Source organism: Quercus suber, unplaced genomic scaffold (assembly GCF_002906115.3).
Source record: "Quercus suber isolate HL8 unplaced genomic scaffold, Cork oak 2.0 scaffold_354, whole genome shotgun sequence".
NCBI lineage: Eukaryota > Viridiplantae > Streptophyta > Magnoliopsida > Fagales > Fagaceae > Quercus > Quercus suber.
The window spans coordinates 392,352-464,440 of NW_027069806.1; the positions used below are offsets into that span (position 1 = coordinate 392,352).

At 34.7% G+C, this 72,089-nt stretch overlaps 4 protein-coding genes and 2 pseudogenes across 6 annotated transcripts; 3 read left to right on the forward strand and 3 right to left on the reverse strand.

Annotated features, from left to right (window-relative positions):
• Positions 1-10,316: 10,316 nt before the first annotated feature.
• Positions 10,317-11,063, reverse strand: LOC112031846 (uncharacterized). Its single transcript, XM_024064557.2, has one exon. It carries the CDS (start codon positions 11,061-11,063, stop codon positions 10,317-10,319), a length of 747 nt encoding a protein of 248 aa, XP_023920325.2.
• Positions 11,064-13,341: 2,278 nt separating this feature from the next.
• LOC111987587 (NEP1-interacting protein-like 1) lies at positions 13,342-14,052 on the reverse strand. The gene has a single exon (XM_024019312.1). It carries the CDS (start codon positions 14,050-14,052, stop codon positions 13,342-13,344), a length of 711 nt encoding a protein of 236 aa, XP_023875080.1.
• Positions 14,053-15,509: 1,457 nt separating this feature from the next.
• Positions 15,510-26,511, forward strand: LOC111987565 (uncharacterized). Of its 3 annotated transcripts, XM_024019279.2 has the most exons (13): positions 15,512-17,135; positions 17,249-17,390; positions 17,727-17,839; positions 18,101-18,196; positions 18,597-18,666; positions 19,256-19,311; positions 20,982-21,032; positions 21,421-21,525; positions 21,777-21,821; positions 22,627-22,735; positions 23,659-23,864; positions 25,663-25,749; positions 26,064-26,511. In XM_024019279.2, the coding sequence occupies exons 1-13, from the start codon at positions 15,750-15,752 to the stop codon at positions 26,226-26,228; spliced, it is 2,631 nt and encodes an 876-aa protein (XP_023875047.2). In that variant the 5' UTR covers positions 15,512-15,749; the 3' UTR covers positions 26,229-26,511. The 3 variants fall into 3 exon arrangements, with proteins under 3 accessions (XP_065616218.1, XP_065616217.1, XP_023875047.2); XM_065760146.1 differs by lacking the exons at positions 25,663-25,749; positions 26,064-26,511 and adding an exon at positions 24,327-25,481 and having other exon boundaries at positions 15,510-17,135; XM_065760145.1 differs by lacking the exon at positions 25,663-25,749 and having other exon boundaries at positions 15,511-17,135.
• A 1,473-nt stretch (positions 26,512-27,984) lies between these two features.
• Positions 27,985-38,048, forward strand: LOC111987571 (isochorismate synthase 2, chloroplastic). The gene is given in 16 exon segments (XM_024019288.2): positions 27,985-28,175; positions 28,291-28,479; positions 29,863-30,101; positions 31,172-31,185; positions 31,188-31,288; positions 31,385-31,501; positions 31,587-31,733; positions 31,832-31,906; positions 32,037-32,105; positions 33,147-33,265; positions 33,412-33,469; positions 34,106-34,216; positions 34,982-35,066; positions 36,309-36,406; positions 36,741-36,833; positions 37,433-38,048. Coding segments are annotated over 16 exon segments (1,668 nt in total). The 5' UTR covers positions 27,985-28,052; the 3' UTR covers positions 37,463-38,048.
• A 1,052-nt stretch (positions 38,049-39,100) lies between these two features.
• LOC111987588 (probable pectate lyase 3) lies at positions 39,101-42,928 on the reverse strand (annotated as a pseudogene).
• Positions 42,929-45,384: 2,456 nt separating this feature from the next.
• On the forward strand, positions 45,385-49,127 carry LOC136061809 (pectate lyase-like; annotated as a pseudogene).
• Positions 49,128-72,089: the final 22,962 nt, after the last annotated feature.

Consider the following 72,089-nt stretch of genomic DNA (forward strand, 5'->3'; position numbering starts at 1 on the left):
CAACAATGAATGCATTTTGTTGTCCCACAACCCCATTTGGATTATGAAAAACAAAGCAAGGTAGACAATAAGCTGCATCTGTTGTAGGAGAATATTCAAGCCATTTTGAATTATTTTTAAATCAAAAAGCTTGAAAGCTACGATTGCGCTTTCCACTTTTTTTGAATGTCCTTAGAGAAGGTTGGTGTAGACTTTTTTTAATGTAAGCCCGTTGAATTTCATCACGTTGATTAACATGATATTCCCATATTTGTTTGCATGTTCCGAGATCATAATCCAAAGAATCAAGGTCAATTCTTTGAAATTGTGTTTAAGAGATTGGAACATCAACATTTTCCATAATTGGAACATCGACATTTTCTAGAATTGGAACAGCAACATTAGTTGTTGGTAATTCCACATTGACTTCAGAAGAATTTAAAGTTGAACATTTTCTTTTGAAAAAAATCAAGCATTGTAGTTGATTTTTTCATAATCTACAAATAAAATAAGAATCACCATTATTTTCTTAAATTTATGTGACAATTTTCTATAATATATGATTTGTTTTTTTCTTTTTGTCTTTGATCTGCCTTTATTTATGTCTTTGTGTTTGTCTGCCTTTATTTATGTCTTTGTGTTGTCTGATTGTCTCCCTCTTTCTAACACTGACCCACTAACCCAATGAATCCCACTGGCCACTGTAGACACTAATTGACCTTACAGAAAAAAAAAAAAAGAAAAAGAAAAAAAAGGGTAAAGTTGTCTTTACCTTTACCTTTTGTTTTGTCCGTTGCCCAACCCCCAACTCCACTTGTCTGGTTGTCCCTATTATGCCCAACTACCAATCAACAAAGAAAAAATTAATCCCTACAACTACAAACTATACTCTCTCTCTCTCTTTCTCTCTTATCTATATAGGGAGTCACAAACACAGTTACATAGAGTCAAAGAGTCATAGCCAAAAAGCCAAAAAAAAAAAAAAAAAAAAAACACCACAGGTAGCAGCCGCAGCACAAATTCAATTCACAATCAGTCAATCACCAACATTACATCATTCAGTTCATCAGTAAAAACACAAACAAGCACAGTTTCTGTGAATCTCAATTCTCAGATCAGATCACAAACATTTTATATTTATTAAGTTTTGAAGGCAACTCTAAGAGTAAATACCTGTGAGCAACGGGGGCAAGTGGTTCTTGAGCAACGGCGATGGTGGCAAGTGGGTTTGAAGTGGGCGTGGCAAGTGGGTCTCGCCGGCGTGACTGGTAGCAAGATCAACAACAACAGATCAAGATGGGTCTCAGTGTCTCGCTCTCGCAATCGTCACAAACTCACAGGCTCAAGCACACGCGTAGGCGTTGGAGGCGTCACGGGATCGGGGCGGGTCTCTCTTCTCCCTTTCTATTTCTGATCTCTCTGTGTCGCCTCTGCTCTCAATCTCAGCTCTCAAGTGATTTCTTTTCTTTTTTGTTCTTTTTTCTTCTCTTCTCCGTTTGTGTTGGTTTTGGACTACTGAGTTTGTTTTATTTTTATTTTTATTTTGTTTACATGGGTCATGGGTTGGCCGGAATCTGATGGGCTCTCAAGTTCACTTTCCTTTCTTTTCTTTTTGTTCTCTTTTCTTCTTTTTTTTTTGCTTCTCCGTTTGGGTTGGTTTAGGATGCTGAGTTTGTTTGTTTGTTTTTTTTTTTTTACATGGGTCATGGGCTGGCCGGAATTTGACGGGCAGCCAGGCAGGGGTTCATATTTTTGGGAGGGGGCTCGAGCTAAAACTAAGGGGGGGCCCAAGCTCTTTTCTTTTTTTTCTTTTTCTTTTTTTAAAGAAAATTTTAGTTGCTAAATTTTTTTTTTTTGGGCCTAGGGGGGGCCCTGGCCCCCTTTGCCCCCCTTATGGGTTCGTCCCTGCCAACACCAAACTATTACTATTGTGAATAACAACCTCGACACTTGCACAATTTTCATTGGAAAAGACAACCCCGTCAAAATTGATTTTTACAAAACCAAATGAAGGGGGCTTCCAGCGGGCTTGAGGGAGAATGTCTAGAGGTTTTGGGGGAGGTTGAACTGCTAGGAATTCTTGTAAACGATCCATCGCAAATTGGGCAAGTAGATGGAGAAAGCAGCTGGGTTGGTGGAGCCTAACCAAGTTGCGTTGATTCCAAATTGACCACACAGTCAAGGTGAAGAGTTGAGGATGATTTTGCTGTTGAATGGTCCATGACATGAGTGATTGAAAGTCCAGAAATGGAGTTGTATCACGAAAACTCCATAGTTTAGAATTCGACCACACAATATCAATTTTTAGATAGGGCCACATGGAGGCTTGAGAACGCTTGAGGTTCTCAATGGCTGCCACGATGTCTCTGTTATCCTGTTATCTGACCTCTTTAGATGATTCTGAGCCCTCAGTGTGCATAGAGACATGGTCTACACTCACTTCTGCTTGTTGGTTCTCTCCTAAACTAGCCTAAGTGCCTGCATTTTTCTTCCTTGGAGGCATTGAATGACCTAAGAGGAAGATGACTAGAAACAAGAACGTAGGAGAACAGATGGTCTACAACTGAAAGGAGGGATAACCAGAGATTCTCCTCAATGGAGTCGCTAAAAATGCACGTGCAAGTTAGATTTGTAAACTCGTATGAAAAAAGCATATGAGATATCTAATAATACATTTTGATGAAAAAGCTCAAAAATGATAAAAATGAAAGCTTTAACTTCATAATGTCGAGAGAAAAAAAAAAGTGGTGCAAGAAAGGTAAAGATAATAATGAGATGTACATGGAAAACACTTTTGAAAGGGATGAAAAACCACAGATGATTAAGGGTGAATGTCCTATACTCTGTCAAGCTTTCTATTATATGAAAATGGAGGTTTTCCTTGTATAGTGATGATGTTCTTACTAAAGGAGAGGTCATTTCTCTATCTCACTTCCTTACAAGCTTTCTACCTTTTTCTCTAATGTTTTATCCTGGTTCTTGCCCTAATAGTCTAGCAACACGTTACTCTTATAGTCCGAAGAATGTTGCTAGGTACAAGAGACAGATGTCAAACTGTGATTTCCCAATTTGAACCCTAATACAACTGATGTACTATGTAGTGGCTAGAGTAGAGAGAGTAAGCAAGCCGAGGTCAGTATAGCAGCGTGAAAAGTGACCTTGCCACTACGTGGGGGGTAATCCTTAGACAAGGAAAGGAACATCAAGGGCATTGAGAGCAATGCACGTGTCCCTAACAGTGGTCTAGCATAAGCACTGCCAATGAAAGGGAAGGATTTTATAACCTCTAACCAAAGAGGGTCACTATCTCCCTTTTATGAGTGTTGGGTGTCCATGTCAGGTACAAATCTCACTCTTTCCCAAGATGGTCATGCCATTAGCACGAACCAAAGATCCTTTCTCCCAGCCAACTTTCTTTTTCTCTTCCCTTGCTCACAGCTATTCCACATATATAGTTCGAATCCAGCCACGTCAACATTCTCCCATGCCTTGGCTGGTGTACTGTACAGTTATTATCTTGAATTTTAAAAAAATAAAATATAGATGATTTAAAAAAAAATAAAAACATATAAAAGTTCGTTTAAAAAAAAAAAAATTTAAACTACTTAGTTCTTAAATCCAAACCTAAAGGCTAAAGGTTGAATTTCAATTATGTATATTCAAGAGAATGAATGTTATTAAAACTCTCTAATTAAGTAATTTTGTAAAAAGAAAGCAGGACCTTTGAAATATGCAATCTCACAAATAAAGGCAATTAATCAAGAAAAGATTAATCTAAGAATTTCAAACTTACTCTCATGATTTCAAGATCTTGGCACAAATTTTTTCATAATTGATACAATTTTAAAAAACAAACTTCAATAACAACTAATCTTTACAAATTAAGAAGGGTCCGAGGTCAGTATAGCAGCGTGAAAAGTGACCTTGCCACTACGTGGGGGGTAATCCTTAGACAAGGAAAGGAACATCAAGGGCATTGAGAGCAATGCACGTGTCCCTAACAGTGGTCTAGCATAAGCACTGCCAATGAAAGGGAAGGATTTTATAACCTCTAACCAAAGAGGGTCACTATCTCCCTTTTATGAGTGTTGGGTGTCCATGTCAGGTACAAATCTCACTCTTTCCCAAGATGGTCATGCCATTAGCACGAACCAAAGATCCTTTCTCCCAGCCAACTTTCTTTTTCTCTTCCCTTGCTCACAGCTATTCCACATATATAGTTCGAATCCAGCCACGTCAACATTCTCCCATGCCTTGGCTGGTGTACTGTACAGTTATTATCTTGAATTTTAAAAAAATAAAATATAGATGATTTAAAAAAAAATAAAAACATATAAAAGTTCGTTTAAAAAAAAAAAAATTTAAACTACTTAGTTCTTAAATCCAAACCTAAAGGCTAAAGGTTGAATTTCAATTATGTATATTCAAGAGAATGAATGTTATTAAAACTCTCTAATTAAGTAATTTTGTAAAAAGAAAGCAGGACCTTTGAAATATGCAATCTCACAAATAAAGGCAATTAATCAAGAAAAGATTAATCTAAGAATTTCAAACTTACTCTCATGATTTCAAGATCTTGGCACAAATTTTTTCATAATTGATACAATTTTAAAAAACAAACTTCAATAACAACTAATCTTTACAAATTAAGAAGGGGAAACTACATATTTGGTCCCTATCCTTTATACTATATTTTAATTTAGTCTCTCATTTCAATTGTGTCAATTTGGTTCCTAATCTTTTAGTGCCATGTCAATTTAGTCCTCGATGTTATCTCTTGGATAGAAAAATTTGATGTGTCAAATGATCTAAATGAAAAAAATTAAAAAAATTGCCATGTCAACTAATGGTCATTAGGGTTTGTTCACTTTTTTAAACTCCGTTTCATCATCTTCTTCATTTTGTATTTTTCATTGATATGAAAAGTTATGTGGCACTATTAAGAATTGCGGACGTCTTAATCTTCACAAATCAGTTATAACTTATATCCATCAACCCTTGTGCTTTGGTTTCACTTCCTTTCACAAAGAACCACTCTCCCACATCAAATTCTCACCGACCCATTTGCACCAAAACTCACAATGATTGATCTTTTCCTTCAGATCTCACAAGCATTACAAATGGCCTCATTTTCCCCATTCACAAAGCAACCCTTTTCCCCACACAAAACCTTTGTCTTCCTCATCATTTAATGGTGTCAAAAGATGACAATTTTTTTGGAAGATAGCTAGTTTGTACAAAAGTTTTTAAAAGCGAAAGTTTTAGAGCAATTGAAAAGATCACTGGTAGTTTTATTGTTTCTAATTTAATATATGGATCCTAAATGTAAAGTGTGGCCACATTCCCAGCAATATGCTATCCTTTGACTTTATTTATGAAGAGTTTGTTTGTATAAAAACAAGAATATAAAAAGAGTAGTACTTTACGTTTGAAGCAGAGAGAGAGAGAGACGTGAAGATGGGTTGTGGTCTAGTGAACCCTATGGTTGGTTGTACTTGAGAGACGTGAAGATGGGTTGTGGTCCAGTGAACCCTATGGTGGGTTGTACTTGTAACAAATTAAGATCCATTTCTATTAGGGATTTTGACCCCAAATAGACCTTGCGTACACGTGAGTCTAACAAAATTTTTTTTTTAATGTAATCTGATGTGGTACGGGAGACAAGAAATAATATTTATTTAGACCATTAGTTATGCCAGTACTTTCCATGCATTAGAGCATTAGCATTGGAAAATACTAATGCTACTCTATTTTACTATTCCAAAACCTCACTTTATCATTATAAAGTCCAATTTTACAATTCTTCCTACATTCCAAACTTCTATTTCACTCTTTTACTCATTAAAATATTATTTTTTAACCTTTCTTTATTATTTATTTCCAACCGTTTTTTCCTGGGCTTTTCAACAGTCTCACACACACACACACAGCCACACACAGAGCAAACCCATTCAAACCCACACACAGAGCCACACACAGAGCAAACCCACACACACACACAGCATCCCATCACCACACACACACCAATCAAAAAAATCATCATCGGAGCAAATCCATTTAAAAAAAATCATCTCCAAAGCCACCGGAGCAAACCCATTAAAAAAAATCATCACCAGAGCAAACCCATTCAAATCCATTCAAAAAAAAATCATCATCGGAGCAAACCCATTCAAAAAAAATATCCCCAAAGCCACCGGAGCAAACCCATTCAAATCCATTCAAACAAAATCATCACCGGAGCAAACCCATTCAAAAAAAATCATCACCGGAGCCACCGGAGCAAACCCATTCAAAAAAAATATCCCCAAAGCCACCATTAGAGCTCGCCATCAACTGATCCCAGCCCATCGATCCAAACCCAGCTCGCCGATCCACGCTGATTCAACCTCAAAAATCCAAAACCCAGCACCGGTGCAATGAGAGAGAGGCCGGGCGATGAGAGATGAGAGAGAGGCCGTGTGAGATGGGTGAGAAATTTCGGCAATGAAGCTTCAGAGATGAGAGACCAGATGGAGAAACAGAGAAGGAAGAGAGAGAAGAGAACAGAAAAAAATGAGAGGGATGAGAGAGAAATTTCAGGTATAAAAAGGAGTAAAATATTAATTTTTTTTTGCAATACTATGAACAGTGCAATTCTATGTTTAGAATTGCACTGTAGCACTATTGCAAAAAAATTTGCAATAGTGCTGTTTGCAATCCTCTGATGCAGCTGGTTTTAAGACCAAAAATGCTAAATATCTCGTAGATATGGCTTTAGCATTTGCCAATGCTAATGCTCTTACTTAATATTAGAAACCATTTTGACATAACTCCAAAAGGTAAAGGTCCAAATTGACACATTTGAAAGGTTAAGGACCAAATTGAAATTAGCAATAAAGGTTATGGATCAAATATGTAATTTATCCAATTAAGAAATGAAATTGACCCAAAAACATATATAACAAAACACGAATTAAATGATAAAAAAAAATATGATCAACAATCATAATATGGCATTGGGTATTAGTAGTTTTGGTACAAAGAACCGAAGTGAGTCATCTTTAACCATTTGATTATTTATTTAAACATGTGAACACTACATAGGCGAAGCTAGGGGGGCTAGGGCCCTCCCGGGTTTAGAAAAAAAAATCCCAGAATAATAGTACTAAAAATAAATAATAAATAAAAAATTTAGGAAGAAACTTAATTACTGGCCCCCCATATTTTTTTACAAAAAAAAAATACATATAACAATCCAGTTTTAAAACCTAGCCCATTCTTTGTTCCATAAACAATTTTGCTAAGAAAAAAAAAATCACTTTTTAGTCAGATTCTTATTCCTAATTAAATTAGGACTCCAAAATCTAATTAAATTAGAACTATAAAATCTAATTAAATACACACAAATCACGACATTAAAGTCACAACACACGATAAAAAATAAAAAATAAAACTTCACAAATACAACCCAAACCTCCCAACCCGGTAACCCCAAATATCTAAACTTCCTTAGCCGCAACAATCACCCCAAAGCAGCAAGCAGTCAAGCCATCTTCTCCTCTGCTGCTCGATCTATCTTCACTGTGGACGTGTACGTGGTAAGTTTCTCACTAGTCTCTCTATTAGAGTCTCTGTCAATCTTTTATCAATTTTTGTAGACAAGTTTTTGTTGTTAATGGAAGAAGAGTAAAGGTTCTACTATCTAGACTAAAATATGCTTATGTTTGTGCCTTTGCGTGGCGTCCAGCAAATATTTGAGTAAAAAAGAAGAAGAAAAAGACTAAACAAATGTTTAAAAGCTTATAACACCTATACACTTTAGGGTCTGGTCTATAGTGTATACTACTATACTAGAGTCAATAGAATAGGCTTTATGACTAGAGTCAATAGAAGCTTTAGTTTGTGTTTCTAGCAAATTTGGTTTTAGAATAGCAATTTGAAATTACCGTACATCTTTGATGCGATGATCATTCTATAAGTATAAGTGTTTGGAAAGTGTGAGGTGATAAGGGTCGGAGTTTAAGTCTCCAGAGGAAGTTTCACACACATATATACTTAGATTATGTTAGAGTAGAATTCTATCTTGTATAAAAAAAAAAAAGAAAAAGAATAGTAATTTGAAAATAATAGTTTTTAATTGTTTGTTTAATTGATAGTAATGACTTGGGTAATTAAATTAAATCATTATTATATACTTGTTTATTCTATCAATTTAAGATATTGAAATTATAAAATTCAATATGATCAGGATTTCATATTGCAAATAATTTGTGAAGAAACAATCTACGATTGATGCATATTTAAAAAAAAAAAAAAAGTGTTCTAGACTTAGAGGTTAATGGTCAATCATCTGTCTCAAATGCTGAAACTTCAAGTGCTAATACACTGAAATAAAATTTCAAATGCTGAAATTTCAATTGGTGAAACACCTAGAAAAGGAAATTGAAAACCTAATCTTCTCCAAAGCCTCAATATAAGATTTAGAGACTGTTTGGATGTGATGGAAACTGAGTTATATAACTCAATTTTTATCACCCATAATCCAAATATTGTGGGCCCCACAAAAAAAATGAATATTTGGCCTGTTTAGGCTCCGTTTGGTTTGCCATTTTAAACAACATTTTTTAGTTTTTAAATAGCATTTCACGCATTTCAACACACTTTTTCACCCACACATATTTCAAAAAACAATAAACAACAATTTTCAAACTACTCTACTAAACACCCCCTTAGAGTGTTGTTTCCATCACTTAAATCTCAAAAATTTGAGTATGGGTGATGGAAATTGGGAACAAAAATTTTGTGTTTTCAAAAGTTCAAAATTGATTTTCAGTGGCAATTTTTGGTAAATAGAGTGACTTCGTGGGACCCATGTGTAGTGGGTTATCAAATCATCTTAAGTCCTTTGATGTTACCGTTGCTCAGCTCCTCATTTCAGTTCATTTCTTCCTCAAAATTTTCAGCAACACTTTCTCTCTTTCCCACTTCCCTCTCTACGCCTTCTCTCACATTTTGTCTTTTTCATTTCATTTCAAGCAAAAATATGAACCGAAGCACTGACACCGCCTAAGATGAACAATGTGATCAAAGTCGCTGACCGAGGAGTTACAGAGTCTTCATTGACGACTAAGAGCTCTGTCACCGTTGGCTGTCCCTAACTTCATTTGTTATCGTGATCTTCTCCTAGGTGCAAACTTTCTCTCTCTCCCTCTTCATTTCGTTGCTCAGCTCCTCATTTCAGTTCATTTCTTCCTCAAAATTTTCAGCAACACTTTCTCTCTTTCCCACTTCCCTCTCTACGCCTTCTCTCACATTTTGTCTTTTTCATTTCATTTCAAGCAAAAATATGAACCGAAGCACTGACACCGCCTAAGATGAACAATGTGATCAAAGTCGCTGACCGAGGAGTTACAGAGTCTTCATTGACGACTAAGAGCTCTGTCACCGTTGGCTGTCCCTAACTTCATTTGTTATCGTGATCTTCTCCTAGGTGCAAACTTTCTCTCTCTCCCTCTTCATTACCCATGTCCATTGTCAAATTTGTTCTTTTTAATTAATTTTTTTTGGTATTCTACCTTGGATGTTAAAATGAATTTTTTCCCGTGGACTGATGTTGATGACCCTTTTAGTTTTTACTAGTTCTGTTTGCTCCATGTGAAAATTGAAGGAAAATAAACTCAAATCTCAAAACTTATATATCTTTCCTTACTTATCCTTTGTTTGATTTTGTAGAAGCGAAAAATTAACTCAAATTTTTTTGTGTTTCTCTTTTAATTGTAAAGGCTTAATCGCTGGAATGGACTTAGGCTCGTAGTCTTCGTGGAGTTCAAACTTAAGGTATCCAGCACCAATTCCTCAATAGTCACCTCTATAGCTGTCCTCACTACCATTAACTCCTTGTATATTATGTCCACAACAATGGGCATACTTGATGATCCGACCAATCAAGCAACGTTTTGTACAATAACCTATTAACTTTTTTTTTGTTATGTGCAACTACCCAATTAACTTTACTTATGGGTTATACAACTCATTAAATTGGGAGTGATTTTATTTTATTTTGTTTATACATGACATGTGTAGTACTAAAAGTATAAAATATGTCTATCCATATATGCATTGTATTATTTATGAAAAGATTAAGAAAAAATCAACAAATTGAGAAAAGATTAATCTAAGAATTTCAAACTCAGTCTTACGATTTCATGATCCATCTTGGTACAAAATTTTTCAATCAACGGCTACTATCTTAAAAAACAAACTTCAATAGCAACTAAGAAGATTGGCACAAAACTATATATAACAAAGAAACGAAAATTATCAAGAAATTATTGATGATTAATTTCCAATCTCAACAGTCATGTGGGCATTGGGTATCGGCACAAGGGACAGGAGTGACTCGTCTTTAACCACTTGAAGATACATTTTCCGTGGTAAACATGTGAACACGGCATGCGAGTGACTTTGGAACCGTTCTGAAACTCTTCCAAGCAGATGCTACATTCTTGAACCGAGCTTGATCCTTGATGAAATCTGAACTTCTCCAAAGCCCGAACAGAAGACTTAGTCGCCGGAGTGGGTTTAGGCTCATAATTCTCCATGGACTCCAAAATTACCGTATCAAGCTCCTCATCCACATAAGATGAGTACTGAGGCATCACCATCACCGTTTTCACCGTGAACGTGTATAACCAGTCCACAAAAATTGGCATCCTTGAAGTCCCGGCAGATGATGCAATAGTTGCTATTAGTTGTGACACGGTACCGTGATATTCCTCTGGGATGTCGAGGCCGCGAAACAAAGAACGCAAGACAGCACCATTGTCATGCAACATCAACTCATGTTTGGACAGGAAGAACGACTTTCTCAGAACTGGTGACGCTTCTTCGAAAGTCAGTGGTGCTTCGCTGTTGCCGACGTAGTTCTCCGTTCGGTTCAACTTTTGCATGCGAAATTGGACGAAGAAAGCATCAAACCGGCAGTCCAACGTGGTTTGAAGTACTGGTGGCACGTCCCCGAATTGGCTTGGCCATGGCTGCTGCCATACCCGGACCTCATAAGCTTCATTGCAGAAGGGACTGGTTGGGGAATGTGATTGAGACATGGTTTGAAAGTGATTACTAGAAAGTAAGAACGAACGAACTTAATTGGGAAACAAACTGTAAGAGAATTGCTAATACTAAGGCTGTGTATGTATATATAGCTGCGTGGTGGGACTTGCCGACTTGGGTTACCGAATTGGTCGCGGTATAGAGTTTCTATTCCTAATAGGTCTAGGAAAGAAAATTTAGGAAACTGTTTTTTATTTTATTTTAAAGAATTTAGGAAACAAATGAAATTAATGAATACTTCTGAACTAAGTACAGTACTTAACAGTTAACACCCACGCGGCCCCACACAAAAATAATTAAAAAAAAAAAAAAGAGGTTTTTTTGTTAATTCTTTTTCTATTAATTCTTTGTTGAAGAAAAGTATAACATCTCCTATACTCCTACCATAAAATTCTTAAACTCTTGGTCAAATCCTTTAAAAGACAAGTGGGTTAGAGTTTATTTCAACGGTAATTTTTTTTTAATTATTGATTATCATCATTAAAATATATTTTTTAAAAATATTGACGATAAGATAAAATTTAATTCACTTAAAATAAATGAATAAGATTTTAAGTACCAAATTAGTTTAACATACATATACAAAATTACTTTAACTAAAACAACAACAACAACAACAACAAAGGAATTCTTAGTCTCAAAATTTTTGGGTTGGCTATGGATTTTTGGTAAATTAATTAGGGTGGACCATTCTCTCTATTACTTTCTTAATTGATATGTTATTTTTTTTAATTACTTTTAAAAATGTGATTTTTGGTATTCCTCTATCATTTTATTTATTTATTTAATTTTTCTGTCTCCTTAACTTAGATAAACTCACTCTTTCTTACTAGTGTATTAGTTGCTCTTCTTTGAACATGATTGAACTATCTTAAGCGTCTTTTCCTCATATTTTCATTAATAAGCACTACTCGTATGGCTCTATTTTTAAGTGAATTTCTTTATTTTGAATCTTACATTTCCATGTATTTTTATTTATCCATATTAACATTTTTATTTTAGCAACACTCATTTTATAAATATGTAGTTTCTTAACAGCATAACGTTTGGTAGCACAGAGCATGCTAAATAAAATTTAAAAAAAAAAAATTATAAGGGTTAAAAACCGTAGAACCCATTTGAGTCATTTGACCCTCACCTTTTGCCCACCGGTTTGCCCCATCCACCATGGCATTGAAATCCTAGCTTAGCTAGAGTACAATCAATTACAATAGTCTTACAGTAATGGATTCACAAACGGCGGCTTGATGATATACAAATTAATAATCAAAATTCTGTTTGGGTTTCTTTTGATATTGATGGTGAGCTCACTTGTATTTGTGGGTTTTGAGTTCCAACCCATGTAGCAAAGAGAATATAGGCCGAACATAAAAATGCTAAGAATAGTTTGAGTCCATTATTTACACCCAATAATTATTTATATTTTTCGAACCCAATAATATAAAACAATAGCCGAAAAATAGCCCTCAACACCAAATATGCTTCCAACAGAGGCGAATGAGTATCTGAATGAATTCAAATTGCCCATTGGGCCATTTAAGTCTAAGGTTAGCACAATAAACACAGTTGGCAACCAGTAACTTAATTTAATTGCCTTGGTACAAAGTGAATTTTTGAGGGTGCAATATTTAAAGTGTACTACAGCTCAACAGGCTCGGGGATACTAGTTAGAGATGAGAGAGAGTTACTCATTGTAGCCATGAGTGCGTGCACAGGGGGCACAGGGGGCTCAGAACACAAAATCCTCTTGAAGATGAATTAACATAAGAGACATTATTTTGGAAGGTGACTCATTGTTAATAGTTATAATGCTTCAGTCCAAGTGCCCATGGCTAGGGACACTTGGTTTAAGAAGCTAAATAAAGATTACATTATTTTTGGTCTTAGAAAACCTGTCACACTCACACAAGATGCGAAGCAAACCGGGCAACCCATACATTAGCTAGGCATTCTCAGTATGTTTTTTTAATTAATATTGCTTAATTATTAAATCCGAACCCAAAGATTAAAGGTTCAATTCCAATTATGTATATTCAAGAGAATGAATGTTCTTAAAGCTCTCTAACCAGGTAATTAAGTAAAAAGAAGCAACTAAAATAGAAAATTTGAAATTGCAATCTCACAAAAAAAAAAAAGGACAATTAATCAAGAAAAGATTAGTCTAACGATTTCAAGATCTTGGTACAAAATTTTCCACAACGGCTACTATTAAAAAATACAAACTTCAATTAACAACTAATTATTACAAAGAAACAACATTGACCCAAAACTCTATAAGGCATAATGTGGCATTGGGTATCGGCACAAAGGACAGAAGTGACTCGTCTGCAACCACTTGGCGATACATTTTCCGTGATAAACATGTGAACACGGCATGCGAGTGACTTCGAAACCTGTCTGAAACTCTTCCAAGCAGATGCTACATTCTCGAATCGAGTTTGAACTCGGCTGAAACATAATCTTCTCCAAAGCCTCAATAGAAGATTTAGTCGCTGGAATGGACTTAGGCTCATAAGTCTCCATGGAGTCCAAAATTATGGTATCGTAATCGCGCACCGAATCCACAATAGGCACCACTACTACCATCAATTCCACGTGTTTTATGTCCACAACAATGGGCATCGTTGATGTCCCGGCCAATCCAACAATTTGTTGTATCATATTACCATGATCTTCCACTGGGATCTCGAACTCTCTAAGCAAAGAGCACAAGCAACCACCATTGAGATCTTGCGACATCATTTCATGTTTGGAAAGAAAAACCAATCTTGTAATATCGGATGCAGTTTGTTCGTGGGAAGACACTGGTTCTTGGCTGTTGCCGATGTAGTTCTTCTGCTGATTTACCTTAGTTACGTGAAATTCGATGAGGAAGACTTCGGACTTGTCGTCCACCTCAATCTGAGGCTGTTGCTGGTTGGTGGCTTGGCTTGGCCACTGCCATATCTGGAAATCATAAAATTTGGAAAAGGACGGACCCATGGTTGAATGTTTACTTGGAAATAAGCAACGAGCAACAGGGAAAGAAAACGTATATAAGAGGATGCTAATATGGTAACAATTTCAAGAAATTGCGAGAGAAACTGAGAGTTTTTGATTGAGATTTGAGACCCAACCTATGCCTATGCAAGTATTTATATATAGCCTTGTTGGGGAAACCGACTATAGTTCCAATTTCCAAATCCTTCTCGGAGAACAATTAAAGTTACCAACACGTTTTTATAACTTTATGCTTTAGGAAATAACAAAAATTAAAATCCACAAGAATATATTTCCTATGTCTACTAGCTTTAGGAAACCAATTAATAGAGTGTCTTTGTTTTCTAAAAACAAAAAAAAGGGAAACCAATTAATATTTTAAAACTTTTCTTAAAAAAATAAAACACCCCAATTTTACGCTTATAATCAGCCTACTATTAATTATCACCTACACCGCCACACCTAATTTTCCTTCCCCCCTTTTTATGGAATAGAAAGGAATAAGATCCTAGCTCTTAAAATGTCTATTTATTTAAAAATATTTGATCTAGATTTTTAGTATTCTAAATTTATTTTATATGTACTTGTAAATATGTGTTAAATATATCAGTGCAACTTAATACTAGACTCAAGCCAAGTCCTTTAATTTTAAAATAAATGATTTGGAATTATAATAAACATCAATATCCTTAAAAAAAAGGTTGATATCATCATTTTAATATATTTGTTTAAATATTAATAATGAAACAAAATTTAATAAAAAGCATCTGCATGTGCGATTAGGCTTTTTATTTTTATTTTGAGTTTAATATGATTTTTCAATTTAAATTTATTTATTGTTAGTGAGATTATACAGGAAGAGAATTTTAAGAAATTAAAATTTAAGATTTGAAAACGAAAAAATTGATGAGTTTAGTGTGTGTTTTTAAGAAAAAAATCTATCAAACATATGTGAGATATATTTAAATAAAAAATGTGTTAATTTTATCCCTATTTTTTACTTTTTAAGAATAAAGATTATATAATTAGATTAGAGATATTTTTGAAGTTACAACTAACTTTCTAATTCTATTAATATATAGAGATAATGAAACAAAATTTAATTCACTTGTCTTAAAATATCTAAATAAAATTGTAAGAAAGTTACCTAAAAATCATTAATACAATTTTATTTATAAAAAATAAAATTTATAAAGAGTACAACAAAAATTAATAGCAATTTTTAAACCACACCAAAAAAAAAAAAAAAAAAAAAATATTAATACAATTTTATTTATAAAAAATAAAATTTATAAAGAGTACAACAAAAATTAATAGCAATTTTTAAACCACACCAAAAAAAAAAAAAAAAAAAAAATCATTATGCTCATTTTATTTATTTATTTTTGGTCTGGTTAAATTTCTTCACCTTGAATGAATTGAATTTAATTAGCGGGCATAAAATCTATCATAAGACAAGAGGACTGTCTAGCAGGTGAAAAGGAAAATAGTACACTTTGAAATGCAAAAGAACAGAGTCTTTTCTTTCTTGTTCTATTTTCCTTCTCTGGAAGCTTCCATTTCTATAGCCCCACACGACTCTGCCTTCTTCTCTGTTTCTTTCTTCAAATTCCTGATTCAAAACTCTAAAACTTTCAATCTCCCCCAAAAATTCTAGGGTTTTTTTCCTTTCTCCGAATCGGTCAGATCAAGATCCAAAAATGGACCATCACCACCATCATCATCAACAACAACAATGGCGTCCCATGCCAATCCCAGGTAACATCTGCCCCACCTGCTCAAATTCCCACTTCCCATTTTGCCCTCCTATCAATCAAATTCAAAACCCTAGACCCCCATTCGACCCGCACCTTTTGCCCACGGGTCCGCCCCGCCCGCCGTGGCATAGAAACCCTAGCTTAGACAGAGAACCCTACAATCAATTTCAGTTACAACAGTCTTACAGTAATGGATTCGCAGATGAGTCCGATAGGAACTCTAAAAGACCTAGGGTTGATGATATGCAATCTAATAATCAGAATTCTGTTAGGGTTTCTTCTGATATTGAGCGTAGGTTGAAGCTAATTCGTGATCATGGTAGCTCATTCGGCGGACCGATGCTGGGGATGAATAATCACGAAACTAAAAGATATGCTCAAGAAAGTTTAGGTTTTGATGGGAATTATGGAAAGTTTGATGGTTCTTGGGAGAGTAGGAGTGAATTGGGACCAATGGGTGTTAGGAATTTGGAGATGAATAATTTCCATGACCCGAGGTTTGGTCCCGGTGATAGAGTTGGGCAACCGTATATGCAGAGTAATAGGAATGGGTTTCACAATGAAGAAGAATTCGTGCATTCTTCTAGATATGGGATTCATAATGTGGATCAGGCGCCTCCTCCTCCTCTGCCGCATATATCTCAGCGCGTGCCACCTTATCCGGGTTCTGAAGTTGCTAATGATCATTATCATAATACCCATAATCCGCAATGGCGGCAAGGTAGTGATTCTGTGCCAGAAAGCGAATTGAAGTATTCTAATATGAATAATTGGCATGGACCAAGTGTTATGTACCCTGAACAAAGAGGCAGTGTTGCGATGGATAATCGTGGTCCTAAAAACCAGCAGCAGCAACAATTCTATGGAATGCAGTATCCTGTTGATACGAGACAGCCACTTGATGTTGGTTTTCAATCAAAAGATGGCAATCGTGGTCCAATTCGGCATCATAGTATGCCTGGAGTTACTCAACATGGTGCTCCAAATCTGAATGAGCGTGGAGGATACTTTCAATCACCTTCTGGTGGTAGCATGGTTTTTGAAAATACGGGTCAAACGGAGGCTTCTCGGTTTTATAGTGGGCAGCCTCCTATTCCAGCATCTCCACCACCACCTCTTCCTTTTGACCCGACATTTCGCCCTTCTTCAGAGTTGAAAGCATACTCTTCACCACCTAAAACAACTGCTTCTCTTTTTCCTGTTGCTGTTAGTTCATCGGCCATGGTGCCTACATCTTATCAACCCATTCCCAAGGCCCACTCCTTGAGCCCTCCACCCTATTTCCATAATAAACCTCTTATGCATGCTTCCACCGGCTTTTTTTCAGAGGTATGGTTGCCTTGTGACATGTGTTTTGTATTTTTACCACTGCCACTTGACTCATATCTTTACTCTTTACTTCTAAGAAATCTCAAACAATCCACTGAATTTTGTCTAAGCAGGCTGTGGGGGATGGGCAACCTTTTTCTCTAAAGCAATTATCTTCAGATAAGCCAAAAGTTATTGATGCTTCCCACTTATTTAAGCGGCCACATCGAGCTACCCGCCCTGATCATATTGTGATAATCCTTCGAGGGCTTCCAGGTATCTTATTTTGATTGTGCACTTTTATGCATCTTTTGCTAGTTTCATTACTAGACTTTGAGGAATGATGTTGCTGTAATTCTGTAAAGTTAATAATGATTAATATACTCTGTAAATTTTGTGAATACTTGTTCTTCATCTGTAAACAAATGTTGTTTTAATCTTAATCCTTTTTATTTTTTATTTTTATAATTTTTATTTTCTTCTGTATTATTTAACAAAACTCATACCTTGTGTGTGTTTGTGTTAGAAAATTTGTCTTCATTTCCACTCAACCAAGTCTCCAAGTTTATGAATCATATTATGGAAAACTTGTTGCATTTCTCATACTTTCAGGTAGTGGGAAGAGCTACTTAGCAAAGATGTTACGTGACCTTGAGGTGGAAAACGGTGGTTGTGCTCCACGTATTCATTCCATGGATGATTATTTCATGACTGAGGTTGAAAAGGTTTGTTGTTGGCTTTTTTTTTTTGTCTGTTTGATTATCAATATAGAATCATTTGAGTTCTAGCTTGTAATTATTTAGGAGTGGTTCAAATTCACACATGGTACATTTGATATCTCTCCTCTTTTGAATAAAATCATTTTCTTAACTTATAAACAAGGAGTCCCTTCATGCCTTTTGTTTTGTAAGGTTTAAACAATATAGAATATATGCTTACCAAAATATATAATATACTACTAAGAATTTTTTTTTTCTGCCCTGAAGATTGAGGAAGGTGATGCTTCAAAGAGTTCTGTGAGAGGCAAGAAACCAATAATGAAGAAGGTGATGGAGTATTGTTATGAACCTGAAATGGAGGAGGTATGCATTTTGTTTCCTCTGGAACATTGTTTCAACATGTAAAACTTACCAATGCATATGAATAGATTGGCAAATCAAGTTCTCTGAGGTTTATTTTTAACTATTACCATTGTCATTTCTTCCCCCAATTCCTTTTTTTCCCTATCATGAGAGATGGTTTTACTTGGTGTGTGACAATCGCTTTTGTTTTATTTTATTACTGTATTTGGGCTTATCAAGTTACGTATTGTATATGTATCCTCAAACTGTTGATATTTTCACTTGTCTGTTAATACAAGTAATCACTGATATCTATTAAGCACTTGCCTCCAAATGATGTATTGTGTATATGCATGTGGGTTTGTGCATCTAAATGTATATTTCTTTATATTTTCTCAAATACTAATGCAATATACAACAGGCATATCGTTCAAGCATGTTGAAAGCATTCAAGAAGACCCTTGAGGAGGGGGGTTTCACCTTCATTATTGGTAAGCATTTTCTATTCTAAATCTCTGATTAATTTGAAGATTAAATAATTATAGCATTGTTTAAATTTTTTATCACTTCCATTCTTTACGGTATGGGTATCTCTAAGTTTAGTTGCTTTATTGAGAGTTTAGAAGATGTAATTACTTGCATTTTCTGTTTTAAATCTTGTACTCAATTTGGTGGTGTCATGTCCTCTTATTTAATGATGTTGAGGTGGTGCCTACTAGTCATATTCAATGACTTGGTTTTGATGCTAGTGCTGGCACCAAGTCATAGGCTTTTATGAGTTTATCTCCTGTAGAGCACAGGCATGTATAGATATGCCTAATAGTTCAAGAAAGTGAAATATTTTTCTATTTTCTTTAAAAAAAAAAATTTCAACCTTCGGCATAGATATAAGATAAAGGAATTAAAGGTATAAATGGTTCTGCTGGCTTGTTTCAGCATTCAATAAGTTCAATGATATAGTTTGATTATAGATAAAGTGGTGATGCAGTGCCCATGCACTGCCTTCATTTTCACTAACAACGGATGCAGTTTTCTTCGGCTATTGACCCTTTTGTTGGTGGTATGTGTGCTTCGTCTTAGTGGATGACCGCAATCTGCGGGTAGCTGATTTTGCTCAGTTTTGGGCAATTGGAAAGGTATACCCTCAATTCTCTCTTTTTAACAACCTCTGCCATGTGTTCTGAAGTGAAGACTCAATAAAATTGAAATACACCCAACATAGCGTGGATGGTAGCTAATGTTTCATGTACCTTATCTGATTTTACTGTTGATATATACTTTCTTACTTTAACTTTATCTGGAATGGTTGTTAGAGGAAATTACTGATGTGCCCAGTCTGTGAATATGGGCTGTTTTACTTTTATTTATTTTTATTTTTTATTTTGGAAGTTGGTCAAAGTGAGTTTATTGTAGTTATGGTTGTGTTAATGTTTTCAATGCTGAATATTCACAAGTTCTGTTTTCTATCAATGGTCTTCCTGGATAAATCTTTATATTATACTAAATGGTTTTATTCAAGTTAAATAGGAGACTTACATTCCTGTTTGGGGACACATAAAATGAGCCTTATTTGGTTTGTCCCGACCTCAAGTTTTGCATCTGATCCATAATTTTCTGCACAAAATAATTCTTTGCATATTTCTGTAAAAGCCATATCTGAAAATTAGTGCTTGCTCTCAGCAGTTCTTCTCCTTTGATATTTTCCCCAATGACTAATTTTCAGCCACTAGAAAAATCACACATGCCTTACACTTCCATTCTGGAAATACGTGTTTGAGATGTTAGGAATGACTTATGAGTGAGTTATGAAAGGTCCCTGTGGCAGTGTGTCAGGGGTAAGGTGAATTGTACTGGGGGCACTTGTTTTGCCAAGCTTACTTGTGTAGTTTTCAGTGTCTTGTTTGTGTGTAAGGTCTCGGTGTGCTTGTGAGCTGTCATATTTTGAGGAAGGTGTTCTTGTATGTTAGTGTGAATTGCTAACTGGGTACTTTTGACTTTATAGTAAATAGTGCATTTTGTCTTTTGGCATTCTTCACACAGTCTTACACAACAAATCATATTGTCCAGTCTTGATATGGTGAATTGTAGTAGATGAAATTGTTTGGTTACATTTTAAATGAGAAGAAGTAATAAAAATAGATTTTGTATTGCATTGTTGCATGGTGTTGGGTCTTGTTATAATTAGCCTAGTTATTGGTATTTTGCTGTGCATGAATTTGTTTTGGCTCAAAATTTGCAATGCCTAGCTGCCCTTTGGCCTTTTTTTTCTTCTTCTTAAATTTGGCTTGGCTAGTCAAAGATTTGGCTGAATCTGATAACTATACTTTAAGAAAAATTGATGACAAAATTTCAATGATTTTTTGTCCCTTGCCAAAATATTAGAAAATTTGGTTGAATTTTCATACAAAAGGATGCATCTTCTTGTACATATCTTCATGCTATTCGATGCAAGCAGCTACCTTGAATTTTTGTTTCACCTTATTGTTTTATTTCTTTTCCAAACTATATGATCATGCTGTTTGCATGTATTTTTTTATTAATCATAAGATGGTGGGAGTTGGTGAATATTCAAGGAACTATTGTCTATGTGAATATCTTTGCCTGTTATAAGGAAGCTGATCCATGCAGGCCCCAAATATAAGAATTTTTCATTTACTGTTTCCATCTGGAAACCAATGTTCTTTCTACTGCTATTTCCCACTAGTGTGTTTCTATGTCTTTGAGGATGGTTGAAGCAGTGGTAGCTTGTGGTTTTATTATTTTATTATTTGCTTCACTCACTGCTCCCTTTCTTCTTTCTTGCCAGAGTTCGGGTTATGAAGTTTACATATTAGAAGCTACATATAAGGACCCTGCGGTAAGTTTGTGTTACTTGACAGTTACTATTTTGGTTTATCACCATTTTAAATTATCCTTCATTCACTGCATACTATTGTCATTCAATGTTTGGTTCTATTATGTCCAGTGCAAGAATTTCAGTTCATATTCTTGCCAGTCAAATTTCCTATTGAAATTGGTATACATTTTATTGGGTGGCATCCTGCATGTAAAGTTTGTTTAAATGATGCTCTAGCGCAAGAATGGTCTAGTGGTTCAATTGTGTTGCTTGTTTTTTCCTGGTCATGTTAAAAAGTGTCTTTTTTGGGGTCCCAATGATGGCATTAGTAATTCTCTGTATGAAGTAGAAAACTTATCTCAAAATTGAGGAATGATTTTATTTGTATTTTTTTGTTTTTGGATTTTAGGGCTGTGCAGCTAGGAATGTGCATGGTTTTACCCAAGATGATGTTGAAAAGATGGCCAGGCAATGGGAGGAAGCTCCATCTTTGTACTTGCAACTTGATGTCAAGGTTTGTTGTAATAATGGTCTCAGTTTTTGTTTTGGGGTATTAGTTGGAAGGTCAAAGCCAAGAAGCAGACATGGGTAAAAATATTTCATGGAATTCAGATGAACTTAACTAGTTTGGTCATTTTTTATAGAAGAAAATGCTGTATTCTGTTAGTTAGTGCACTAACTGATGAAGGCTGAAGATTTTTAAGAAACAATTTGTGGTTGCTTCGCTACTTGGATATTGATGCTGTATTTTTTCTGTCTTGACAGACATTATTCCATGGGGATGACCTGAAAGAAAGTGGAATTCAAGAGGTAATTGAGTATTACTTACCTTCTTTTATTCTTTATTAAAAATATACATTTTTTAGCATATATTCTGGTGTGAAATGCTTGAATAGCTAAAACACGCCCTTCAATTCTACCAAATGTAAATGATTTTTTTTTTTGAGCTTTGGGTCTCCCCACCCCCTCTCTCTCCCTATCTATTTCTATACTTGTTGCAGGCTGATGGAGGTATATTATTGTCAAATTCTATGAGAGATATATCAGAGATGGGTGGCCAATTATGACTTTCACTTTTATATTGGGATATATTCCAATGAGCTATAGCTCAAGTGGCGCTTCCTCCTTTCATAATTATGGGATTGAGGGTGAGGTTGCTGGTTCAAGAACCACAGGTTGCATGTGCAACTTAACAATAAAGAAGCCTTGAGGCCCTCAAACCATGTAGCATGGACTTTTAAAATTATTATGGCCTTTATGGCTGTTATAGTGATCTCAATCCGGACCAATCAAAATTAGTTTCCATACCACTCAAGACTTCAGTATGAATTTAAAGCTTTCTTCACTTTTATTTATACAGAATAGTTGGTGCTTATATTCTGTGCAATCTTTCTGACAGATCATTTGTTTTGCTGTATAATTTATAGGAATAGTTTAGCCTTTTAAAGAAAAAAATTGTAAAATCTACTCTGTTTGTGTATCTATATATGAGCTATAGCCTCTCATTGTTCAGTGTTGTGCTTCTTATTAATTAATTTCCTACGGGATAGGGAACTTTTTAGTCAGTGTTTTAATTGCTTTGATCTAAGATTCATTTTGCACGTAATTTTGGCAGGTAGAAATGGACATGGAAGATGAGGATGTTGATGGAAATTTATCTGGACTGCAAGAAAGAATGCCTGAGAATAACATGGTACCTCCTCTAGGAGAAGAAACATCTGATGGTATGCATCAATCCTTGGCTTTATACCTAACATAATATTGATTTCATCTGATATGGTTTGACTCAGGGGTTGTATGTATCTCTATTTGTGTTTTCCATTGTCTTACTGCCTCTGCATTTATATGCATTTAGCAAGTATACTTATGTATCTTTAACGCCCCTCATTGCTTTTCTCTTAGAATCCTTATAATAGATTCTTTAAAAGTGTGTCTATTCCTTATGTGCCTTTTTCCTTTATAATGTTTGAGCTTGCGTTAAGGCTGGGTTGGATTGATCCAGTTAGGTAAGAATGAATTTTACTCAAATGTTCCATAATTGGTCTTTCTTGACTTGTTTTCCCTAAAAAAATTCGCTTTTGTTAATATATCTCTAACCACATTTGACATAAGAAGAAATCAAGGAATGTGGATGTGGAAGATCTACAATTAAAATTGAAAAGGATAAAAAGAAAAAAAAAAAAAATCAAGACACTCATTGAAAACAAGGATTGTGTCATACCTAGTTGGAGTTAGCATTGTCTATATTGATTATTTATTTTTTTCACCTCTTTTCCTTTTATTTTTAATGTTTAAGCTTGGTTAAGGCTGGGTCAGCTGGGTAAATGATGAACTTTATACATCTAGGTATGATTTGATCTCTAATGAGTGTGCTTTGTTCATTATTCTGTACTATCAAATTTAAATTCTAATTCCTTCTCAAAAAAAAAAAAAAAATCTAATTGTTTGTTGTTTACTTTTTAGAATGTCCCCTAGGCAAGTACCAAATTTTTTATAGAAGAAATATTTAATACTAATTTTGCAAAATCCTTCTTTGCATTGTACAAATACAGAAATCATTGCTTAATTCATTGTTCCTAAATCCATTAAGGACTGACTGTGAATAAAAAAAAATATTATTAATGTGCTTGAGTATTTTAATCTTTAGATTCTTCAAAGGATGGGAATAGATGGGACTCTGAAGGAGACCATCTGACGGAAGAAGTGAAAGAATTAGGTAGGAGTAAATGGTCAGATGATTTAGATGAAGAAAATACTAAAAGAACTGAACGTGTGAAAGGTAATGTAAATGCTCTTTCCGGATTGATTCAAGCATACGGCAAGGGTGCAAAATCTGTACGTTGGGCTGACAAGGTATTTGTTTTTAGTTCGTGCATTATTTTTTTACCACCTTAGATTACATATGAATGTTCATGTATTTTGCTTGATCATAATTTTAATCTGTTTCTCACTATTTTTAATAAGCGCATGTTGGTATCTGGTGCATTTGTTATGTGTTTGAGAGAATTGAGAAACAGACATGGAAAACTTCAAATTTCTTTGACATTGTATTGTAACACAATTAGGCTCTCATAAGTGACTTGTATATTGTTTTGGGTGAGTTAATTAAGTAATATGCTAGTAGGTTTCAACAGTCAGTGGGGATATATGTTAGTTATTTACACTTGAATGACTGCCATCTAAACTACAAACAACAATTGGACATATCTATGCCTATAAAATTACAGCATGAAATTAAAAATTAATTACAACATGGGTGCCGAATCAGACACAGGTGACTCCTATCTGATAGATTTATGACAAACTGATTTCCAGAAGCATCCAAATCAATGACTGCAGTGTCACCAGGCTGGTAATCTCCATGAAGGATTGCTTCACTCAAAGCATATATCATGGTATATGTATCAAGATTGCTGCCACCCAAATAGCATTTTCCTCTATCTGGTCCCTGTCCGCACCAACAATAACTATATGATGCATATGTGCAGATATAAGATATGATTTCTCTCTGGAGTCTAGTTCTTGAGTATCTTTTGTGATGTGATAGGTAGAATATGTTTACATTGTTGATTATCCATGGTTGTTCATGGCTGCCACCTTCGATTGCCTAAACATTGTTGATTATCTGTGGTTGTTCATGACTATCACCTTCAATTACCTATGCCATAGAGGCAGTCACCAGACTATATAGATCCTTTTGGATTTTAATTGGACATGTAGCAGTTCTATTGATGACAGTGTGGGTCAGCAACTAAATGGTTTTTTGTTGAGAATGAGATGCGGAGAAGAGATCAGTATGATTAAATTATGTACTGAGTTGTAATGTAACTAAATGGGAGTTTTATCTTCTGTGATGACTGGGTTAGCAACTAAATGGTTATTTTATTGAGAATGACGTGTGCATGAGAGATCAATGTGATTAAATTAGGTACTGAGTTTTAATGTAAAGCTCATAACCATGTGTTTGTATTGATGAGTAAAATCATGATATGTGGCTAAATGGACTTTGTGGTGGAACTATGTGGTGAGAGTTTACTCAAGGCACTTCAGAAATGAGAAATTAGTTGTGCATTTGATGAATTGAGTGATTGGAGACTACATGAAGTGGTTAAATCGGAGGAATCTTAAGCATCTGAAGGCTTGTTCTCTATCTTCTTGAATTCTGCTGGATGACTTCTAGGAACTGCAGCTACATCCAATTTGTAACAATTTGAAATTTCTATGCATGTTTTGGGGGGAATTTTGATTGTTAATTGTGGCTCTACAATTTTGATTGCCTCTGTATGTATAATTCTTTTGTTAAGTCTATTTTTTATTAGGCATTTTATCTTTTTTAAGTGTCAGTGAGAGATGTTTAACACATGGGATTGATAGAGACCTATTTAAGGGATAATGGTGTTACTCTGTTCTAAGAGGTGAATATGTTATTTCACTTAAATAAAGGAATAAGGTCACAAATGTTTTGATTTTGATTTCACTTGTGTGCTTAGAAAGTAATTAGCCTCCTATCTGATTGCTTTGCATAATCCTGGTGGCTATCTATCCTAACAGCTCAAGGCTTCTGATTACTTTTGGGTTGGGTTAAGTTGCATGCCTACGCTTTTTAATTTTGCTGCTTGTATCTTTTGTTGCCCCACTCCCCCCTCCACAGGTAGGCAACACTGGATTTTCTTTACATGCAGCAAAGAAGGCAGATGTGTCATCTTTAGTGATTGGACCTGGCACTGGATACAACTTGGTTAGTGACCATCTGGATTTTTTAGAAGACTAATTTAAACTATATATATATATATATTTATATTCATATTTTTCTTTCTTTCGGGATAAGTTACTTTACTCTGTGTTCTATCATGAAAATATCTGTTTTACATGAATGTGTACTTGTCTTTGATGGAAGTTCGTTTCTTTCTTTTTGTGTTGGTAGCATAGAATTTTTTTTTGCCATTCTTGTGTATATTATCTCTACTGTTTTCCCTGCAAAAATAAATTACTATTTCATTTCTTAATCTTAATTAGTTGTAAGCTTGCCATGTTTGCTTTCAACACTTGCAGAAGTCCAACCCATTACGTGAAGAAACCCCAGCACCAAGCTCTGGTGCTGGCGAGTCAAAGAGGCAGAGCATATTCCAAGAGCGATTACGTGCAGAGCGTGAATCATTTAAATTAGTTTTTGACAGAAGACGACAACGGATTGGACTTGGTTTGGAGGAGGAATAAGTACATTTAATGATGCTTGCCTAATTCACCTTGTATCATCATTTTTTTTTTTTGGGGGTGGGGTTGGTGTGGTTAGAGCAGAGGTTGAGGAAAGGGTGGTTCAGTCCCATTTCTGTAATCATTTAGTGTCACCGTCAGGATGGGGACTGTTTGATTAGAAGTAGTCATACAGTCTTTTGATTGCGAGGGTTGTATTTCATGTTGTTGTAATAATAATTTTTGTTGGTATAACTAAATGAAAAATTTTGCAAAGTAAAATTGTTTGTTCGTTGCTTGTTCTTAATTTTTTTTTTTTGTTTGTCATTTTGAACCTTTGGGCTTTGGAACACCATGAGTCTTTGCAATAACCGAACAATTAATATCAGTGATGTTAGGCATAAGGGTAGATCAAAATACTTAGCATGTGGGGTTAGGAATTGGAGTGAGGGTTTGGTTGAAGAGCGATTTTGTTGTATTCTCGTCTGCATTCTTTTGTTGTAACTTGTTAGCCAACAATTGACAGATGAGTGTAGCTAAGGATACTATAAATTTTATTATGTAATTCTTACAAATTGATGTGCATCAATTAAAAAAGAAGTAATTCTAACATTTATTTATCTAAATTTGAAATTCACTAATTATATTTATTGTTATGTTAGTTTGTAAAAGTTAAGTAGTAAAACTTGTAAATTTTTAGCATGTTCGAGTATTAGTTTTTGAAATTTTCAATTTCTTTTTGGAGACCGTTTTAGATTTGTTACTGGAAGGGAACATTTTGGTACTAGTGTTGTTTGGGAGTACACACCCAATATAAAGTGATATGCAGTCTTATTTGTTTGTGATTATTCGTAGATTAATCTTTTTTTTTTTAATTACTATTTTAAAATATTTCTTTTCTCTTTCTTATTGTATTATCTTTATCGACATCTAGTGCAATACTCAATAGTTATCAAGGTTGAGATTAAGAGTTAAAAAAACAACTTTTAATCTCAGTCCTTGAATTAAAAAAAAGTGAAAATGTTAAAATTAAAATGTAAAAATAGTAAAAATGTTTGTGTGGGGAGGGGTGAATTGCACAGGTGCAATTTCCTATCCAAAGCCCTCTAGCCTACCCACAAATAACACTTTTTAAATGTTCTCTCTTGTTTCTTTCTTTTTTATTTTTGGTAAAAAAATGTTCTCTCTTTCTTTAATCTCTCTCTGTCTCTCTCTGACCGAATGGAGATCCAGACAAGTGCTTCTACAACCTCCCTCCTATCTTGCTACTGCTAGACATATGAACTTCTGAAGTAAATATGGTCGAATAGATACAGAGATAATTTTGCTATTGCTCAACAATCTTCTTCCTATTTCGCTGCTACCTAACAGTGGCACAGTAAACTTTCTCATTTCCCCAAGACAGTCTAATTCTCTTGTCCATAATCTAGCACATTTCTTGTAATGTCTGGGGTTCTATACTTCTATACCCATATCCTTTACCCTCTTGGGTTTTTGTTAAAGAGTGAGATATGCTAGTCCCTTATGGCTATTTTCTTTTCTTTCAATGAATTCATTTACTAAGAAAAAAAAAATTATGGCCATTAAGGACTAAAAATTACTTGCCTTAAGAAAAAAAAAAGGGACATACAATTTTTACATAGAGAATGGATTCCAGAAAGTGAGACCTATCACGTGTCACATTAACCACCATGCATGTGTATTTCATTTTAATCCTCCCTCTCCCTATGATTTGGTATTATTATTACACATATCCTATCATATCGGATTATGCAATCAACTACAGTAGTATAGACCATTCCATCAAAAAAGTAGTATAGTCCAAAAGCTCTCTCTCTCTCTCTCTCCATGGCCACAGCTTGTATTTCAGGGCACTTTGTTGCACGTTTCATCGATCCAGAACCAGCAAAATGCAGTATTTCTGCCTCACCAATTTCCTGCAGTAGACAATCTATTCATTTCTTTCACCATGTAAGCCACGCTTTTTATCCCCAACAACATGTTATGGTTATGTCTGTATATTTCTTTGTATCTTACAAACTCAGCTTTGACACACACACATATATATGTATGTTTTTTAATGCAGAAATATCAATCATGTTCATTGTCCATGAATGGTTGCCAAGGAGACCCCAGAGCACCAATCGGAACCATTGAAACGCGCACTTTTCCAACAGTTCCATCACCTGCATTGGCTATGGACACCCTCAACTCGGCCATTTCACAGTTAAAATCAGATCCACCACCATTTACATCTGGAATTATTCGTCTCCAGGTAAACTTCTATATTTTGTGTAACCCAGTGAGCTCTGCTACTACACAGTATGTATTGGAACTTGGAAGGTCTTTCCTTATCTGTAGTGGCCTAGTAAAAGATAAATGGATTCTGCCACGTGGCTGGCTGGTGTGCTATGAATATATTGTTCCTTATCCTGCTATCCTATCTACCGTGCATAGGATAGGACGACCATAAGTGGTAAGGGAAAATACCGTTGTGATTGTAAACGTCAATTTGCAAAGAAATCGTGACTTCAAAATGTGTGTTTAATGTTGTGGGTGACAACCGGAGTAATTCTTATTTACTCAGAGCAGGGAGAATAATACGCACTTCTTTCACCTTAATAACGGAGTTCATTCGTTAAATTTAATGGGTTTCATTATGAATGTGAGAAGAAGAAACACAATTTCACTATACTCTGAAAATATTTAAGAATTTTTTGTGAAATAGACATTGTACAAAGTCGTAATTATGACATGTCATGCAAAGAAAATTATCCCCAAATAAAAATATTTAGGCCCAAGAAGATGGCACTAATAGTAAATTAGTAATAGAATACTGAGCAAAACTTAAGTATAGTACTTAGATGTTGTTCCTTAATTTTTCCTTTTAAAATTCTGCTATGTGAATTTTTGCTTATGAAATGAAAGTGTATTTTTTAGTTAAATAGTCACATGACTGAATTTTAAGAGAAAAATCTAAAAATTAGCATTTAAGTTATAGTACTTAGTTTTGTCTTAGACTAATAGTTAGAGTGACTTTTAATTTTCTTTTAAAATAATTTTTAAAAGTGGTAAATTATAATCGAAAATAGAATAAGTAGTACATCCATGTGAACATTAATTCTATATATTTTTCCTTGGTTGAAAGATATTATTCACAATTTAAAAATATAATCCTTTTTTTTTTCTTTGGCCGAGAAAAAAATATAATCCAATTAAGACATGAGTATTTACTATATATCATAGAAAATTTTCTTTTAGGCCTTAAAAACGATACTTCCAACTAGCAATGAACACAAATTAGAAATATAACTAAAATATACTTTATACCCTTTATGTTTGGGTTATATTTTTTAAATCTCTTAAATTTCAAAACTTGAAATTTATATCCTTGATTATTCAAATAAAATCATTATCAATGTGCCTATTTTTTCCATTCAAAATGAAAATCCTTTTGGGTGGGTTAACGGTAAAATTTTTAATAAACATCGCACAAAAAATAATACAAAACTCCTGCGGGTACATAGTCCTTTCCCGCGCACATAACTAACATAACTTCCAGTTTTCCATTCATGTCTGGCTCCGATTCAATTTTTGTAAACCCTTTTGTTAACTAAGCGGGACATTCCCAAACTCGTGTTGTTGATTGTGAGTGAAGGTACCAATCCAACAGAAAATCGAAGCCATTGATTGGCTCCACGCCCAACACTACCTTCTTCTTCCTCGCTGCTTCTTCTCTGGTCGAACTCGAACTGGCAATTCCGAAATTTTCAACGGAAATGGCCATAATTCAACCCCAAAATCTCACAATTTGGTCAGTGTCGCTGGTGTCGGCTCCGCCGTCTTCTTTCGCCACATCAATCCATTCTCATATTCCGATTGGAAGTCCATTAAGAGGTATTCTTCTCATTCTATTCTCATTTCATATATATATATTATTTTTGAATAATTTTATGGGAAAAGTTAAGAGATTATTAGTTTAGGAGATATTTTTTAAAATAGTTTATTATCAAATGCCCTAAAAGCACTTGTTCATAGTTAGGAAGCACAGGACACGGGTAAGGTACGGCACTAGTATGATACGAGTAATTTTTGAAAAATTATAATATGAGTATGACACTAGTAAGATATGGATATAACATTAATATGATACGGGTATGACACCCCAAATGAAGTGTATGTGCTTCCTAGGTTAACAGGACCCTAATTTTATTGCAAGAAATTCTTTCTTTTTCTTCTTTCTGTTATAATTTTATTAATGTTTTTGTTTTTGCTAATCAGATTCTCGTTATTTACCATCCAACTCATATACTTTTATCTCATGTGATTATCTACTTATTAAGTGCTAATAATTAAATTTGTATTACACTATAAATTAGAATAGCAAATTGGAAAATGTGATAGTGTAGACTAGAATAGGCCTTATTTCAGCAACCACCTTACTGTATTTATTGTATCGTTTTCTTTCTGAACACATGAAATTTGTTTTTGTAAACGGTTCATTAATTGCTTGCATTCCAACTGATTTGGAGAAAAAAACGACAGTCCACATGAACTTTAGTTGCATGATTTATTTAATGTGTCATGTGATTTAACACATGTGAATGGTTTTACGAATTGCCATATGATGGTTTGGAGGAATCCTTGTCATTTGTAAGCTCAAACTTCATATTTTTGAAGAATTAGTAATGAAGACTCCGAGTGAATTGTTAGCTACTCATCTGCATGTTACAAAATGAAGGGTGTAAATTTCTGTTTTTTCTTTTAGAAGAAGTGTTGCTAGTGCTTGGTGCATGCAATGGTCAAGTAGTTAGTTTACTTGGACAAGAAACATAGTAACAACTAATGCAAGTCTATTTCACGGACTAATTTTAAGGTGAATGATCAATTTTATATTGTTGGTTTTTTTGCATTTTAAAAGCCAGCATATAAATGGGAATCCTGATTTCTCTTTTCTTTATTTGAAGGTTTCTTTCAAATAAGTGCCTGTAATCCGTGCTTATGGGGCTATCCGTTTTGATGCACAGTCTAACATATCATCTGAATGGAAGGATTTTGGTTCCTTTTACTTTATGGTCCCTCAGGTAGAGAAGTTGTATTCTTTCACGATGTAGTTAGTAACTTTAGGTCATGTTTCTTGTTAGTATTAATACTATCTGCTGCTAGATACTGAATGACAGGTTGAGCTAGATGAGCTTGAAGGAAGCTCAATGCTTGCCACTACTGTTGCATGGGACACTTCCCTTTCATGGACATGGGCAATGGCTATTGATGCACTTCAGGCTACAATGTGCCAGGTCCATATATTTGGTTTGCACAATGATTAGATATTGGGTGTTTGTCTTTTACACCATCCTGTTTATGCATTCTTTAATGAAGCAGGTTTCTGCCATTGTTGTAAAGTTGCGCAAAGAAGTTCCTAAAACATTTATTCTAAGCAATAATCACATTCCCAGTAAGACCTATTGGGATCTTGCTGTTAACAGAGCTTTGCAGCTGATAGACACAGGAAACTCAGCACTGATTAAGGTGCTAAATAATCTCTCTGCTGAGCTTCTCTTTAGTATTAGTTTTTGAGGATTTCATTTTCTTTACTTGTGAACATCAATCTTGTCTTGAAAATTCAGGTTGTACTTGCTCGAAGCAGCAGAGTGGTAACCACTACTGATATTGACCCTATAGCATGGTTGGCTTGTTTACAGGTACTTTTTTTTTTTTTTTTTTTGGGGGGGGGGGGGGGGAGTGTTTAATCTTTCTTCACTGATAAATGGATTACTTCTGTAAAAATTGTAGTAACAAATTAAGATTAGCATACATGAGCTAAACTTGCAGGTTGAAGGGGAAAATGCTTATCAGTTTTGCCTACAGCCACCTAATGCTAGGGCATTTATTGGAAACACGGTAACTGGGTTACATGTCTTATCTCACATTAATTAAGCTTATGTTTTTGTACACAGCTTTTCTGTTATTCTCTATACAGTGTTGCACAATTTGAAATTATTGCTGATGTAATAGATTTTGCATGGTTTCCTTTTTCTTTTTTCATACTTTGATGGTAGCATGACTCAACTTTAAGATAATATGCTGAGGCAGAGGCTCCTTGTGAGGATTCATTGTTACCTTCTTACCTTATATCACTCCCTAAGGATGGGATACATATTATCATGGCTTATGTGTCTAACAAGGCAGTCAGTTTCTTCTTAGATCATGAAGGAAGTATTCTTTCCTTCAGTTTAATTTTGCAAGAAGGAACTATTTTTTTTTTTATTATAGAATTTTCATTTTTCTGTTCAGCTACCAGCTACATTGCTTGTTCCCATAACTGGGTGATACTTGTCAATCATTTCACTTTCAAATTCCTTGGACTTGATGCCCAGCATTAGACTTCATTTCCTATCCTTCTTGGGATGTTTAATATCGATTTCATTCAAAGAAAGCATAAAATTAGTAGTTTTAATTTATATGATTGTCCATTTGGAGCATTTTTAAGGGTAAAATTATGTGGAACAAGTTACGCTTTGATACCAAAACTGATGCAGAACAGTGAGTGATCTAATGCAAAAAAATTGATGCAGTGAATCAATTAGAACAGAAAAATAAAAATAAAATCTAGAAATCAGCACCTAGGGTTGTTTGGAGTTAGCACCAAGTGGGGGCAGAAATCTAGGAATCAGCACGAAGGCATTGAAATAATTCGAATAGAAATGTTACTCATTATAAACTTGTCTCCATTAGAGTATAATAATGCACATATAGATTACCATGACTAAACCCTTAGCTAATAAAATCCAATGAACCAATTAAATTAAACTAAATTTGTCTTTGCCCGTCCTACAAAAGTTCATTAAATTATACTCAGTATTAAGCTCCCTCACCCTCTCCCTCTTTTCTTAGTCTCTTCCTCTTTTATTTTAGTTTAACTTATATCAAATTTGTGAATAGCCAGAGCAACTATTTCACAGAAAATGTCTTAGCATTAATAGTGAGGCTTTGGCTGGAACCCGTGGTAGAGGTAGATCAACAACTCTAGATCTTCAAGTAGAACTGGACTTGCTTTCCAGGTTAATATTTCATTACTTTAAACTTATTGGTTGTTCATTTGAAGGGATGTTTATATCATTGTCAATGATGGATGTAATTTCAATTGCATGTGACTAGCTAACATCCAACTTGTTTTAAGTAACTTATTCTTGTATTGATTTTGCAGTCCCAAGGACCACCTTGAGTTTACAATAGTGCGAGAAAGCATAAGAAAAAAATTAGAGGCAAGTTTAATTTTGCTGCCAATTTAACTGATTTGTTGCATAGATTTTTTTTGTATATTGTCCATTAGTTGTATGTAATTGAACTACTTGAAAAAAACATAAAGGTTGTTTGTAATTTATCTATTATTCTTGGCCCTTTCAAGTTCATGTTGTGTGTGTGTGTGTGTGTGTGTGTGAGAGAGAGAGAGAGAGAGGACATTTTTATTTTTCCTTGGACAGAGTATGGCTAGTATAGAGTAAAAGAGTTTATCTCATATTGTCATTCCACCTAAAACTCAAATACTCTACTGTGACGATCTAGGTATGTGGATAGTAAGCCTATTAATTGTCCATGTTGAGTCACATGCCTTTTCTATGGCAATGGACCAGTGCAGTCCATAGGTGACCAGCTTATCTCTTGCAGTCCTGTTGGCACTTTTGAGTTTTTCTTTGTTGTCTAAGCAACCACCATCATTTTCTTCATGTTATGGCATTTTGATAATTATGATACCATTCTTAAATTGCCTTTTCGTTTTGGCCTTTAAACCTAGAACATCTATATAAGCAGATTGCCATATGACATGGCATTAGCAGCTGACACCAGCACCCTTGTAGTGCACACTTTACACTCTTATTCTGTTGAATTCTGCTTTGCAGGCTGTATGTAATGGGGTTGTGGTTGAACCAAAGAAAGCAATAAGGAAACTCCCAAGAGTCCAGCATTTATATGCTCAATTGGCAGGCAGGTTAAGAAGCGAGGATGATGAGGTGAAAGCAATATAGTGCTGTGTCCAAAATAATAAGTTCCCTTCCATCCTGTAGAACTTAGATTCAGATTCAATTTGCATATTTCGCATCCTGCTTGTTTACTCTCTTGAAACCAAATTACATCACAGTGTAGTTTCTTTACTTTCACAAAGTTTTAGGACAAATTACATTTTAGATCCAATTGTTTAAGGGTGATTGCAAATCAAACCATGGAATTTCAAATCTTGCATTTAAAATCTTAGACTTTCTCAGTCATCCCTAAACGAAAGATTTAAGGAAATTTTGTTACAGTTAAGAAAGTCTGAGGTTTTAAATGCAAGATTTCAAAGTTTAAGGTTCAATTTGAAACCATTAATATAAAGTTTAAAATGTAATTTGGCCAAAAGTTTAAAATATTGAATTTTAATATATGGAAGATACAATAGTTTGTTTCGGAGGGGATTGTAGGGGCTAGGGTTGGATCAGTGTGTAGGTGGCCATGTGGCTTTTTTGTTTGTTTGTTTAGGGATAAAATGATGTTGTTTTTGCATCATTTTATTCTTGTTTTAGGCACGTGTTTAGCAAACAGTGTGAGAGAAAACTAGATGGAGGGGGTGAATTGAAATGGATGTAAAAACTCAAGGTTTTAATTGGAACTTTCAAATGTTTAAGGTCTAAATTTGAAACCACCCCCACACTATAAGGTTTAAAATGAAGTTTTCCTTTCATTCTCCTGTTACCTGTATTATTTAGAGAGTTCTACTTTTTTGTCTCTCTGTTTTCCAGTTTGACATCTTGGCTTCCCTTCATCCAAGTCCAGCAGTTTGTGGGTTTCCAACAGAAGAGGCACGTCTGTTTATTGCAGAAACTGGTAATTGCTATTTTACTGTAGTTTTTCAGTTGCGCTGTCCTAAATTTCTTTATTTTATTTTTTTGGTTTTTTAAAATATGACATTCCATAATCCTTTGGCTTAATGATCTGTATTGTTTGATTGTGTTAGTTTAAGAGAAGAGAATTTTGTCTTGTGTTGACAACTAAGGTAGAACATGATAAGGAAACCAAGACCTCAAAAACTGTATAGACCTTGTATAAAAGTCCATGGAAGTGAATAATGTTTGGAATAGCTGGGATATGCTAGTAAAACTGATAAGTGATGGGTGTGAAAGGGAAGGTGGTGGTTGTGATGGTGCTGGTTATGCTATTTGTGGTGATGAAGTGGTTTATGTGGTGGTAGTGGTCCTACAGAAAGTCTGTCTTGGTGGTGTTGGTTGGGGCAGTGGTGTTGGAGGTAGTGTTGGTAGAATATGTAGATTGAGCACTAGATTTTTCTAAATTTGGAACTGTGGTGTGGTGTCATACAGAGTTATGGCTTTAATGTAGTACTGCTGTCCTAGACCTTGGAGCCCAATTTGTTGAAAGGAGAGGATGAACCTACTTTCAAAATGGTTTTTGGATACCCTATGCACTTGCAAGAACTTGATTCTAAGAACTGGGATTGAAATATAAAATGTAGAATAAGTGAGAGTATTAAGAATTGAACCATATACCTCATGGGCCAAACATAAAGTACTCTTAATCGGGCTACATAGCACGTAACTTAAAGAAAAAGTTAAAACACACACACTGTGGAGGTGCTCCTGCTCTGCAGATGGGTCACCTAGGTCTGGACAGTGCTGGAAACTTTATTGTATAAGCAGTTCAGCACCTGTTTTGATGTCTGTACTGTACGTAGGCAGACTGTCTCAGGTGCACTATTTGGAGGGAACAAAATAAGCGAGCCTTTGAGGATTCAGAACGGTGTACGACGGATTTGAAGCTGATCCTTTTACATTTCTGTTTGATTAGATGGCAGTGTTACCAGGCCATGCCTTTCCTACCTCTATTTATTTTCTAGATTGCAGTAACTTTGCTTGAGTTTGGCCATCTTCGTATAAATCTAGTGTACTGGGGGGCTCTTTGATTTTCTTTAAAAAATTTTCTAACTTATACCAAAAAAAAAAGAAAAAAGAAAAAGAAAAAAGATTCGATATGCCTTCTAAAACCTACTTTTTCAAACCAAAGAGCGTTTTTGGTTGCTAATGTTTGTAAAATTGTGTTATATATCTTTTTTAGAAGTATTTGATCGAGGAATGTATGCTGGGCCTGTTGGTTGGTTTGGAGGAGGAGAGAGTGAGTTTGCTGTTGGCATCAGGTCAGCATTAGTGGAAAAGGTCAGCTAAGTGAATTCTTTTATTTATTTATTTTTTTCTCCCTCTCTTTTAGCTAGTAGGAACTACATTCAAAACTTATGATGTTGTTGTTAGATTGAGTAGTGGTTCCCCATTTTTTTAAGATGGGGCAGAACTAATAAGAGAAATGTTATTAATAATAAGCTTTTAGTAGTAGTAAGAATAATTTATCTAGGGTCACGCTGACCTAAGTTAATTCTATTGCTGTTTCCTACTTTTTTTTTTTTTGGATAAATACCTCTCCCATGTTGATTGTTCATAAGAATTGTATTCATGCTGTTGCCAACATCTTACTGCTGACCAACTTGGAACCTAGGGTCTTGGTGCATTGATCTATGCTGGAACAGGGATAGTGGAAGGAAGCAATCCATCTTTAGAGTGGGATGAGCTGGAACTCAAGACATCTCAGGTATACCTGTGCGTGCAATTGCATATGGGTGGGTGGATGGGGATGTATATGGATGGGTTTTGCATGGGTGTGTGAGGTGTGTTTGTTTGAACATGTGTTGTTGCTCTTTATAATCTGGTTTATATGTATCCAAGCTTATGCGTGTAAAGGGCACAAACTCTGTTAAGAGCCAATGTGTTTGTGTTTGCTTCAACTCTTAAGAGCCAATGTTTTTGCATCATCATGAGCTCTGTTGGAACACGCTGCTGAATGCCATTTATATATGTCTGTTCTGCAGTTTACCAAGTTGCTTAAGCTTGAAGTGCCTCTGCACCAAAAGTTGATAACTTGAGGAGTATAGACTGAAAGGTTAACCGCTGTGACATAGTCTTTTTTTGATTGCAGCATTCTCTGAACATAGTTTGTTTCTCTCTCTTTCTTCTTTGTAAGAATCCGTAATGAATTCTACAGAGAGAGAAGTTTGCTACTGAGTTGATGAGACAACTAGATTACAGTTCATATGTTCCAAACTAGTTTTACCCTATATTTTCCCTAATCATATAGGAGTGTATTTTCCTTAAAAATTCTTAAAACTTATTCTGGTTGTTCAATTTGTCCAGATTGGTGTAGTAACCAGTGGTAAGCATTAAAACAAAGGTCAAGTTGCTGGAGAAGTTACAATAATCATAGGCAAACTGTATATACAGCAACTCTGGCTTTGCAATATTCAAGGGGAAATGAGGTTGCAGGGTGGTAGATTATGTCATCGCAGATCTTCTGAAATATGATTTCAGTCTTATGCAGCATCCGGAGAACCAGTCTTATCTCCATTATGTCTATTTAATTTGAACGTGTTAAACATCTACATGTCTTATACCTGTTCAAATAAGCTGTGACCTTGGTAGTATTATTTCAGTATCCTTTGTGCTTCAAATATAGGAGGGACATGCCTTAAGAAAACATTCTTGCAGAAATTGCTTCTTTTGGAGGTTGTAAATCTGAGTGGTTTTGTGTTAATAATTTACCACAAATTAGAAATTTAAATTTATGTGGCGACAGATGTCCTAAAGTGGAGACTGGATTTCTTTATTGAAGAGTGGATTGTTCCTGCTGGTTGATTCCTATTTTGAGTTGCATTGTATAATCTTTCGCTCCAGCATAGTTCCATGAGCTAGTGTTGTAGGTTCAAATTGTTGACTTGGCTTTGTTTGAAATGGAAACTGCCAAGTTTTTTCATCTTTGGCTGGTTGACCGTCTTTCCACATTGGGTTCTGTTGAATTTTATTTCAAGTTCATTTTTAATTTGCTAAGCATCTCTGAACCTGGATGTTTTTGAATTAATTTAGCAGAAATAATAATCTAACTATTGCGTTGCTAATTTAAGTTAATCTTTCCCATGTGACTGACTTCTCCTGTATTAGCAGAAATATAATCTGAGAATTTATTTCAGATACTTATATTAAGTAGTCAGAACTACTCCTGTATTAGCAGAAATATAATCTGAGAATTTATTTCAGATGCTTATATTAAGTAGTCAGAATTAATTATTTTTGGGTATATAGCCCAAGGAATAGATGATAAAGCTACTCATTTTAGTTCCAGATTGGCTTATTTACTCCCATTAAGCAACCTAAATAAAATCATCTTCAAGCTCTATGGCTTGGCTTAGCTGCCATGATCTGGAGTCTATTTTGGGCAATACCTCTTTCAAGTTAATTTTAAGTTAGATTGCCCTTCCATTTAAGCCCTTTCATATTTAACCGTTTAATGCTCGAGCAGAAAGTTGAAGAGCATTTACCCAACAAAAGCTCCATGCTATTGCTTAACCAAAACTCTTTCTTGACCATACTTAAAAATTCTATGAAAAGACTCATCGAATATTAAAGAAACATTTTTGCTATTTGACTTAGTAATGAATACGTCTAGTGACAGATCTAGTTAGTTAATTTTTTTGAACAACTTGTTGAAGTGGTAGGTTGTGAGTGGCGTTAGTATTCATGTAAAAGTGATGTTCACCATCACAATTTACCACAAGTTATGAAAAGAGACGTGTCCATGGCAAAGTTGCTTAATAAAGTACTATTAGCTGAAAATCAAGAAAATATATATTATTCCATAAAGAGTGCAAATCTTCTCTCTGTCTCATCTCTCAAACATTTAAAGAAAATAGAAACAACAAAACCACTTAGAAAAATGATATTCTTTCCTCTGAGTTGTTTACAACCTCTATTTTAACCACATGGTTCAGTTTTGTTTGAGATCCATACAGATATACATATATACGTATCTCAACAAAGCTTATGCCCATCACACTTGAGATGACCTGCAAAGTCTGTTAAGCTTACTTCAAAAGTCTTTGGTTTAACATTGATCATATCTTCCTTGTGCATATTTCTAATTGGACCTCTAGATTGGAAAAAGAAGGCTCCATTCAACATCAAATCACCCTTTGAACTCCAATACCATGATCTCCATTCACTCTCAGAGATAGAATTTAAGCAACCTAAATAAAATCATTTTCGTGCGCTTAGTTTAGCCTACCATGATCTAGATTCTACTTTGGGCAATGATTCTTTTAAGTTATATTAGCTAAATTCTTGCACGATATGTGTAGTGCAACTTATTATTAGTTTTCTCCAATATTTCAATAAGTTTTGGTAAGAATCTTTTAGCTTAGCTGGTTGACACCTCATAATGTTTTTAATAGAGACATCCAGGCTTTAAATCCCCACCCTAACTATTGATGTATAAAAAAAAAATTTCAATAAATTTATTTGTAAGAAATTGTAATTTTAGTTATTTTATAGACGAAATAGAAAAAAATTATGAATAGTGTAATAGTGATTTTATCATACTATATATGTTTTACAAATTGAAAATTGCATGATATAATGGATAATATAGATAGGCATGTTTCATGTCTACTAAAAAATGCAAATGTCCGTCAATAATTTTTTTACATTCTTGATTGTGTGTTATTAAATTTATTTTATTTTTCCTTTTTGTTAGACATTGTTTCAATTTTTACAAAAACAAATAAATTTGAGCAAGAATAACATATTTTAAATCAATTGTTTCTCACATAACAAAAAATTCAATTGTTTCTCATATAAATCTTAGAAAAATGATAATTAAAATTTTATTATGCTTAAAATAATTAATATAACACAATAAACACAATTAATCTTTCTAATTACACACAATAAACTTATCTAGATGAATTAACAAATATTTAATTTTTTATGGCTTTTGAGTCAATTGTTATCAAAGCAACAAAACATGAGGAATAATGTCATATTCTAAATTTATTATTATTTTTTTAACTAAAAATTATTTCTTATATAGATTTTATAAAAATAATCATATAAATTCATTTGATATAAATAATTAAAGCATAACTATAAATAATTAATATATGCATTTAATCTATTGTCTAATTTAATGAACTAATATTTTGATATAAATACAAACTATAAAAGTCTAAATAAAGGTAATTTCAAGAAATGTGCCACATAATACAATTCCATATTCACCTATGTGAAATCTCTGTTTATATATATTGATCGCCCACCATTTTAGAATTTAACCGGGTAATGCTTGAGCAGAATGTCAAAGAGCATGCACCCAACAAAAGATCAAAAGCTTCATGCTATTGCTAAACTAGAACTCTTTCTTGACCATACTTAAAGATTATATGAAAAGACATCACCAAATATTAAAGAAACATTTTGCTATTTGACTCAGTAAAGGAATAAGTTTAGCAACAAGTCTAGCTAAACAATTAAATTTGCACAACTTGTTGAAGTGGTAAGTTGTGAGTGACATTAGTAGTGTGTTTATGTAAAAATGATGTCCACCATTCACAATTTACCACAAGTTATAAAAAGAGTCATGTCCATGATAAAGTTGCGTACTAATAGCCCAAAAACATGAAAATATTACTCCATAAAGAGTGCAAATCTTCTCTCTGTCTCATCTCTCAAACATTCACCGAAAATAGAAACAGCAAAACCACTAAAAACAATGATATTATTCCCTCCTAGTTGTTTACTGCTACAACATCTGTTTTAACTAGATGGTTCAGTTCTGTTTGAGATTCATATAGATATACATGTATACGTATCTCAACAAGGCTTATGCTCATCGCACTTGATATAACCTGCAAAATCTGTCAAGCTTACTTCAAAAGTTCCTGGTTTAGCATTGATCATATCACCCTCTGAACTCCATTACCATGAACTCCACTCATTCTCAGGTGTATACTCCTTCTTCGACACATAGACCACACCCATATGAATGTTGTTAATATACACTAATCAACACCTAGACCACACCCACATGAATGTTGTTCTCAGGTGTATACTCCCTCTTCGACACATAGACCACACCCATATGAATGTTGTTAATATACACTAATCAACACCTAGACCACACCCACATGAATGTTGTTAATATACACTATCGAATGTATGCATACTGCATGTGACAGTGCATGCATTTTATGTGTGGATTTTTTAAAATATTTTTGAGTGCCATTGCTTGTAGTGTGCTTAACTCCTTACAAGCTGCCTCTGGAGAAGCGATAAACCGATTACCTTGGCTAAGTATGGTAGGATGTTGGCTACCACCAATAGCTAGCATACATGAACCAATGAGTGTAGTCATTGTTGACAACATGAACAAACCCGTATCGACATCTTGGCATCCTTTGAACCAAACCCTTATCAAAGTGATTGAAAGCAAGAGTTATAATTAATTTGCATGACTTCATCACCGGAGAAGCTATCATTTGCACAAACAGCATCACCTAAAACATACATAAATGCACGCTCATTATCATTAATAAATCCTTTAGAAAATATAGTAATTTTTTTTTTTAGTTTGAATTATGGTTGATGTTACCTCGTTATGATTGGTGAGAAGTGGCAATTGGAGATGGTAATGGCTGTGGATCCTTGAATGGCATCGATGAGTCCGTCATCACAATTTGACATAGAAACATGATCAATCCAAATATTTGTGGTTCCATAAATTGAGATCCCATCACCATCACTCTTTAAACGTTGGCCAAAGTGGCTCAGGCTGGATCACTGCATGGCGTAAGGTTCCTAGTTTAGGGTTCACCATGTTATCATCTGATGAATCCCTTACCACATAGATTTTCCCATACTTGACTCCTGTTGTCCAATGGCCAAATCCTAGGACACAATTGGCTAGCCTCTTGCGATTTTTAGCCCAATCTTTTTGGCATATCCAACATTGATAAATTGGGTTTGTAGTTAAATTTCTCTTTGTGTATATTTGCCTAAATTTCTCTTTGTGCTTTTGGTTCTGTTCAAAGGCCCTGCATGAAAGTTATAGTTGCAAACTAATTATTTAAATTTCTACATATCTACCAATAAGTCATAAAATGTAAAAGACTGGGAAAAAAAGAAGAATTACTAATCCAGCCATACAAAAAACACCATCTAAAAAATGATTTAGTTTTACTTTTTATTAAAATAGTTAGATACTTCTTAATTAATATTTGTTTATGTAATGCACACAAATATATAGCTTCAAGCTATATTTAATATAATTCTTTGTAAATATAAATCACTTAATAACTATCAGTTGTATTAATATTTTTATAATCTTAACATTAAATTACAAGTTCTCTTTATACTTAGCATTTATATACAAAACAAATTTCATATTAATCAAATATCATTTAGTTTTTATTCTTTGATTATATATCATGATATTTTACAAACGTAATAGGCATAGAGAGACACAATAATCTAACCATAAATTTCTCAAAATATTCTTCAAATGAAAAATTAATTAAAGATGTAACATCAACGAAATGTATGTCACATAATGATATAATCAGGAACTCAAACACTACTAAGTCATTGATTCATGCATGAAAATGGTCTTACTTGTGGACATGGTTGTTGAAATGATCAGTGACATCCTCAGGATTTGGCTGATAGGCCTCGAGGGCAGCCTTCCTGGCTTTCTTCGGCTCGATTCTGCCACACTTCATCATAATCCGCAATGTGAGCCCTCATGATTGTTGGAAATATAGCAACAAAATCACATATTAATAGCAATCTAAGCTTGATAGATTCCATGGTTCACTGGACTTTTCCCTGTGGAGAGATTTAAAATTCTAAAGCATTAGTCAATGGCATGATTAAATGTTTTTCCAGTCCACATGCTTTCTTTATCAACATGAACGACATGGAATCATATATATTTGGGTTTAGAGGCATTTTATTTAAAAGCAACAAAAGAACCTATTTGGGTTTTTATTTTTTAAGCATGTTTTTGAGTAATCAAAATCCCAACTGATTTTATCCACGTTAGAAAAAAAAGTTTCAAAATAGATGAGTTGAAAATGAAAAGAAAGGAATACCTTTTTTTTTTTTTTTTCAATACGTTTTTTTTTTTTAATTGTTTTGAAAAGTTAATAGATGTCTTAAAAGTATTGATTTATGAAAAAAATTTAGAAATTTTATATAAGGAAAAGAAAAAGAAAAAAGTAACTAATTTTTTTTTTTTTCATGAAAGTGAAATTAAAACTTTCCTAAAATTGTCTATTAACAAATGCTCTAAGGGCCATTAACAAAACCTTTTTTTAATTAAAAAAAATAAAAGGGTGATCAAAATGACTTTTGTGCTTAAATGTTATTATAATAGCATTATAATCGTTAGGTTTGAACTTGCAAGTGGAAAAATTAGTGAGTCATAGATGCTCTCCCAATCCCACAAGGGCATTAATGGGCATTAAATCACGAGTGTGAAGTTTTTTATAAACACTTTCTATTACATGATTCAAACTTGAGACCTCTACAAATTAAGAAAATTCCGGGGTAATATTGTTGATTTGGTTAAGGGCTTTCAAAAGCTAAAACTTTTAAGGAAATTTATGAAATTGAAATATCATATTATATCATATACTATATAATAAAATTTGGACTCAGAAGTTGTAGCTGCACCAAATTGCAACAATTTTTTAGATAGACACAAAATTTTAATTGTTCTTATCAACTTTTCCTTTACTAATTTTTGTATAGGCACAAAAATTTAATTTTTCTTATCAACTTTTCCTCTATTTATCTTTTGATAGATACAAAAACTTAATGTTGATATCAGTTTTTTTTTTTTTTTCCCCTTCACTTTATGAATAATCTACAATTTTTCATTTTTTTTAATACACGATTTTTATCCCAAAAAAAAACATATTCAAGTCCGGCAACTAATAAGGGATTTGTTTTGGATAGATTCAAGTCCGGAAACAAATAAGAGATTTTTTTTGATACATCCAGGAGAACTTTTTTTTTTTTTAAGATAAAAAAATAGTTGTACGTTAAAGTTTTTTTTTTTTTTTTTAATAAAAATTTGCACGTTATAAACCCTATTAGCTAAGTATTAAAAGATATAAAATTATATTTCAACTAAAACTCTATTATAAAAAAAAAATTATATATATATATATATCACAAGTTTCAAATCTTATATTTTCTCTAAGACTTCCTAGCCGCTGTTATTAGTTCCAAGTGTTTTTTTTCTTTTTTGGTTCATCATTTGATTTATTGAGATTAATAAATATTTAATTTTGCAGATTAATAAAGGGATCTATGAAACCAAACATGGGGAGCATAAAAGGCCAGTTTTTTTTTTTTTCCTAATTTTTTGTGAGTTTTACTTATTTAATCATTACAAGTTTGCTAACAATATTGATAGGATTGTAGAGAGTAAAAATAGAAAATGTTCATAATATAAAGTGAAGAATTATGTAGATAACTTTTGATTGAACGTGAAATTTTGTTAGATTAGCAAAGAGGATGACATAAACTAATAAGGCATGTGAAGATCTCATATTTAATCGTCTTAAGTAAGTTTACTCAATACATAAGGTTAACACCATTTTTTTTTTTTAATTGACATAAGGTTAACACTTATTCCTTCTTTGTTTACATTACTTATCAAGAAAGTTGAAATAGTGCTAAAATGTTATGTTTAATCTCCTCAAAATGGCCATTTATTTTATTTTATTTTATTTGTTTAAAATTAATGTGTTTTGGTGATAGGAATCAAAATTTATTAATATAGTTAATTTGAGTAATTTTTCAGTCAAAATCTATTTGATTTCATCATACATATTTGTTTGGTTAAATTGGATTAGGCCATGCGTATTGAAAAAAAAAAAAAAAAGGTATTCCTTTCTTTTCATTTTCAACTCATCTATTTTGAAACTTTTTTTTCTAACGTGGATAAAATCAGTTGGGATTTTGATTACTCAAAAACATGCTTAAAAAATAAAAACCCAAATAGGTTCTTTTGTTGCTTTTAAATAAAATGCCTCTAAACCCAAATATATATGATTCCATGTCGTTCATGTTGATAAAGAAAGCATGTGGACTGGAAAAACATTTAATCATGCCATTGACTAATGCTTTAGAATTTTAAATCTCTCCACAGGGAAAAGTCCAGTGAACCATGGAATCTATCAAGCTTAGATTGCTATTAATATGTGATTTTGTTGCTATATTTCCAACAATCATGAGGGCTCACATTGCGGATTATGATGAAGTGTGGCAGAATCGAGCCGAAGAAAGCCAGGAAGGCTGCCCTCGAGGCCTATCAGCCAAATCCTGAGGATGTCACTGATCATTTCAACAACCATGTCCACAAGTAAGACCATTTTCATGCATGAATCAATGACTTAGTAGTGTTTGAGTTCCTGATTATATCATTATGTGACATACATTTCGTTGATGTTACATCTTTAATTAATTTTTCATTTGAAGAATATTTTGAGAAATTTATGGTTAGATTATTGTGTCTCTCTATGCCTATTACGTTTGTAAAATATCATGATATATAATCAAAGAATAAAAACTAAATGATATTTGATTAATATGAAATTTGTTTTGTATATAAATGCTAAGTATAAAGAGAACTTGTAATTTAATGTTAAGATTATAAAAATATTAATACAACTGATAGTTATTAAGTGATTTATATTTACAAAGAATTATATTAAATATAGCTTGAAGCTATATATTTGTGTGCATTACATAAACAAATATTAATTAAGAAGTATCTAACTATTTTAATAAAAAGTAAAACTAAATCATTTTTTAGATGGTGTTTTTTGTATGGCTGGATTAGTAATTCTTCTTTTTTTCCCAGTCTTTTACATTTTATGACTTATTGGTAGATATGTAGAAATTTAAATAATTAGTTTGCAACTATAACTTTCATGCAGGGCCTTTGAACAGAACCAAAAGCACAAAGAGAAATTTAGGCAAATATACACAAAGAGAAATTTAACTACAAACCCAATTTATCAATGTTGGATATGCCAAAAAGATTGGGCTAAAAATCGCAAGAGGCTAGCCAATTGTGTCCTAGGATTTGGCCATTGGACAACAGGAGTCAAGTATGGGAAAATCTATGTGGTAAGGGATTCATCAGATGATAACATGGTGAACCCTAAACTAGGAACCTTACGCCATGCAGTGATCCAGCCTGAGCCACTTTGGCCAACGTTTAAAGAGTGATGGTGATGGGATCTCAATTTATGGAACCACAAATATTTGGATTGATCATGTTTCTATGTCAAATTGTGATGACGGACTCATCGATGCCATTCAAGGATCCACAGCCATTACCATCTCCAATTGCCACTTCTCACCAATCATAACGAGGTAACATCAACCATAATTCAAACTAAAAAAAAAAATTACTATATTTTCTAAAGGATTTATTAATGATAATGAGCGTGCATTTATGTATGTTTTAGGTGATGCTGTTTGTGCAAATGATAGCTTCTCCGGTGATGAAGTCATGCAAATTAATTATAACTCTTGCTTTCAATCACTTTGATAAGGGTTTGGTTCAAAGGATGCCAAGATGTCGATACGGGTTTGTTCATGTTGTCAACAATGACTACACTCATTGGTTCATGTATGCTAGCTATTGGTGGTAGCCAACATCCTACCATACTTAGCCAAGGTAATCGGTTTATCGCTTCTCCAGAGGCAGCTTGTAAGGAGTTAAGCACACTACAAGCAATGGCACTCAAAAATATTTTAAAAAATCCACACATAAAATGCATGCACTGTCACATGCAGTATGCATACATTCGATAGTGTATATTAACAACATTCATGTGGGTGTGGTCTAGGTGTTGATTAGTGTATATTAACAACATTCATATGGGTGTGGTCTATGTGTCGAAGAGGGAGTATACACCTGAGAACAACATTCATGTGGGTGTGGTCTAGGTGTTGATTAGTGTATATTAACAACATTCATATGGGTGTGGTCTATGTGTCGAAGAAGGAGTATACACCTGAGAATGAGTGGAGTTCATGGTAATGGAGTTCAGAGGGTGATATGATCAATGCTAAACCAGGAACTTTTGAAGTAAGCTTGACAGATTTTGCAGGTTATATCAAGTGCGATGAGCATAAGCCTTGTTGAGATACGTATACATGTATATCTATATGAATCTCAAACAGAACTGAACCATCTAGTTAAAACAGATGTTGTAGCAGTAAACAACTAGGAGGGAATAATATCATTGTTTTTAGTGGTTTTGCTGTTTCTATTTTCTGTGAATGTTTGAGAGATGAGACAGAGAGAAGATTTGCACTCTTTATGGAGTAATATTTTCATGTTTTTGGGCTATTAGTACGCAACTTTATCATGGACATGACTCTTTTTATAACTTGTGGTAAATTGTGAATGGTGGACATCATTTTTACATAAACACACTACTAATGTCACTCACAACTTACCACTTCAACAAGTTGTGCAAATTTAATTGTTTAGCTAGACTTGTTGCTAAACTTATTCCTTTACTGAGTCAAATAGCAAAATGTTTCTTTAATATTTGGTGATGTCTTTTCATATAATCTTTAAGTATGGTCAAGAAAGAGTTCTAGTTTAGCAATAGCATGAAGCTTTTGATCTTTTGTTGGGTGCATGCTCTTTGACATTCTGCTCAAGCATTACCCGGTTAAATTCTAAAATGGTGGGCGATCAATATATATAAACAGAGATTTCACATAGGTGAATATGGAATTGTATTATGTGGCACATTTCTTGAAATTACCTTTATTTAGACTTTTATAGTTTGTATTTATATCAAAATATTAGTTCATTAAATTAGACAATAGATTAAATGCATATATTAATTATTTATAGTTATGCTTTAATTATTTATATCAAATGAATTTATATGATTATTTTTATAAAATCTATATAAGAAATAATTTTTAGTTAAAAAAATAATAATAAATTTAGAATATGACATTATTCCTCATGTTTTGTTGCTTTGATAACAATTGACTCAAAAGCCATAAAAAATTAAATATTTGTTAATTCATCTAGATAAGTTTATTGTGTGTAATTAGAAAGATTAATTGTGTTTATTGTGTTATATTAATTATTTTAAGCATAATAAAATTTTAATTATCATTTTTCTAAGATTTATATGAGAAACAATTGAATTTTTTGTTATGTGAGAAACAATTGATTTAAAATATGTTATTATTGCTCAAATTTATTTGTTTTTGTAAAAATTGAAACAATGTCTAACAAAAAGGAAAAATAAAATAAATTTAATAACACACAATCAAGAATGTAAAAAAATTATTGACGGACATTTGCATTTTTTAGTAGACATGAAACATGCCTATCTATATTATCCATTATATCATGCAATTTTCAATTTGTAAAACATATATAGTATGATAAAATCACTATTACACTATTCATAATTTTTTTCTATTTCGTCTATAAAATAACTAAAATTACAATTTCTTACAAATAAATTTATTGAAATTTTTTTTTTATACATCAATAGTTAGGGTGGGGATTTAAAGCCTGGATGTCTCTATTAAAAACATTATGAGGTGTCAACCAGCTAAGCTAAAAGATTCTTACCAAAACTTATTGAAATATTGGAGAAAACTAATAATAAGTTGCACTACACATATCGTGCAAGAATTTAGCTAATATAACTTAAAAGAATCATTGCCCAAAGTAGAATCTAGATCATGGTAGGCTAAACTAAGCGCACGAAAATGATTTTATTTAGGTTGCTTAAATTCTATCTCTGAGAGTGAATGGAGATCATGGTATTGGAGTTCAAAGGGTGATTTGATGTTGAATGGAGCCTTCTTTTTCCAATCTAGAGGTCCAATTAGAAATATGCACAAGGAAGATATGATCAATGTTAAACCAAAGACTTTTGAAGTAAGCTTAACAGACTTTGCAGGTCATCTCAAGTGTGATGGGCATAAGCTTTGTTGAGATACGTATATATGTATATCTGTATGGATCTCAAACAAAACTGAACCATGTGGTTAAAATAGAGGTTGTAAACAACTCAGAGGAAAGAATATCATTTTTCTAAGTGGTTTTGTTGTTTCTATTTTCTTTAAATGTTTGAGAGATGAGACAGAGAGAAGATTTGCACTCTTTATGGAATAATATATATTTTCTTGATTTTCAGCTAATAGTACTTTATTAAGCAACTTTGCCATGGACACGTCTCTTTTCATAACTTGTGGTAAATTGTGATGGTGAACATCACTTTTACATGAATACTAACGCCACTCACAACCTACCACTTCAACAAGTTGTTCAAAAAAATTAACTAACTAGATCTGTCACTAGACGTATTCATTACTAAGTCAAATAGCAAAAATGTTTCTTTAATATTCGATGAGTCTTTTCATAGAATTTTTAAGTATGGTCAAGAAAGAGTTTTGGTTAAGCAATAGCATGGAGCTTTTGTTGGGTANCTTTTTTTTTTTGGGCTCCGCCCTTGGTTTTTGTGTCCTATACGTATTCTATTTGTGTGTGTATGCGTGTATTTTTTTTTTTTTTTTTTTTGAAATTATACAATATCAACTCAATAAGCACGATTCATATTAATATTTCATGAGAAGCCATAAGACGTTACCACCACAAGCAATAATATATATATATATATATATATATCTAAAAGCTGTAATGTGATTTTTATTATTACTACGCTCCTGTTAAGTTACATGATCGCTACGTCATTGGCCACACAATTTGTCTTTTTCATATTTATTTTTTTACCTTTATTTTTTTACAATATTAATATATAAATATATTGGCTTTACAAATTTACTTTAGACAGTTTTAACTTTACATATTCATCTACTTTAATTTTGATGTTATAATCTATATAATAGATTAATGGAAAATCAAACAAAAGTATTGTTTATATATATATATATATATTCTTCTTGGGCTATTTTAACTTTACATATTATTTTGCCCCTTCATCTTCCTTTATATTGGCTCTTCTTATTCTCATCATCTTACTATAAATTTGTCACTCTCTCCCATTCTAAGCATATTTTTCCCATACAAAAAGGTTCTCTCTCTCTCTCTCTCAATTTTTTTTTCATTATTTGTTGGATTATTTTTTCCTTGTATCTCTACCTTAGATTGATGACTATTTGATTTTTAGAATTCTACTTTTTTAAATTTCCAATAAAAAATATTCACTTCTTCTAGGAGGATCTCCTACTAGAGGTTCATTCCCTTATTGTCCTATTATTAACTAATTCATATGTGTTCCTTGATGCAAGTATTTTTTTTTTATCATTTTATTTACAACACTAAATACTTTTAATGAATGGTGTTTAATGTTGATCTGAATTGAGATATATATATATATATATATATATTATTGCTTGTGGTGGTAACGTCTTATGGCTTCTCATGAAATATTAATATGAATCGTGCTTATTGAGTTGATATTGTATAATTTCAAAAAAAAAAAAAAAAAAAATACACGCATACACACACAAATAGAATACGTATAGGACACAAAAACCAAGGGCGGAGCCCAAAAAAAAAAAGTTATAGTAAATTTTCCCTTTCTAATTAATTTTCATGTTCTATCTAAGTTATTTTCTAGCGTATCTAATATAGACGTTTAGTGTTCATTGTCCCTTTCTCTAAAAAACTATTGCATTATCTTAAAAAAATTCAATCTTAAATATATTGAGTAATTTATGCAGTTAAAATGGTCATGGGGAGGATAAATATTTTTAACACACACACGGAGAGACAAGAGAAAATCTTAAAGAAACTGATAATGGTGTATATCCAAAAGGGCTAAACTCTTGATGTTTAGCTAAATGTATCATTTGTTGAGGATGTTATTTGAAAACTATATTGCTCTATATAATATACATTCTTAGGATAAAAAACAAAAATATTCCCTATGGTTTGGGCTAATATTATGTATTACAAATTTTTTTTCAAAAATATCCAATTTGCTCTCTAATCAAAAACATCATTTAACACCATTTAAAAATTTCCCCTACTTCTCTTGCTTCTTTCTCCAATTGTGGCTAATATTTATCTACCATTGATTACACAAACACTCGCCCAAGTATATAATTGTCATTATGTAGTCAAAATAATAAGTTATTGAAATTGAGGAAGCGGAGGATTTGGAGGGATAATAATTTGGGAAGGTAATGGATTGAGGACATTCCAAATGAAGGGTTAACATATAAGGATTAAGGATAACAACTGATTTAAAAGCTCATACAAATGAGTTTGGGCTCAATTCTCTTATATTAATTCACCAATTTTTTTTTTTTTTTAACATGAGAAGCCCATTCACACTTGTATACCCAATATATATATATCTTTAGGACACATTTAGTAGACTGTAACGGTAATTACATAGGAATAAGAATTGATATTACAAGGAATAAAAGATGTTGTAATGTAATACTTATTACTATTCATTTATTTGGTGACAATATAATAATAAAACCCTAAAAAAAATGGAATGAAAGCAATTTTTTTCAAAATTAAGATATATTTTAGGAAATATTTTACTCATATAATTATATTTCATAAAAAATAATTTTTTTTTAAATTTGAAAGAGAGATTAATTATTTTTTAATGATTTTTTATTTTCATAATTGTTATGTGCATATGGAAAGTTTGTTTATTTGAAAATATATTAATTTTAGAAATTCGTACACCTACAAAGGAATAGTTATTACAACCCTTGTAAAGATGAATAGTTATTCCGCATTTTAAAGATTAGCTATTCATGAAGAATGACTATGTTGGAAATATTTTAGTGAATAAACAAGTTTGATACAACAAACAATATACCAAATAATTAGCTAGAATGTAAATAGGCAATAATAATATAAATTTAAGCAAAATTAGGAACAGTCTCATAGTGCTATAGAATCACACAAAGAGCGTTGTCCTTAAAGGTTGATTCGTCTCTCCTAGAGTAAAACTTGGTACGATTGGTTCTCTTGGCCAAACAACCCCCTAAGATTAGACTATAGCATCGACCTTTGTGATGTACGCACTTCCACTCACAAAAGGTTTAAGAACAACCTTCTATTACCTTTGCTTAAAAAATATTCTTGTAGAAAAATATGTGGGAGAGAATGATAATAGAGTTGTGTATATCTAAAATATAGAGTAGTAAAAAGATCATTTTGAAAAAATGTGTTATGATGAGTATTATATAGGCTACTTATGAAGATAATAGTTTATAATTATTGGTTACTAATAACCCTTAAAAGTCCAATGGATATATTATTAATTATTGTTTAATGGCTATTTTTATCATAATTGCCCAACGACTATTTTACTTATAAATTTCCAACGGCTAGAAAATAAATAAGAATAAAAGTGTTTGGAACACACACCCACACAAACAATCCCCCACATGTTACAAACACAAAATAGGAAAGGCATGCAACTAAAGAAAGCATGCATCAATATGGTATCAGAAGGTTTTAACCATACATAGGATAAATAAGTAGGAACTAAAAGACAATGGTGGAGTTAAAACTCTTTTAACCAAGCTATTAGTAAACCAAACTTACCACTCACATTACTTTCTTTATCAAGGTTGTTCTTAAGCAGGTTGGCGCCTTATCCAAGCCATGCGCCACTAGGTTTTATAAGAGCTCTAGAGACCTATCCAAAAAATCTCATAAGAAGTGGCACAACTCCCACTCACACATAGGTGGCATCCATCAGGAGTGCGTGCAGAACACCCCGTCCCAACAAGTAAGGATTATGGATCTATTAAGAGCCTAAAGCTCAACCTCCAACAATCTGCAACTTAGGCTGTGTTTGGTTCATGTAAAATATTTTCCGAAAAATAAATATTTTCCGGAAATGCTATTTTCGGGAAAGGAAAATGTATTCAGGCTGTTTGGTTGCATTTCAAAAAATGCTTTGAAAAATATTTTCTGGTGTTTGGTTGTATTCTTGAAAATACTATAGAAAACACATTTTCTACATGTTGCTCACATTTTCTCAGCTTCCAAACAAATATATAATATCATTTCTCAGTCCACAAACACAAAAGAAACAAAACCCAAAGAAAAAAAAAATCATCAAATACGGTCAAAAGGCGAAGGTATGTAGGTCGGTGCTGTGCTGCGATCTTTGCTTAAGGCGAAGGCGTGTGGGTTCGAAGGCGAAGGTGATAGCGAAGGCGTTTGAGGCGACTGGGTTCGATCTTTACTTGATCAGCGCGGTGCTACGATCGATGAGACCGGTGCGATCTAGTGCGATTGACGCGGTGCTGCGATCAGCGACGAGACGATCTTGGCGAGACAATCTCGGCAGGACGATCTCACCGGCACAATCTCGAAGGCGCAACCTCACCTGCGCGTCTAGGGGTTGAGGCGCGATCTCCACTCCCTTTTCTTGCTCTTTTTCTCTCTCTCTCTTTGGGTGTCTGTGATCCGGAAATGATTTGAAGTGAAAATATGAATGGAAATGATTTTACAGGTGTTTTACGTTATTTTATGGTCAAAGAGGAAAAGTATTTCAATTGACTGAATTTACTGGTTCAACCAAACACTCAATTTTTACGGAAAAGCATTTCCAGAAGTAATTTGAAGCCAAAACAAACACAACCTTAATCGGTGGCATCCATCAGGAGTGCATGCAGATACACCCCATCCCAACAAGTAGGGATATGGATCCATTAAGAGCCTAAGCTCATTCTCACCAAATTCTGCAACTTAGCACTGTCTCATACCATAGGGATGGACTCATCACTAATCTCCTTACTGAGATAGCGGAAAACACATAACAAATGACAGTGCCCATGGACCACTAATGGCCTCTACCCATTTAACCCCTTATATGGAATCACCCATTATAAAGGTTGGGCATAAGTCATAGTTTCACAACTTAGGTATCAGTCCAATCGCCCTAGATGTCTCACTCACTAGCCTTCTTGCTAGTAGTTTGGTCAAAGAATTGGCCAAGTTCCTTTCTAACCTCAAAAAGTCCAAGGACATAACACTATTACCAATAAGCTACCTCACAATATTGTGCCACAATCAGATATGTCGACTTTTCCCATTATAAATTTTATTCTTAGTACATGCTTTGGTAGCTTGGCAATCACAATGAATACAAACAAAAGCAATAGAGTTAGTAAAAAGAGATATCTCAATTAATAAACTCCTAAGCCATTCGGCTTTGGACCCAGCCTTCTCTAAGGCCACTAACTTTGCTTCCATGGTGGATCTCGCTATGCAAGTCTGCTTGGTTGACTCCCAAGAGACAGTCCCTCTAGCTAGTGTAAACATATATCCACTAGTGGGCTTCACCTCATTTGTATCAGAGATCCAGTTAGCATCATAATATCCTTCTAAAATAGTAGGATAGCCACAATATGAAAAATCAAAATCAAAAGTCCCCTTTAAATATCTCAATAATTTAGATATTGCATCCCAATGCTCAATACTAGGATTATGAGTGTATCTATTCAATCTACCAACAGCCTATGCAATATCAGGACGGGTACAATTTGTCAAAAACATTAAACTACCAATAATTTATGCATATTTATCTTGTGAAACACTATCACCACGATTTTTAACCAGGCGCACCTTTAAGTCATATAGAGTAGACATAGGTGACATATCAAAATGTTCAAATTTTTAAGAATTTTCTCCACATAATGAGATTGTGATAGTATAATGCAATCATTGTCCCTAAGGATCTTAATGCCCTAAATAACATTTTCCTCAACCAAAATTTTCATATCAAATTTAGAGGCAAGAAAAAATTTAGTATCATGTACAACATTATGGCTAGTTCCAAATATAAGTAAGTCATCAATATATAAACAAATAATGACACCTTCATTATTTTTTAACTTATTATATGACCGTAAGTCACAAATCCATGTGTAAGCATCATATATCAAAATTTCCATGTCATTGTATAGGTGCTTGTTTTAATCCATACAAAGATTTAACCAATTTACAAACTTTACATTATTGTCCAAGGACAACACAACCCTTAGATTGCTCCATATAGTTTTTTTTTTTTTTTTTCCCCTTCTTCTTCTTCTTCTTCTAATTCACCTATTAGAAAAATAGTTTTAACATCCATATGATGTATAATAGGTTTGTAGATAGATACAATGACAAACAACATTCTTATAGATGCAATTCTAATAATCAAAGAATAAGTATAAAATAATCAACACGATATTTTTGCTTATAGCCTTTAGCTACCAAGCATGCCTTATACTTATCTATGATCCCATTCAGTTATAAGTTTCTTTTAAAAACTCATTTGCAACCATACAAATTTTGTTTTAAACACCCACTTGCAACCAATAGGTTTAACCTTAAGTGGAAGCTCAACCCATTCCAAGTGTGATTAGACATAATCTAATAATTTGTTAAAAACTTCCAACAATAATGGTACATCAAAAAATTTAATTGCATCATAATAACTTTCGTATTCATCTTCAACAATATAGGTAAGAAAATTGTTACCGTGACTCTTTTTCTCCCTAGTTCACTTACTTTCTCTCAATTCTTGCACATCACAATAAGATCATTAGAAATATCAATAGGTTCATGAAACATATTTTCCTTATTTTTTAAAGGAAACTCATACTTAAAGAAAGTATTTTTAAGATTTAACAATAGGATTAAATTCTAAATACATCACTATTGATAAAAATAATTCTATATCATGAACTATAACAAACATAACCAATAAACACACAATCACATATTTAAGAATCAAGTTTCCTCCTTTTAGGTTCATGTAGCATGACCTTAGGCAAGTATCTCCACACTTTGAGGTATTCTCCTTTTAGATTTGTGTAACATCTTAGCCAACCACCCCCACAATTCGAGGTATATCAAGTTAGACTTATGCCATTCTCAACTTCATTTTTTATATTTTATAAAAATTTCAATACCTCATCTTCGGTTCCTAATACACAAAGTTAAATAAATATATAATAGTCATCAACAAAGATTACATAAAATCTTTTACCATCTCTAGTTACTGTGTGTTTTAAATCATCCAAATTATTATGTACCAAATAAAGGGGTTTGGTTCCTCTTGTTATGGGTTTGCAAGGTCTTTTTGTTTCAAATTCATAAAAACCTATCCACCATCTCAAAACAACACATATAGCCAATAAAAATATGTATATGTGTGTGTGTGTGTGTGTGTGTGTGTGTGTGTGTATTTAATATCACTCTTGCACTTGGTGGATAAAATGAATATTTATTCCCACTAAATCTTATCCACTAGCCCAAAATACTAGTTGGATCAATTTTTTTTTAATATATATTTTCCATAATTTCTAATTTCATATATTTGTGTCAAGAGCAGAGCCGGCTCAATAGTAGATGCAACTAATGCAATCGCCTAAGGCCCCCAAATAAAAGAAGGCCCCACTTGTAAAAAAAAAATTATATATATATATATATAATTTACGGATTTATTAAGCAGACGAGAAAAGTTTAAAACCGACGGTTTAGAGAAACTGACGGTACACTAAAAGGCCCACAATCCTGATTTCATGCTTTCAAATCGAGACACACGAGTTAAACAAGCCAAGGAAAAGTAACTACATACCAATAATCAGAAGCGACGGCGTTATAAATAAATCGAAGCCCAAAAAGGCATTTAAAAAGCTGTCAAAATATTACATATTGGGGCCCAAGGGGCACTTAATAAAACTGTTTGCTACATAAATTAAAAAAAAAAAAATGAAAATGAAGCTACAAAAATGAAAAACCGTCACTTAAAAAATTTATTACACAGCAGAAGGGTCTTCTTCGTCAAGTAGCACCACAGGAGGAGTCGCAGCAGCTGTTGGAGGGTTCGCAGCAGGTTGGGCCAGGACAACTCCACTACCTCCATGAGGGGGAGAATCAACCAAGTCGTTAGCGCCAGCAGTGACGGCATCAGTAGCAGGCGTCATGGGCTGAGCGTCGTCCAGGGTAATCCCAGATAGGTCCAGTTCAGGAAAAGCTGACGCAACCTGTTTGAGACAATCATCGAATCCCGTGCCATAATAGGCACCACAAGAATCGATGAAGGAGTCTGACGCTTTAAATTTCTCAACAGCGTCAGCCCCTGCCGTCTCCAACTGACCACGAAGGGTCGTCAGCTCTCCCTCTAGCTCGCCCTTCTGACGGCTCGCCACTTCCAGCTTCTCCTTTACCTCTTTCAGCTCGAGGTTAAGTGTGCGCACCGCCTCCTTATATTGAGCCTGCTGGTCTCGCATGTTGGCGTTATGCTTGTTAACGCGAGTGATGACCCCCTCCTTGGCCACACACCGGTCCTGCAGCGCTTTCACATGAACCAAGGCCTAGAAAAAGATACAACCGTCAGTTATCAAGAAAGGAAAAGATTAAGCACGTCAGTCCAAAAAAGAAAAAAGAAAAAGAAAAAGAAGAAGCTGACGGTTTACCCGCGAGAGATCGAACAAAGCTGAAGACCCTAGTTCCTCTGTCCCCAGCTGAGCACAAGGATCTATGTCCATCGGCCTTATGAGGGCTTCAATGGTCTCGACGACAAAATCCTTATGCGTCAGTAGGCTGTGGGGTCCCTGCAGGACGGGACCAGAAGAGGTCATAACACCTTTCCCTGCTCCAAAACTTGACTTGGGAGGCGACTTCCCAGGAGTGACGTTTGGCTTTTTTGACGGACGAATGACTACCCCGTCAGTTTTTCTCTTCTGAGAACCCTTAGCGACGGTTTGGGGGGCAGACGTAGACGTCGCCTCCCCCTTTGCTTTCCTTTCCTCCTTCTGGCGAGCAGCGGCAGCCCTGATCCGTTCCTTAGCTACGTCCATTTCTGCAAAAAATGCATAAGGGAAGTTGACGACTAGAAATACAAAAAGTGATGTAACGAATAGGTCAAGGAACTTACGATGACGGGAAAACTCTTCCAATCTGCGGGCTTCAGGCGTCGGTTCGGGACCCCCGTAGTACGTATAAAGAGTGTCGAGGGTAATCAAGTCCCGGCACGATCGCTCTTCTATAGGTATCGCCAAAAGCCGACAGATAAAATCTTCCTGCTCGTCGGTTATTGATGGACGAGTGAAAGCTGAAAAAGAATAAATTGGCTACGTTAGTACCTTTTCAAAAATAAACTGAAATAAGTAGCAAACTGACGAGGAAAACAGTTGACGGTTAAAACCTGACTCCCTAGCGAACCCCCAAGTGTTGTCAAAACAACCAAAGGGTATCATTTCCCATTCTTCCTGACGGCACACCCAGTCCGTCCCTTCCACAAAAAAGAACCTACTCTTCCAGGCTCTATTGGAATCTGGCATCTCAGACACCAGCCTCAACTCCTTTTCCCTGACGGCAAAATGATACATCCCATTTGAAGAAGAATGGTGCCGGGGTCTGTAGCAGTAGAAAAATTCATCCAAGGAAAGCTGACGGTGGCCTCCACTTAGACTACCCCACAGTACCTCAGCACTAATAAAGATTCTCCACGAGTTTGGAGCAATCTGACTGACGGATATACCAAGGAAATCAGCCAGCTGACGGTGTAAAGCCGTCAGAGGCAGTCTCAACCCGGCGGCAAACATGGCATCATACATACCAACATTTGCAGTTCTTCCCGTATAACACTTCTCACCCTCCCTAGGCAGACGGATAGGAATATGGTCGGGGATTTGGAAACGGATGCGTAATTCGTTAAAAATTTTAAGTGTCATCTTTGGAAGGAACTTATTCACAGCCCAGTCCTTGGGAAGGATGAAGGGACGACTGCCTCCAGGACTTCCAGAAGCCCCTTCATAAGACTCCTCGTCACCTTCATCCCCGTCACTATTTCCCTCTCCTACCCCAACTTCACCCTCCTCGCCTACTCCTTCCTCCTGGCCGCCGTTTCCCTGACTTCCTACTTCCTCGACGGGGATATGGGCTGACGTCTCCCTCTCTGATGACCAAGAGGAACTCTCAGACTCACTACCTGAGCCTGAACCAAACACTTCGTCGTAGCCCGCTCCTTCGTGGACCGACGACTGGTCACTCGACGCGTCACTCGACATCTACCTACAAGTGACGAGTGTAAATTAAGCACCTAGGATGACGACCTCACTTTAAAGAAAATAATTGAAAAAGTGCAAGGAAAGGAAACTTACAATTTTTCCAAGAGTGACGGTTGGAGAAGTGACGACAGAAATATTGGCAGTGCTGACGGAATGTAGGCGACGGATGTGCTCTCCAGGAATCAGTGAAAGTGAAATAGTGAAAATAGGGAGAGGTGGGCCATACATATATATAAGGAAAATGCATGGAAGACGAAGCGACGCCCTCATCCAGACGCGGAGTCAACCCGAGGACGCCACGTGTCCTAGCATTTAACACTGGCATGTCAGCTTTTAATTATTCTCTCCCCTGGCCAGAGCAGCAGGTAATGATGAATGAAAACTCCATAACCCGTCAGTTAGAGCTGACGGAGATATGGAGTAGGGGGCAACTGATAAGGAAGAATCATAGCAAGTACCAGGGGCTTAACCCGTCAGCTTTCTCCTCAGGCTGACTGTCCAGCCACGACGGACGTTAAGGACTAATACGCTAACGAAAAAAGACACGCTGACAGCAAGGAAAATTCTAGAAAGGCTTAAGGGCTAATTATGTTCAGAAATACTGACGTCCCTTTATCAACGTAGGGAACGAGACAAGCCTACGGGTAGGAGGCCGACGGTTCGAATAAAACCTTTACTTGGCCACCACGCTCAATGATAGATTCCTATAAGGAAATGACTCCGCAATCTACGCTCATAAGGATTCCTATATGGAAAAGACTTCTGCTCTAAGAAAGAAAGGTCAACCCCCTACTACTATAAAAGCCCCAATACCCTTACAAATCGAGGTACGCATAATTAACCCCTCTCTAGCACTCTAGAGTTGAAAGAAGTTCTAACTTGACCTTCGGAGGGTATTTGGCCGGCACCACACCGGTGCTCTCTGTTAGGTCCTCTTTTCTTTGTGCAGGTGTCGCTTCAAGGGTACGAACATTGTGCAACTCACTGTTGATATTTTCGGCATCATCAGATTTAGAAATGAGATTATTGAAAAATAAAACAATTGATAAAAATTTCCAAGAACAAGTTAACAAAGAGAAAGATCATTGGAAAAAAGTGTTGTTAAGAATTATTGCTGTAGTAAAAAATCTTGGAAAAAATAATTTGGCCTTTCGAGGAAAAAACGAAAAGATCTATCAAGAAAATAATGGAAATTTTTTAAGTCTAATTGAAATGATTGCAGAATTTGATCCAGTAATGCAAGAACATGTTCGACGTATTCAACATGGTGCAATTCATAATCATTATCTTGGACATAATCTACAAAATGAATTGATACAACTGTTAGCAAATGAAATTAAAGGTAAAATTATTAAAAAGATTAAGGAAGCAAAATATTTTTCAATTATACTTGATTGTACTCCCAATGTAAGTCATCAAGAACAAATGACTCTAGTACTACGATGTGTAGATATTTCAACTAGTCCAATAAAAATAGATGAGCATTTTGTAGAATTTTTAGAAGTAGATGATACTTCTGGAAAAGGTCTTTTTAATGAAATTATAAGTGTAATAAAAAGTCTTGAACTTAATATTAATGATGTACGTGGACAAGGATATGACAATCAGTCTAATATGAAAGGAAAAAAACAAGGGGTACAAAAAAGAATAATTGATATAAATCCTAGAGCATTTTACATGCCATGTGGCTGTCATAATCTTAACCTTGTGCTATGCGATGTGGCAAATTCTTGTCCTAAAGCTATATCTTTTTTTGGAGTAGTACAACGTATATATACATTGTTTGCTTCTTCCACAAAGCGATGGAAAGTTTTACAAGATAATGTTTCAAGTTTAACTCTTAAACCATTGTCACAAACACGTTGGGAAAGTCGAATTGAAAGTGTAAAAGCAATAAAATTTCAAGCTTTAGAAATAAGAGATGCTTTGTTACAATTAGCAAAAACGAGTGAAGATCCTAAAACAAAAAGTGAAGCTAATTGTTTGGCAACATATGAGCTTGAAAGTTTTGAATTCTTGTTAGGAATGACTATTTGGTATGATATATTATTTGCCGTTAACTCTGTTAGTAAAAATTTACAATCAAAAGACATGCATATTGATGTTGCCATAGATCAACTAAAGGGTCTCATATCTTTTTTAAAAAAATATAGAGAAGATGGATTTACATCTGCTATGATTTCATCTAAAGAGATTGCTATCAAAATGGAAATAGAGCCTATATTTCATGAAAAAGTATAATTCGTAGAAAGAAACAATTTGATGAGAATGCCAATGATGAGATAACACAATCTGCTGAAGAATCTTTTAGAATTAATTATTTTTTATATATAGTAGATCAAGCTATTTCATCAATTGAAAGTAGGTTTGAACAATTTCAAATATATGAGGATATTTTTGGTTTTTTATTTAATTTTGAAAAACTAAAATCACTAAATGATAGTAGTTTGAAAAAATATTGTCTTAATCTTGAAAGTTTTCTCAAACATGATGTTTATTATGATATTGATGGCTTAGATTTATTTTCAGAACTAAAAATTTTAAAAGAAGTTGTGCAAATAGATGAAAATACTCAATTAATGTACTTAATTATTTAAAAGGACTAGATTCTTTTCCAAATGCATATATTGCTTATAGAATATTACTAACAATACCTGTTACGGTTGCATCTGCAGAAAGAAGTTTTTCAAAATTAAAATTAATAAAATCTTATTTAAGGTCTACTATGTCACAAGAAAGATTAAATGGATTAGCTATATTATCAATTGAAAAAGAAATGTTAGAAGAACTTAAATACAAAAACTTAATTAGTAATTTTGCATCTCAAAAGGCAAGAAAATTAGATTTTAAATTAAAAGAAATTCAATATATATATATATATATATTATTTGATTAATATTTAATTATAAAAAGGCCCCATTTAAAATTTTCGCCTAAGGCCCCAAAAGTTGTTGAGCCGGCCCTGGTCAAGAAACATAAAAATAATAGCTTTTGTACATAGAGCCAATAGCCTCTAGCTAATAGAAACCACTGTTAGGAACGTCCAAAATTTTACAAGAATAAGACACTTAATATTTTGTAAAATTTGACATCATTATACCACAATTGTATAATACAAACGTTTAATCATCCACAATTTCTTTTCACATGACCATAAATGATTACTTGAATACTTTAGCAAGGAAAATAAAATTTAATTAAATTATAGTATCATTGTATCTTCATAAAAATTATTGCTAACTTTTTTTTTTTTGAATTCCAAAAAACATTTCTCAAAACACATACGTTTTTGTTCAATCTCATGTTCCTCAGATTTCAATAAACATAAAACAATTTCACAAAATATAATACACATATAGTATCACATAATTGCAAATGCAATAAGTTGATATCCACATATCAAGACAACGTTACATAATATTATTCACATATTAATTTAGATTAGAGAATCAAAATCACATTTGGATGGACGCCATTTATTTTTTCTTCTAAAATATTAGTCCACCAAATTGTATAGATAAACCAAATAGCAAAATAAACTCCACAAAAGATATAAGTAATTATATCTAAGAATATAACTACTAGCATTTTTTCTTTATGAACATAATATCATATCACAATATTAAATTTCATGATCAATAACTTGTTTATCCATTTTAAAGCATGGAATCAACCTTTAAGATTGTTGGAAATATTTTAGTGAATAAACAAGTTTGATACAACAAACAATATCCCAAATAATTAGCAACAATGTAAATAAGCAATAATAATATAAATTTAAGCAAAATTAGGAACAATCTCACAGTGTTATAGAATCACACAAAAAGCGTTGTCCTTAAAGGTTGATTCATGCCACCCGAAGTAAAACTTGGTGCAATTGGTTCTCTTGGCCAAACAACCTCCTAGGATTAGACTATAGTGTCGACCTTTGTGATGTATGCACTTCCACTCACAAAAGGTTTAAAAACGACCTTCTATTGCCTTTACTTAAAAAAATATTCTTGTAGAAAAATATGTGGGAGACAACGATAGCAGAGTTGTGTATATCTAAAATATAGAGTAATAAAAATACCCTTTTGAAAAAATGTGTTATGATAAGTACTATATAGGCCACTTATGTAGATAATAGTCTATAGTTATTGGTTACTAATAACCCTTAAAAGCCCAACGGCTATATTATCAATTATTGTCTAATGGCTATTTTTCTCATAATTGCCCAACGGCTATTTTACTCATAAATTTTCAATAACTAGAAAATAAATAAGAATAAAAGTGTTTGAAACACACACCCGCACCAACAGACTATTCCATATAATAAAAATGTAATCAAATTATTAAATAGCTAAATCATAAGAATAACTATTATATTATAGTACCTATTACAATCTACCAAATGTACCCTTACCATCATGTCTTGCTAATCCTCAAAACATGTCTTGCTTTTCTTTCTAATCAAATGGGAAGTGTGGGTTTTACCTCGTCAAAAGAAGGAATTAATAAAAATTTAACTTGTCATTATATTTATCAAACTTTATCAGTCTCCTTTCCGTTGAATAATGAAAAGACCTTCAATCACTTCCACTTTAGTTTCATGATTTTCCTCCTTTTTGACTTTTTGTTCATTAAAGCTAATTCCATGTGTTTCACGACGTCTTGCACCCAAAAAAATAAATAAATAAGTAAATAAATTCCATGTTCTACCAAACTTTAATGAAAACATTAACACATATCTCTTAATTTTTATTTTTATTTTTCATTTCCCTTCCTTAAACCAAAAAAAAAAAAAATTGAAACTGATTGATGAAGCCGAAACTTGACCTTGTTAGTATGCTCCTCGTTAGTGTCAATGGACGATCTCTAGTACCTATGGTTAAGAAAAGAAAGGCAAGGGAGGACTTCACTGACATGAGGCCAGCTGGGAATACTCCGATGCTAAAGTCAGATTATGAGTTCTCAAAATAAGCTTCTCACAATTTTCCCTATATCTTTTTCCATGGCCTTTACCTGAGTTACATTTCCCTTTTTATAGTTTGCTTTGGGTTGGTGTAGTTATCTCTATTAATGTTGCTCTGTGTGTTTTTCTCCTAAGAGGAATGAGGCATTGATTGCCAATGATGACTCCATTTATGGAGTAACGGGTGGCCTTTGAGCCATTACTGCTCTCATAACTGATCTGGCGCAATCATTGCTCATTGGCTGCTCTACTGGCATTTATTTGCGCCTTCAATGAGTGCTGACCTGGCTAGCCTCAAAGGACGACGTATGACGTTGGGCTTTTACACTTGTTCTCATCCCCGACTTGGGGGTGGATAAGGTCATCTTTCTATACTTGTCAGGGATCTTATCTTATACTCGTTAGTTGCCCCCCATTCCTAGGTCGTCAAAAAGTTGGACGATCCCAGGACTATGATCGGTCATGACGTTTCGTATTTTTTTTATTCTTGAAACTCAGCTCTTGTTTTAAATGCGAAACGACTACTTTTTTAGAAGTGAACATGTATCATTCTTCAGTTCGTGGTTCGCGTGAAACTTCCTTGATTTTGGTGCACCTTAATTCTTAGTTTTCCTTTTAGGAAGAAAAATTGTTCCTCTCCCTCCGCTTTATTTGGTCTGAACTTCTGCACGCCTAAGAAATCTTTATATTTTCCTAGTAAGGTTTCTTTTCTTTATGCTTTAATGATTGGTTTTGATTTTCTTAGCCAAGAGTGCCCATCGGTCTCATTTTTCTTCTCTCAATTGGGAGTTTTCTTAGAATATTCCTTAGGTTGACGTCCTTAAGTAGGTTTGTTTATTCCTTGCTCCTCTATCCTTAGGACGGTTTTACTATTTCTTTATCCTTTAATCTGTGAATCTCTGATAAGACATCATTCAGAGATGGATACCATTCAATATAGGGTAGATGATGTTCGGTCTAGCGAACTGGAGACTGGGTTGTCTTCCAATGTGGATTCTTTGAGTAGAGTAATGGACACCGTTGCTTCAAAATTGTCCTCATCTTCTTCTTCTCGCCCCTTGCATGCTTTTTTTGAATCTTGTTCTTTGAAAAAGAGTCATTTAAGGGGTTTTAGGAAAGGGTTTCAGTTTCCCAATTGCCTCGCTTGGGTGAGAAAACCTGTGACATTGCTCACAGAGAGGTATGTTTCTATGAGGCTAACTTTCTGTGTGGCCTTCAATTCCCCGTCCACCCGTTTATCCTGCATCTCTTAAATGAACTTCAGATCACCCTGGTCAGCTCGTCCCCAATGCCTAGAGGACAATAATAAGCAGTATATCCATTTGAGTGTCTGCTTGTGATGGGAAGATGATCAGTTTAATGAGTTTCTGTTTTTGAATCATTTGAAGGCTTCTACCCATTATGGGTATTTTGAACTCCTGCCCTGGGATAGGAAATCTAGGATTGTTAGGGGTTTTCCCTCGTCTTTCCGTGATTGGAAATCACTATATTTTTTCATTTTTGGAACGGGTTCAAATATAGCAAGTATATTGAAAAAAGAGTATGTATGCATGGGAAATGCATGAACATGTGACATGCAAAAGAAATTGCATCATGGGCTAAACCCAATCCAATCCTACCAGCACACAATCAATTGCACACATCTAAAATGCATGATAATATTGTTATTATACTAATGTGATGCAATGCATGAGATTTTAAACTCATTTAAGAAAAAACCCATCCCAAAATTTCAACAAACACTCATCAATTATAAAAAACCTCAAAATTTTTCAAAAACCACAAAACCTAGGTTTCAAAACATGAAATGCATGTAAATGAAGGAGATTAGAAGCTTACTAAGTCAAGAAAAACTTGAGAAAGCTAGAAAAATTGCTTGGGTAGAGGTTTGGAGTGAATGAGAGAGGTTTGGGAGGTTTCGAGATTTTGAACGTCGATAGATGCAAGTGTCGAGAATGTGTCAAGGAACAAACCACCAGATGCAAGAATAGAAGCTCGATCAATCGACCTAGCTGTCGAGAAGCTATCGAGGGTCCAAAAGGAATCTCGATCGATCCACTAGGTGTCGAGAAGTTGTCGAGATTGTGATAAGAAAAAGCTTAAGAAGCTCGACAGATAGCCAGGTGTCGAGAAGGTATTGAGAAGCTGTCGAGCTGGTTTTTAAAAGCAGTTTTTCGAGAAGAGAAAAACACAGACATGAATGCAATCCAACATGCAACTCAACCAAAGATCCAATTAACATATGAAGCTCTCAAAATCATCTCTCAACAATAATTTTAAGTACATGGATCTCAAAAAAAACACACACACACACACACACACACACACACACACACACTAAACAGGTCTAACCAATTTTATATTTCAAAAACCAGTCAAGACAGTTTAGTGAGAATATATTAACACATGTAAACTTTGTGATGGCCAAATCACATTGTACTTGCATATGTATCAAAAGTAGCAAAGAATATTGCATGTTGTATGTGAAAAGCATCACAAGATTGTATAAGTGTATACATGTTATGACGATTTGAGATATGAGAAAATCACTTTCACTTACACACAATCATAACTATTTGATGGGGAATATCACCTTTGAGGTACATCCTATAACTCCCACATCTCCTAGAATACACACTTGCAATCATATTTAAAGTATTTTGATCTTTTTGCTTTTTATTTTTCTTTGCATAATTTTCTTTTTAATAAGCATATCATGCATGGGCATATAAGAGAGAGAAAAGAAATATCCAATGATATTTGACATTCCAATTTTGCTATGCTGAAGCACACAAATGTCATTGACATTGTACTTTTGTTATGCCAAAGCATATAGATGTCATTTATGATTGGTGGGCAACAATGGTGAGATGGTTATTTATATCTTTCTCTTAGGATTTTCTAGTCCTTCCCATCAAAAAGAGTGATACGAGTATTAAGTACAAGAGATTACTTAATCTTACTCATCACAAACACAAGCCACAAAGCTCACTTGCTTAGTTGTGTATAGAGATGCTCATCTAAACTACAAGAGATACAAAGTTTAGAAAATTTTGTTTCAATGGCCATCCAAGGTACACAAGTACCAATGTACACAAAACACACATTGTTTTTGTATTTTTCTGATTTTTCAATTTTTTTTATTTTTATATGGAAAAAAAAACGCAAAACTGAAAATAAACAAACAAAAAGATGTTAAGCAAAGCAAAGCAACAAAAACTAAACTGGCTCAAAATAAAAGCAAAACACACAAGTTATGAAAAAATAAAAACACGAAGAGAGAGAAGAAAGTGATAGAATCACTTGGAACCCTTTTCCTTCCACACCTTGGAAGAACCTTTCCTTTGATTAAGCCCTTGAACTAGCGGTGAAGAGGAAGAATTAAAACCGTTCAAGCTTGAAAGGAACATGAGTGCTTTTAGAAGTTCTCCAAGAGGAGCAAGAGAGGATTGAAGCTGATTCTGGCTTCTGGATGCTATCATGCTGTTGCTCTATTGAGTGGCTAACCACTTATAGCAATTTGGTCGAGTATGACCGGCAACTCCACAATAATGACAGAGATGCTGCTTCTTTTATTTAGGCTTTTGAGAGTTAGCCTTCTTAGCCCTAGCGTTTTTAGTATCTTTCTTATCCTGTTTAGGAGGTGCTCCTAAGATAGATTTACCATTTTCTAAGTTCTCACTAGTTAATTCATTTTTAACAACATTTTTCTCAATTTCAACATTATTAGCAAGAGGAACAAAAATAGTAGTACTAGTAGAAGCAATATTAAAGGAAGAAAGACCATACCCTAAACCTGTTCGATCTGAAGCAGATGTTTGAATGTTGAGTATCTCATCAAGCTTCGCACTTGAAGTCCTTTCCAATTGAGCTCTAACTTGAAACAGCTCTGCTTCAAGCTTCTTAATCTTCTCAGCCAAGAAATTTTTCTCAAACCTCAGTGCTCCAATAGTCTGATTAGCTTCATCAAACTTTGTGGAAAGCTCTTCACGATCAAGTTCCACATAACTGAGCTTCTTGGTGGCCAGCCTATAAAGTTTCTCATGTTTCTTCGACAACTTGTATAGTTTCTCATAGGCTGTATGGATATCATCTTAATCGTCCATTTTCTCAAACTTGGACTCCACTAATTCCTCTTCTTCATCCACATCTTCAACAATCCCTTTAGTAGGATTGACAATGGCAATGAAGGCATTCAAGATTCTGTCATCCTCATTGTCGGAATCATCCTAAGGCTCAGTGTCACTCAAAGTAGCAGCAAGTGCCTTGCTTTTCCCAATGCTCTTGAGATATGTAGGACACTCCTATTTCATGTGACCGAAGCCTTGACACCCAAAACACTTAGGTCCTGTGGGAACAGTATACTGACCACCATCCCTAGCATCCTTCTTCCCTTTATCTTAGCTCCTAAACTGAGAAGAACTAGATTGCCTACGGTTCTTGTCAAAGCCCTTCCCATTGACATTCTTCATGAATTTCTTGAATTGCCTAGTGATATATGATGTTATCTTAGAATCCTCATTATCTGAAGACTCATCAATGTCACTGCTCTTAGTCTTCAAAGCCATGCTGTTGTCTTTACCCGACTTGCCAATTCTTGTTAACCCTAGCTCATAGGTCTAAAATTTTCCAACCAGCTCAATCAAAGGAATCTTGTCAATATCCTCTGATTCCTCGATCGCCGTAATCTTGGCATGAAATATCTCGGGCAGAGATTTGAGCATTTTTCTCACAATCTTGGGTTTAGGAATGGTTTCTCCAAGATTGAAGGCTGAGTTCACTATGTCCTTAAGCTTGGCATAGAACTCATCAAACGACTCATTCTCCTTCATCTTTATTTCTTCAAAACTTGTAGTAAGCCTTTGAACCTTTGAATCCTTGACAGCTTTTGTTCCCTCATAGGATGTCTGGAGAATGGTCCATGCCTCCTTAACAATTTCAATAGAGGATATCTTCTCGAACTCCTCATTGGTGACCGCACTGAATAAAGCATTCAATGCCCTGCTGTTGAAGTTTGCCGCCTTGATCTTAGCTTCATCCCAATAGGTCGACGCTTCCTTTGGCTTGGTCTAGCCAATCTCTACTGCTTGCCACACTTTCTCATCTAAAGACTGCAAGAAAGCTCTCATGTGTACTTTCCAGTATGCATAGTTAGTGCCATCAAATAAAGGAGGTATAATCAAGGACTGTCCTTTATCCATGACAAACAGGGGTCAATAGATCAACACAACAAAGATTATCCCTAATCAGAGTGTGCCTGCTCTGATACCACTTGATAGGCCAAAAACATATTAACCCCTTGTGATGAATTAATTGATTAATTAGCCAAGTTTAATTAATTAATCAAATTAACATGTGTTGAGGGTCATTTTTGTAAAGCCAGCCCAACCCAGCGAAGCAGGCAATAAGAGTGGCAGGCATGGAATAAGATTGTTAGGCCCAAGTGGCAGAAAAGGTAGGACACAGGCCTATAACATGAATAAATGGGTCTTAAGGAAGTAAATGGGCCCAAAGGGCCCGGAAAGAGAGAAATGACACCCATGGGCAATGTATGTTATGAAAAAGCAAGAATGGGTCGTGGCAAGCCCAAGGCAATGTAAACAAAGAAAGTAGGGGATAATGGCAAGCCCATGAACTCCAAGGATGAGAATGAGGAAATTAGGCCGAGGAAGCCCAATTGAGTTAGTAAATGCCCATAGGATACAAAGTTAGTAAATGGACCAAGGAAGTCCAAAGGAAGTAAATGGGCCGGATAAGCCCAAGTGAAAAGAGAGGGACATTGGAGCCCACGAGCAAGAACACCAGTGGCCATATTAAGCCACTGGTGGAAAGAAAGGAACGGCAGGCCTGAAAAGAGGCTTAGCAAGAACAAATTGCCACGACAGGAAAGGCCAAATAACACGGTGGGAAAAGAATTGGGTTGAAAAGAACACAAGGCCCAGTACTCAGTAAAGCCCAGGCCCTATAGGGACAGGAAATCAGAGCAGCAACTCGCGGAAAGCCAAAAATGGACAGCAGGCAATGCAAGCAACGTCCCCAGCCCACGGCAAATGCATGAACAGCAGGCAGCCTTCAGACATAAACCACGCGCAAGGCCCAGACACCACTAGCCTGTACCCAGCCAATACAGGACATGGTAGGGTCATGGGTCAGAGGTAAGAGGGCATGGTTTGGAGGTGGGGAGAAGGGGGGGACCTGTTTTGGGATTCTTGCTCAAGCTCTTTTGGGGGATACGTCCTGCTGGGATGGCATACCACCCAAAAGAGGCAAGGCTGAGTGGGAACCAATAGGTGCATGCCATGAGGGATAGAGAGAGAAAGAAACATCACCGCGGCAGGACAAGGTGCCGCGGCGGAATAACAGACGAAACGTTGTCTGTGTCTGTGGTAGAAGGACTCATAGACAGAGCAGTAAGGGTCTGCAAGTGCGCCCAGACCAGACGAAAACGGTTAAAGGGTAGAATAGTAAAATCGGTCACGGCAGGCACTATAAAAGGACGCCTCTGCCGTGTGCAAAAACAACAAGCACTAGAACAATACAACAAAACTCAAAAAGAAAATACTCTGTAACTAACTTAGAAGAACAGAGGAGCATAACACTAAAAAATAACCATTGTGGAAATCACTAAGAAAAGACTAAGAAAAAAAAAAAAAAAAAAAAGCAAGTGATAATGGCATGCACCGATAGGCCCCTTCCCTTCTCTCCTTCTCGAATCCCTATTCTCTTCTATAATTATTTTAAGAATTGTCCATTCAGGTCTACCTCCCTCAAACCCATTAACTTCCGCGGCAGGAATCCCGTTTCCTTTCCTCGGAGGTTAATCGCGTTGAGAAGTGGCGCTCTTCCTCTTTGGCCTTACTCCTGCGGACCGAACTGAATTTATTTGCTGTCGTTTAAATCTTTATTGCCATTTATCCTTACCATTTATTTGTAAAAGATTGTTAATGTTACAGTTCGGTCATTTCTTATTAAAAGAACTATCTGGTCATTCCAAAATATGTGATTTTGTTTTATCAATTATATCTGCCTGCCGCAAGCCTTTTTCTCTAACATAGCTCTGCCTGCCGTAAGCTTTTCTCTAAAACAGCTTAGTCTGCGGCAAGCACTCTCCTGGCAGACGAGGCATAAGTTCGCGCACAAACCGGCCAAGTTAAGTTCCAATTGGCCCGGTCTCAACTCTTGTAACCCAGAACACTTGGGCCTATATTCACAAAGGGGCAGCCCAGCCCAACATAAAAAAAAGGCCCCCACATTAAAATGGCGACTCCGCTGGGGAGTTGAGAAATAGTTCAGGGATAAGAGCCCTCGCAAAACAATGCCTCCAAAGTCCAGAGCTATGCGCAACATGAGTGTTGTACCCTCACAAGCAGAGTCCAGGCCTACAACGCCTCGCCAACCACAGCCTAATCAGGCAGAAGGTGCTAACGAGATGGAGGCTGGACCCCATCCTCCTCCAAGAATCCCCGCAGACAATGCCAACACCTTTATTGATGTATTGCAGGCCTTACAGCACTCACAACAGCAAATGATGGAAGAAATTCGTCAACTAAAGACGGATAGGACAAAAGAAAAAGGAAGCCAGCATGATCCAGAACATGGGGCAGATGAGACACTAGTAGGTGTTGTCCCACAGAATCTGAATCAACGTTTTATTACTATGGCAGAAGTAGCAACTCTTCTAGAGCAAGAGAGAGCCAGAGGGCCAAAGGAGAGATTTTACGCACGTAGACCCCGATACCCACTAAAGGTGCTCAGTAAACCATACCCCGAGAGTTATGAACCGCGAGTATTCGCACAATATGACGGCAGAAAGGGAAGTGCTGTTGAGCACGTAAGCAAGTTCATTGATACACTTGGCCCTTATGCCGCAGACGAGGACTTGTGTCTTCGAGAGTTTTCTAAGTCATTGTGTGACCGGGCTTATACCTG

Bases quoted from the DNA above. Each gene is read 5' to 3' on its own strand.
- LOC111987565 (XM_024019279.2), top strand. From the start codon at position 15,750: ATGGACCATCACCACCATCATCATCAACAACAACAATGGCGTCCCATG. The intron at 21,526-21,776 runs GTTTGTTGTAAT...CTGTCTTGACAG, and splicing joins ACTTGCAACTTGATGTCAAG to ACATTATTCCATGGGGATGA. The intron at 25,750-26,063 runs GTTAGTGACCAT...CAACACTTGCAG, and splicing joins CTGGCACTGGATACAACTTG to AAGTCCAACCCATTACGTGA.
- LOC112031846 (XM_024064557.2), bottom strand. From the start codon at position 11,063: ATGTCTCAATCACATTCCCCAACCAGTCCCTTCTGCAATGAAGCTTAT.
- LOC111987587 (XM_024019312.1), bottom strand. From the start codon at position 14,052: ATGGGTCCGTCCTTTTCCAAATTTTATGATTTCCAGATATGGCAGTGG.